At 41.3% G+C, this 72,089-nt stretch overlaps 1 protein-coding gene across 1 annotated transcript; it reads right to left on the bottom strand.

The window, feature by feature from the left end:
• Window positions 1–11,895: 11,895 nt before the first annotated feature.
• On the bottom strand, window positions 11,896–69,155 carry ADAMTS5 (ADAM metallopeptidase with thrombospondin type 1 motif 5). The gene is given in 10 exon segments (XM_070367394.1): window positions 11,896–18,944; window positions 26,473–26,531; window positions 26,534–26,650; window positions 28,801–28,976; window positions 29,551–29,734; window positions 31,555–31,838; window positions 41,653–41,820; window positions 54,223–54,355; window positions 66,877–68,715; window positions 69,048–69,155. Coding segments are annotated over 9 exon segments (2,805 nt in total). The 5' UTR covers window positions 67,993–68,715; window positions 69,048–69,155; the 3' UTR covers window positions 11,896–18,376.
• Window positions 69,156–72,089: the final 2,934 nt, after the last annotated feature.

Genomic DNA, 72,089 nt, shown 5'->3' with positions numbered 1-72,089 from the left:
GGGGGCAGGAGGAGAAGGGGATGGCAGAGGATGAGATGGCTGGATGGCATCACCGACTTGATGGACATGAGTTTGAGTGAACGTCGGGAGATGGTGATGGACAGGGAGGCCTGGCGTACTGTGATTTATGGAGTCGCAAAGAGTCGGACAAGACTGAGTGACTGAACTGATACATTATATTATTATTACTCTTATTCAGTATCAGGACTTCATTAGCATTGAGAACAACAAATACAACTAAAAACATATTTTGCTAACTTTTCAGCAGTTATTTTAGATGTCACGGAGATTCCGTCTCAGCAACAGGTCTCTGATGAGGTGAGTGAAGAATTTCATGCAATCCCAAATTTAAGAAGGAGGCTGGGGTGTCATAAAAACTCATAATCAAGAAGAATAATATCTAGTTTTGCATTTAAAAAAATAAAAATGAATGCAAAAAATCCATAAGACCAAAATATCAGCAATCTATGTAAGGACATTACATTAAAAATTTAGATTGACTTAGTATTAGAAAATGTCTAGTGTTTGTCCAAGGTAATGTTCAAATATGTTCTCATGCCATCATTCATACAATACATTGGCAGTGATTGAAAATATAAGGATATTGAAGACATGGGCTTTGCCTTCAAAAGATTTATATTTCAATAGGGGTTGGTGAAGTCAGTGAGGTAGGGAAGGAAGCAGAAATAGAAGATTATAATAATGTAGAGACCCATAATGTGGGCATTTAGATGATATGGTAATTGATTTTGACTGGGAGTGTGTGTGTGTGTGTAGTAGTAGTAGATCTGTACAGTCTTCATAAAAAATGTGACTTTTTACCTGTCAAGGATGTCATTGAGAGACATGATACAAAAGGCAAGCGGGCTGAAGGAACAACATGGAAAAAGTACAGATACTCGGGTACACAGAGAAAATAAGAAAAATAGTGGGCTTTGGGGCAGAACTATAAGTGTGTCTGATCAGATATGATAGTTTGACATGTGGCTGGAAACTTGGTTGGATTTGGAATGCTATGAGTAGCCATCTCCTGCTGGATCCCAGAGTCGGGCCCTCTACAGTGAAGAACTGAACTGTAAATACTCTTCAAAGAACGGCATCCCCACAAATGAGAACCCACTGCGTTTCTAAATGCAACAGTGCTTTGGAAGCATGTAGCTCTGACCTAGTAAACAAACCAAGAAGATTTAGTTGGGCATCCGGGAAAACATGTTGCCTCCAGAAGTTAGCTTTGGACTGACAAAAGGGATTATTCACTCTCTCATCTCCATCACCTGCCCAGGGAGTCAGAAGCAGGGTAACACGTTTTTAGAGATGGCTGTTGATTTTGATGAGTTGTGTGTGTTAACATACCAGTCATCGTGTATCAGGTTTTGCATTGAGCCAAGACTGACTCTTACAATTGAAAGTCATTTCTGTGTGAGAAAAACAAAGACATCAAAGTGCAACCATTTTTCAAATTGTACACTCGCTTCTAACGATGGAGCACTTTTGGCTTTGACTTGAAAGCTGTGGTGTTGAGTCTTTTAGGAGGTGGAAGGTAATGAGTTGGAACAGCAGAAATAAACAAGAACCTCAGGAATCCTTCTGGTTTGGCAGGAGGGAGCCCAGTGGCAACTACACTGTATATATCTAAAAATGAATAATAACCTCATGAAAATGTAAGCAGAATTTCACTGTGTCCTCCCCTGATCTTACCTGCTCTTAACTAAAATGCTTGTGAATCTCGCTCTCTCTAAAATCTTTTTAAAATGTTTATTTTATATTAGAGGCTTCCTTGGTGGCTCACTGGTAAAGAACCTGACTGCCAATGCAGGAGACATAGGTTTGATTCCTGGGTTGGGAAGGTCCCCTGGAGAAGAAAATGACAACCCACTCTAGTATTCTTGACTGGGAAATCCCATGAACAGAGGAGCCTGGGGGATAACTGTTCACACAGTTGTGAAAGAGTTGGGCATGACTTAACAACTGTGCTACTAAACAACAATAGCAACATAGTTGATTTCCAATATTGTGTTAGTTCCAAGTGTACAGCAAGGAGATTCAGTTATACATACATCCATTCTTTTACCACTGGCTTCTCCAGTGGCTCAGCAGTACAGAATCTATCTGCAATGCAGGAGTAGCAGAAAGTGCTGGTTCAATCCCTGGGTGGGAAGATCCCCTGGAGGAGGGCAAGGCAACCCACTCCAGAATTCTTGCCTGAGAATCCTATGGAAAGAGAACCCTGGCAGGCTACAGTCCACGGGGAAGCAAAGAGTTGGACATGACCGAAATGACAGCACACATTCTCTTTTAGATTCTTTTCCCATATAAGTTATTATATAGTATAATAGAATTCCTTCTGCTATACTGTAGGTCCTTGTTGATTACCTATGGACTGTAGCCCACCAGGCTCCTCTGTCTATGGAATTCTCCAGGCAAGAATACTGCAGTGGGTTGCCATTCCCTTCTCCAGAGGATCCTCCTGACTCAGGGATGGAACCCAGGTTTCCTGCATTGGAAACAAATTCTTTACCACTGAGCCACCAGGGAAGCCCTTATTTTATACATAGTAAAGTGTATATGTTAATCCCAAATTCTTAGTTTATCCCTCCTCCCACCTTGCCCTTTTTTTAACCATATATTTGTTTTTGAAGTCTGTAAGTCTGTTTTTTTTTTGTAGATAGGTTCACCATATCATTTTTTTTAGATTCCACATAAAAGTGATGTCACATGATATTTGTCTCTTTCTCTGTCTGACTTACTTCACTTAGTATGATTAAGAAAAAACAAAAAACAAAAAAACTTCTCTCCCTCAGTATTCAATTAGAATATCATTTAGGCTATCCTGAAGAGCCAAGTTTGAGAATGTATAGTTTGGCATGAAACTTCATATATAAACCTTTATATAACTCTTATTCTTAAACAAAAAAACCCATATCTATTACTAGTGACTCGTGGAAAACTGAATTCAGATTTTCTGTTGTACGAGGGTTTCCCTGGTGGCTCAGACGGTAGAGAGTCTGCCTGCAATGCAGGAGACCCAGATTCCATCCCTGGATTGGGAAGAGCCCTTGGAGAAGAGAATGGCTACCCACCCCAGTATTCTTGCCTGGAGAATTCCATGGACAGAGGAGCCTGGCGGGCTACAGTCCACGGGGTTGAAGAGTTGAACACAAATGAGCTACTAACACTTTTACTTTCACCTGGTTTTTGTATTTCCTAGAGTTTTTGTGTTTCTAGAATTCCCTAGAAAGGAATACATACTCATTTATAGCAGTTATTATTTAAAATACATGCTATTGCATCTAAAATAAACTATTGTTTAAATGTACACTTGAAGGAACAAAACTTTCATTCTCAATTCTTTTCACTTGCCTATTTGGGAAATATTCCACTTAGCTCATTCAGAAAATGTGCATACCTGGCTTTGGGCACAATGCTAATATTCTGAAATGTATGGACCAGGGCTAGTTTCCACATATTTTTTGCAATCGGTTGCATGTGGCTGGAAGTCAGACTAACGGGGATTTATAGTAATTGCCTATCATCAGTCTATGTCATGCTCACCTGCATAATCCATCAATTGTCCGCCATATGCCCAGGACTCATAAGCTACCTGAGGTTATTTGATTCTTGTATGAAGAAACACAGCAAGTGCCAATGATGCAAAATGAAGCATGGCCCCCAGCTCCTACTGCTCCAACTATCACAGCACCGAGGAGAAGAGCGTCACAGGCCTGTTGACTCCCATCTCGTTAGAAGGTAAAAAGTAGTTTCCTGAGAATGTGTATTCCACAGGCAGAGCAGGGCAGGAGTCATCCACTAAGGTGGTATCTCTTAGCCTCAACACTGACGTTTTGGGTGAGATAATGCCTGGTCTGTGCATTGCAGAATCTCTCGATTCTTTCCATTACATACTAGTAGTGTCTTGACCTCTGCATTCTGGCAATCAACAACATTCCCAAACAGTGTCAAATATCCCCCTGGGGAAACGGGGGGATTTGCTCTGAATGAGAACTACTGTACTGGGGAAAAGTAAAACTAGGCTCTTATAATTGGCCAGCATTGTGCACTGAATTCCTGAAGTATAGAGCAGACTATAGGATAAAAGGAAATAATTAGACAAATATTTATGAAACGTGTGCACAGATGATCAGTCGTGTCTGACTCTTTGAGACCCCCTGGACTATAGCCCACCAGGCCCCTCTGTCCACAGAATTCTCCTGGCAAGAATACTGGAGTGAGTTGCCATTTCCTCCTCCAGGGGATCTTCCCTTATTAAACATGCTTACAGGTAATATATATATTATACCCATATCTATGTATGTAAGTATTGTTGTTGCTGTTGTTCAGTTGCTAAGTCAAGTTTGACTCTTTGTGACCCTGTGGACTGCAGCAGGCCAGGCTCTGCTGTCTTCCACTATCTCCCGGAGTTAGCTCAAATTCATGTCCATTGAATTGGTGATGCTATCTAACCATCTCATTCTCTGCTGCCCCCTTCTACTTTTGTCTTCAATCTTCCCCAGCATCAGGGTCTTTTCCAATGAGTCAGCTCTTTGCATTAGGTGGCCAAAGTATTGGACTTCAGGTTTCAGGGTCAGCATCGTGTGTGTGTGTGTGTGTGTGTGTGTGTGTGTGTATATATATATATATATATCACATATCTCCAAAAGTACACTGATGGTTTTGGAAAACTTCATTGGGGGAGGAGAGTGGTAAAAATAAACCAGTTATAGTACTTCTAGAGCACTTGATTTTGGAACAAAAGTTGCAATGTGAGAATGGTAGACTCTTTCGCCTACATTGGTCTTTACTTTGACCAATTCATTGGTTTTAATTTTACCCTTTCTTGTTATGCAAAACAATTATAATTTTTCTTCCCCTTGATAACCCATCAACTATATGAATACATATACTATATATATTATTCTAAAGTCCCATTTCAACTCTTTTAAAAACCATACAAAATAGGACATTGTTGTAAGTTATTCAGTTTTCCAACTTCTTTCTTTCCCCAAAGGAACTTCAGTCTGTTTATATTATTTTTAAATTATGGTTCCCAGAATTGAAATGGGAACTTGAGTCAATGAGAAGTGCTTTTGTCTTAACAAAGAGAAAATTCAACAAAGATTTAAACTTAAAAAAAATTTTTTTTTCGTAGAACAAGTATTCCAAAGATAGTTGACTGTTGGCACTGGTTCAGCTTTGCAATGACATTCTCTTCTGCCCTACTATTATTAATATAGAGCAAGGAGGAAGGTGAAATATGTTAACATTAACAGTGTCTGCAGCATGGAGAATAGGAACACAATCACAGCATGCAACTGTATCAATACACTTCAAGAGTCTAATTGCTTCTTTGGCAGCTGTTATCACATGACTGACTGTATTTAACTATCAGAGAAACTGTCACACTGCAATATAATTTTTTTGTCACCTATATGCATCTCCTTGAGGAATTATAACTATTTATTATTGCAATGATATTATTAACATCATTTCAGGCTATATTCTTTAAGTGAACAGTAAATTTTTTTTAAACTTATCAATGTATACCAAATATATTCTAATCTAAAACTTTTCACTTGCAAAAGTTGTTTATTAGAATATTTCCATTTAAAATATATTTATTTTTCTTTCTGTTGCATTATAATTTCTTGTTTAGCTTCGAAGTTCCATGAATTCTCTAGTAATTGTGTATAATATATGTGTGTGTGTCTACTTATGAAGCAAACCACAGTTTTAATCATGTTCTTAAAGTGATCTTTGGCTTAAGAAGTTTAAACTTCTTATAGAATATAGATTTTTTTTAAAAGATGAGAAATTAAAAGAAAATTTCTCTGAGAGAATTATTTTCAGGAAAATGAAAACAACCAGTAAGGGCCTATTTTGGAGAGATCTCTGTCTTCCTATGACCCTGAAGTAGTACCAAAAGAAGAAAAAACAGAAAGAAAAAGAGAAAGAGAAGAAAGAAAATAGCATCTTCTATGACACTTCTGGATTTCATGTCAAACTCTGTCTCTGAGCTCATATACTGGTGTCTTGCCAATGTCAAAATCCAAAGAAGGTTCAGGACTCTACTGGATTATAAAAACAAAAATAGTGGGCTCCAGAAATACTCCACAAGTACTGAAACAGTTTTATTATTTCACTAAGAGAAAAATGCAACAGACAGGTTGTCCTTGATACAAATCCCTGCCCATTTTCAGAAGTAGATGCCTTTAAAAGTCTGTGTTGATAGATTTATATTAATTCAACCATAGTCTCTGACTTCCCTGGTGGCTCAGAAGGTAAAGAATGCCCCTGCAATGCGGGAGACTCCAGTTCGATCCCCGGGTTGGGAAGATCCTTTGGAGAGTGGCGTGGCAACCCACTCCAGTATTCTTGCCTGGAAATGTCCATGGACAGAGGAACTTGGTGGGCTACCGTCCAGGGGATCGCAAAGAGTCAGACACAACTGAGTGATTAACACACACGAACTTCCTGTACAACCAATGACATAGGAACTAATAAAATTAGGAGTGAGGACTATCACTGTAAAGGAACTTGAGGTTGTCTGTACTAAATAGAGACAAATTAAGGTACTATTCACATTCCCTAAACAGCCCATTTCCTAAGTCTTCATCCTCCTAATTAGAGTGGCTTCCCTAGTGGCTCAGATGGTAAAGAATTTGTCTGCCATACAGGAGACCTGGGATCACTCCCTGATATGGGAAGATTCCCTGGAAAAGCAAATAGCTTATTCACTCCAGTATTCCTGCCTGGAGAGTTTCATGGACTGAGGGGCCTGGGGGCTATGATCCATGGGGTTGCTTTACTAGCTTATGAAATGACCTGCAGATGATTGAACAATTTTATTGTGTACATGTGGCTTAATATATTTTAGAAAATAAATATTTATTTATTATTTGCTTAATTCCTCATGTACAGCTGATACCCTAAAATTCCTTTGCAATATTAAGTTTGAGACCTGCTTAAGTCAGACATTCCTGGTCCACAGACTTTCAACAACTTTTCAGACACATTGAAATGTTTTTTCAGGGAAAATCATGTATAGTGGGAAAACTACAACAACAAAACTGAAACAGAGCAAAACAATAAAAATCAATTCATATTTCCCACCCAACCAGAAAGATTCCCTAGAGTCTGGGCTGGTATACCAAGTTAATTACAAGACTGTGTGACTTCTTGTCTGTAGCCCACTGGTTTTGTACTCACATGAATATAAAGGGTAATGATTTCCACTTAATTGTTAACTATTATGTCTTTGTAATTCTAAACATTGCTTTTTTCTGAAATGAAAGCCTCCATTTATTTGTGTGGAAATGACATGGTTGCAAAGAAAAGTTAACTTTAAAAGGTTGATAACTACAAAGAATAGAGTATCGCATAATCTTTCAACTTTAGAAGAATCAAGGAAGGATCTATGAATGTTGTTGATTCCTGTATTGTGAAATTTTTAATTAGTTGTGCTAAAAAAGAGTGTTCTGGGACTTCAGAGTCTTGGCCTCCAGAAACCATGTAGGTTCCACTTGGTTCTCTAGAAACACCTACTCTTGGCCTTCTGAGCCACCTTGTAAGAAGACTGACCACAACCTGCTGAAAAGATCTTTCCTCAGGGCAAGCCCTGAGATATATAAAAAGGAAGGCTCCAGCTGAACCCGACCTTCTCGTTGTCCTTGCAAGATGCCAAACTTGTGAGTGAACCTGTCTTGGACTCTCCAGTCCCGTCCAGCTACAGATGAATCTCATCGAATAACTCCAGTTCATATGTGAGGCAGGCACATCACTTAACTGAGGCCTGACTCACAGTGTCATGAGGCTCAATACGCTGTAGTCTTAAACCACAAAATGTGGGGATGGTTCGTTAATAACAATTTATACTCAGAACATCCTTATTAAAACTTTGACTTATTTGATCAAAACTTTTATTCACTGATTTATTGCCAACAAAAGATTTCTTAGCTGCATGTTGGAGAACAAAGTTCCAGGCAATAGATTTCTCTATTTCATGAACTCCTATCCCTTCTGCCCCTATTTTCAATCTGTTTTTGCTTGTTCTAATCTGTAGCTGCAGATTCTCACTTCCCCTCAAGTTTTTAGCTCATCCTGTATTTGAGTCAAGGTATATATATGGACCACTTTTCCAGCAGCCCAAGTGACTCCATGTCAAAGTGAGCTTAGATAAGGGTCTGATCTCAAGCCTTTGTGCCTGTTTAAGCAAGTCAGAGTCTGTGTTTTTCTGTGTTTCCCCTTCTTGTACTATAACCCCAAGAACTAGTTCCTAACCTTGATCATTGTTCATTTGGCTTAATGGTCTAAACCAGTTCAGTTCAGTCGCTCAGTCGTGTCCGACTCTTTGCAAACCCATGAACCGCAGCATGCCAGGCCTCCCTGTCCATCACCAACTTCCAGATTCCACCCAAACCCATGTCCATTGGTTCAATGATGCCATCTAACCATCCCACCTAAAGCCAGACATCCTGGAATGTGAAGTCAAATGGGCCTTAGAAAGCATCACTATAAACAAAGCTAGTGCAGGTGATGGAATTCCAGATGAGCTATTTCAAATCCTAAAAGATGATGCTGTTAAAGTGCTGCACTCAATATGCCAGCAAATTTGGAAAACTCAGCAGTGGCCACAGGACTGGAAAAGGTCAGTTTTCATTCCAATCCCAAAGAAAGGCAATGCCAAAGAATGCTCAAACTACTGCACAATTGAACTCATCTCACACGCTAGTAAAGTAATGCTCATCAACTGTTGTCCCCTTCTCCTCCTGCCCTCAATCTTTCTCAGCATCAGGGTCTTTTCAAATGAGTCAGCTCTTTGAATCAGGTGGCCAAAGTATTGGAGTTTCAGCTTGATTCAACCCTGAATGTTCATTTGAAGGACTGATGCTGGAGCTGAAGCGCCAATCCTTTAGCCACCTGATGCCAAGAGCTGACTCACTGAAAAGACCCTGATGCTGAGAAGGATTGAGGGCAGGTCAAGAAGGGAATGACAGAGAATGAGAGGGTTGGATGGCATCACCAACTCAATGGACATGAGCTTGAGCAAACTCAGGGATATAGTGAAGGACAAGGAAGCCTGGTGTGCTATAGTGCATGGGATCCCAAAGAGCCAGACATAACTTACCAACTGAAAAACATCAGGCTTAGCTTGGCTCAGTTGGGTCTTTGGTTTGGGTATAACCAGGTTGAAATCAAGGTGTCAACAGAGTTGCCTTCCTTTCTGGAGGCTCTGAGGATGACTCTGATTCTGAACTTCATGCTGTTGCCAGAATCCAGTGTCTTGTAGGTATAGGGCTGAGGTCCCTGTTTTCTTCCTGGCTGTCAACTGGGGGGTTGTTCTCAGCTTCTAGACTCTTTCTATGTTCCTTGGCTTCTGACTCCCTCTCTCCATCTTCAGAGTCAGCAGTCATGCGTGGAATCCTTCTCATTCTTGGAATTTCTCTGACTTGCCCTTCTGCCTTTCTTTCCTGCCTTTAAGAGTTCATATGATTATTGAACCCTCCACCCCACTCCCGGTTAGCCCAAGATAACCAACCTAGATAGCATCTTCAAAAGCAGAGACATTACTTTGCCAACAAAGGTTTGTCTAGTCAAGGCTATGGTTTTTCCTGTGGTCATGCATGTATGGATGTGATAGTTGGACTGTGTACTTCTTCACTTCTTCAGCTGAGAGCCGAAGAATTGATGCTTTTGAACTGTGGTGTTGGAGAAGACTCTTGAGAGTCCATTGGACTGCAAGGAGATCCAACCAGTCCATTCTGAAGATCAGTCCTGGGTGTTCTTTGGAAGGAATGATGCTAAAGCTGAAACTCCAGTACTTTGGCCACCTCGTGCGAAGAGTTGACTCATTGGAAAAGACTCTGATGCTGGGAGGGATTGGGGGCAGGAGGAGAAGGGGATGACAGAGGATGAGATGGCTGGATGGCATCACTGACTCAATGGACGTGAGTCTGAGTGAACTCTGGGAGTTGGTGGTGGAGAGGGAGGCCTGGCATGCTGCAGTTCATGGGGTCTCAAAGAGGTGGACACGACTGAGCGACTGAACTGAACTGAACTGAACCTTCCTTTCTTGAGTTAGAGAGGGTAGTAGCATTAATTCCATCTGCAAAATGCCTTTACAGCAGCATTTGATTGAATGATCAAGGGATGGGAATTATGGAGGGACATCTTTAGAATTCTTTTACAACATGTCATTCTAGGAACTAAAGATCTGTCTTGGAACTAAGGAGCTACCATACATCCGCTTTGGTTTCCCTACATCCTTGATCTTTTGTCTAAAATGTCAGAGCTCCCTGTTTAAAATATTTTCATTAGCTGTTTTTCCTCACTTGCTAAGATATCTTTGACCATTTTCTGAATCCCTTTAGTGACGATTATCTACTTGGTTGCTATCCATTCCTTCCCTCTTTCCTTCATTTGGCAAGTACTTATTGAGTATTTATTTTTGCCAGGTACTTTCAGGGTAGCTGAGGAAATGGCAGTGAAGAAACAAACAAAAGACTATGCTCTCAAGATATGTTGTCAGTTGGCCATAAAGTTCATAACAACTTGCAAAAAAACCTGAAAGAACTTTTTGGCCAGCCCAATATACAAGAAAGACCCCAGAGAATCTAGGAATTAAAGATGGTTTGGACTTTTCACATGCCTATAGTTCCATTTTGAACCATCTTCTTTGTTCATTTTACTCCTAATCTAAAAACTAGCCTCCGGACCACTTTTATACTTTCTACTTTGCCTGAACTAGCTCAATATTAACGTGAAGGAGTTTGTACGATTAAATACCAAGGTGCTTTTTCCCCTTCCAGCCATTTACTGGTTTTCTAAATCAAATTCTCTCTCCTTAAACAACAGTTCTTTGTACACTCTAAGCTCTTGTCTTTTTTCTCACCGTTTGCCCAATTCTCCACAGTTTCCATGCCATTTTAATTGGAATTTTAGGATCGCTCTTGTTTTTACTCAAAGGCCCACACATTAGGTCATTTAAATTCTCCCCCTAATCCCCCCAATTTCACGCATTCTTCCATGCACCCTGCAACCTCTCCCTCAGACTCCTAGTACTTTAAGAAGCCAATAATTGATGACAATTATCTAAGGTTATTATACTAGTGCTTGGTCCTTGTCGGCAGCTAGATGACCACTGACAATTATTATGATTTGAGGGCCATCTGCAGTGTTGGGATCTTAAGACCAATGTGCTAAGGGTCATGGAGTGGAAAACCTGGGAGACAGTTTGTGAGGTATTTACTATTGAGCCTGACACTAAGAGGTGTTCAATAATCTTAAATTATAATATACTAGACTTTTAAATGTTTAAGTGTTTTTAATTATTTCTTTCAACATTATACATCCTACCAAGAAGAAAATTTAAAGTACAATTCTGAAGTACTGTTTGATAAGAAAGAGAAATTCAGGGTTTGCAATGTATACTAACTAGTAATGATTTCAGTTTTAGAAGGAATTTATGTCCTTCAGAATCTTAATGCTATAAATTTGATACCAAATAAATAGCCTTTTGCTAGTGAATGTTAATGCCTTTTAAATTTCCGTGCATGCATTATTTTTTTGGCTTTTTAGTTTTATAGCTAGAATACATTTATCTTTATAAAAGTAAGGATAAAGTAGGTAGGTTATGTTGCTTGTGGTTCCAATTTAACATCAGAAGTTTGATACTAGACAGATGTAGGGGCTGATGGTCTGGTAAGAAGAACTTGAAGCAAAAGTTCATTATAGTTTAAGACAGACAAAGTATTAAAGGCCTGTGCCAAAGTGGATGAGAGATGGTAGAGATTATAGAGAACCTGGGGCTTCATTAAGACCTAGCTTGGTCGTATTGCTGTTATGAGAACAGACAGTAGTTTCTACCTCTAAAACATATTATATGCCGTACATACTTTAACCTATTTTACAATTTACATTTATTATGCCCACTGAAACCACAAAACCAATGTTTAATTTTACAGTTTAAAGTCACACATAAGGAAATGCTTTACAAAATAGGATATTGTTCCTTAATGAAAAATATTACAGTAAAGGTCCCAAACATCTTATTTCAAGTGGTTTACCTGAATAATAGAGCTGTTGTGGAATGTAGGCTACAAAACACAGTAATGCTTTCAATAGTTGTTTCAGGTTTGAAATATGCCAAAGCTGAAGAGACATTTTAAACAAGACCCGTCTTCGTTTTCCAAGATCTTTTTTTTTTTAATTTTCCAACAGCATTGTATTCACTGAAAAAATGCCATCACTTCTGGAGAACTGAGAGTAAAAAGCAGCTTACATTTTACTGCTTGTATACAGCATGTAAATCTTCAATATTTTACTCTGCCTTGAAAGCATCTTTCAAGACTTAAAAATATCAGTTCTATACCTATTTTGGTTTATTACCTGACTTGACTCACAGACACTAATATAGAAGTCAAATATCTGTGGCCACTGCCCAAATCAAATCCAACATATTCCTGCAATCTGTTTAGTTATCCACAGTCTATTTACAAAGCACATGCATGATTTCCTCTGATGAATGATCTTATTAAAATGTAAGCAGTATTTGTCAACTCCTACATTTATGTTATGCTGGAGTGTGCAATGCAAAAATACCATCCAGAGACAATATACATTTCTTAATCCAAAGTCTAGTTTCACAAAGTCACACAGTATGATACTCTATCTTAGATATACTCAGCATGGGGTGAAATGTTTCTAATATGTTGTGAATTGTTACAGAAAAGATGGAGATAGAGTAGCCAAGTGTACAGACATAAAATACTGCAAAACTTGAAATCCAGCCAAATATACACAAAAGGTCCTTTGTGTATAAGAAACTTGAAACAAGTTTGTTTGAAAGGAATGCAGATGCCTTAGTACATGATGGAATGTGACTCATCTAAAACTGGGCTACAGCGACCTGATGCTTTTCAAGTTTGGATGTCACCTTAAATATCCTCAATATACATGGAGCTTCTGTCACTAAACCCTGCCAATCTGAATGACCATTAGGTACAATTTCCCAAACTTTGATTATCAAGTTGTGCCCAGCCTTGACAAAAAGACTTAAAGAGCTCTTTCTTGCAAACCAAGAAATCATGTAGAATAAAATAGTAACTCAGTAATACTGCATTTGGCAGTTGGGTCACTGAAAATGCTAGCACCTTGATAAAGATTACAATTGTTCACTGGATGTGCCAAAGGAAAAGTAAAAAAAAAAAAAAAAAAAAATCCCTGTTTTATTTGTAAATCACAGTTGTCCTCACAGTGTTAGACTTGGATCATTCTGCTGTGGCAGTGCCTTATAGGAAGATGTGTGCATGTGTGCTCAGTCATGCCCGACTCTTTGGCAACCCCATGGACTGTAGCCCACCAGGCTGCTTTGCCCATGGGATTTTCCAGGCAAGAATACTGGAGTGGGTTGCCATTTACCTACTCCAGGGGATCTTCCCAACCCAAGGATTGAACCCGCAATAGGATGATGGGCCATTATTTATTTTTTTCACTTGACCTCTGGCAGTGCACATGGGCCAGTTGGTGGAGATGTGAGATATGGACCACAGACAGCAAACTTACTTTTAGTGTGAGAACATTAAGAGAGTGTAAGTTAATGAATATATATATATATATTTCAGTCCTATTCCATTTTAAAACCAACATTTTCTAACAGCACATTCCTTTATCTTTTCTACAAAATCTGCATTGACAACTATGATATCATGGCAACAGGATAGCCAGATGGAATACTTTCCTGATCTGAACACTATGTATATTTTCATTTTCTGAATCACTGATGTATGGGTTGGTGTTTCAATATGTTCTCATATATTAATTGAATAGAACATTCAGTATGCAGTATAGACTGATGTGTTTTAAGAGCTGTAACTTGAAAAGTTATTTCTGTAGTTCATGCTAGTGAAAGTGAAAGTGAAACTCACTGTCATGTCTGACTCTTTGCAACTCCATGGACTATTCAGTCTATGGAATTCTCCAGTCCAGAATACTGGACTGGGTATTTCCCTTCTCCAGGGGATCTTCCTATCCTTGGGATCAAACCCCAGATCTCTGGCATTGCAGGCAGATTCTTTACTGGCTGAGCTACAAAGGAAGCCCTGTAGTTCATTCTAACAGGGAGCTATTAGAAAGACTGTATTTTTCAGTGGGCTAGTTGATCTACCCACTTAGTTGGTCTACCTGTTTGACAACCTAAAACTACAGGTTGTTGTCAAATTAGAAAAATAATAGAGAAAACATACAAGTTCCTTTTCTGTGTGTCTATATGATAGATCACCTTGACCCTGCACTTGAATGGCCATTTGTGTTCTCAAGGTCATTCATGTAGAATAAAATAGTAACTCAGAGGTTTCTTTGTAACTTTGAAATGTTAAAAAATATATATAAGGTGTTTCTATGACTTCAAGTTTGACTATTAATAGATTAATAATAGTCACTGATCATGCAGATAAGATTTCATACTCAGCCACAAACTATTAGCAAAATCCAGCGGTTGTTAAGTTCAGTCTTATTTCACAGTAAACTCTAAGTTATAGCACAAGTCCTGAACTTCTTTGGATCTGGCTGCTGTCTCTCCTAAACCATTAAAATGACTTTGTTAAAAAAGGAGCCAAGGGGAGAAACATCAGAACCAAAGACTGATCTGGTCAACTGCGTGTTCAAAGGTGCTTTGCCTTACTATGACCAGATTGTGAAATTATAGTCTGGGGCAAGCTGGTGTGATCAAAGGTGTCCCTGCTTGTCCCAAATCCTATTATCCCTCCAAAAGATTAACTTGTAATAGTAAAACATCATATCATATCAATGGAGATCCAGAAACAGTTGTGACTACAGAAAGTTATGCAGAAACAGCTATGACTACAAACATCTAAATCATTTAAATTCGATTTGTTTACTCTCATTTATAAATTCCTAAAGATGCTGAGAGGAAATGATACTAATGTTAAGAGGGGTTTCTAAAGCAGCAGAAGACATTATTTTGCTTCATTATCATTGATATCATTTGGAGGTTGTGATATATCAACAACTCCTTGCCAAGTTTGTCAGTGAAAGTGTATGGACCTGATTCTGAATTGTCTTAGCTTCTACTGGAAGCTTCCAGGCTACCTATATACTCTAGTTTTAAACTTAGACCTTAGTTCCTTGAATAAATGTGTTTCTTAGCTGAGGTTTGGGAAGATTAGGAACCCAAAGACCTGTTAACATAACTACAAGTGATGAACACTACTAGCCACGGAAGATTAAATTTAAAATGTCCTTAGAAAGGAAAGGGACAGTATCAGAATAAGAATACATGAGGAATATACACATATACACCTGTTTCACACAGAAAGCTTTCAGTAAAAAAAAAAAATACAAAAGCAACCAGTGCCATATATTATGTAAACTCACAAAGTGTACTTTATACACAAACATGAAGCATAAATTAAAAAGTAGGTCAACAGCAAAACATCTTAAATATAGAAGAATTTGCACATATTTTTGTTAAATAAGAATAAATAATTTTATCACACAAATTCACATACCAGTTGCAAAAACAATAAATTACTTTTTTTTATCAGTGCTGCATTTTTTTTTTGTCTGTGATTAATCCCTTCATTCTTAATGTGCTAAAACTGTTTCCACAGGAAGGCAGAGGAAATTGAATTGGTTGAATAAATTAAAACAATGTCCTTAAGCCTCTAAACAACAAGGTAGGGCTTCATTTGACATTTTCTGTTCCAGAAGAAATAAATGTTGTATTGTTCAGGGATCCCTTTTATCTACTGAAACAATCTGGAGTGTTTAGTTTTGTGAGTGTGATTAGATTCTTACTAACCTGAGCATTTTCATACAAACTCTTTTAAACTCTTTTCTTTTTAGGAAGTGGCTTCCAGCATCCTGAATTTTACACTCTTAATTCAAGACGCAACTATGGAAAGAGAAAAGGCATAACACAACTTGAAACTGAACTAAATTACTTTGCATATAGTGAGGATTTTCCCTTTGCTCATCATTCTCTGTGTCTACCGAACACTCCATTTCTTTAAATTTCAGTTTCCAGTCTATATATTTTCTCAGGAGTTTAGACATACATTCCTTAGTCAATCTACTGATACCCATACAAAAAAAAGAAAAAAAAAAGCCCCTTAGATAGAAGCATGGAATAGTGGTTTATTTATTTTAAACTCTCTAGGATTGCTCCTATGAGAAGTGTAAAACTTCGGTATTTGGGGAAAATTGGAATCATTGATAAATCATATTTTACAAATCTATGAATACAGTATGGAGAAGCAGAATAGGAGACAATCACGTTTGCTCTTCAATTATTTTTTAATGTTACTGCCAATACAACCACAAAAGATTAAAAAATTGCCATAGCTGAATTACTTGATTCAAGTTATTTTGAATATTGGAAAAAGTAAAGCTGGTCTGTTAATTCTCTCAGCATAGTCAAATGATCAGTGTTATTTTTCTTTTTTCTACTGATGAGAACAGCTTTGCTCTCAGTGCCTCGTATCTGGTACCTTCATCAAATGGAGGTTAGCAGTCTTGTACAGGCCTCCATTCTCTAACTGATACTTGATTAAGAAAAAGGACCATGTCTAAAGCAAAGTCAGCCTACAAAAACCCAAAGGATGATTAACACTTTTGATTTCTTGAGAAAATACTTGAAACACAGAGACATCCATTCCCTTGGTTTACTGAAATGAATGTGCTATATCAAGATCAATTACATAATTCTTTTATATTAAAAATATGTTATGACAAAAATAAATTCTCATGAGCTTAAGGAAACTCAAATAGTAGTTCCCTAATATCCTTATAAGCAAATCTCTAATAATAGGGCACATTTGGTAGGATTATTAGAAAATTTCATAAAAGCAAATTGTTTGTGCTATTTCACAAAGAAAAATCAAATAAAATGAAATATTTTAGTTTTTCTGAACCATGTCATAGAGGGATGTGGTTTATTGCCTATAAAGTTTCTATGCAGGTGACTGGAAAAATTTTCCATGTCTAACTATTCCAACTCACAATCTACCTAAACAGGCTATGGAAATAAGAGCAAACTTTGCAAAGGTCATCACATTTCATCACTCACTGGTACTACCAAATGCTTTCTAACTGGGAACACTCTTAACAGTATCAGTATACTTGGATTAAAAAAAAAATGCAAAGAATTATTGCCCATGGTGTGGAAACAGTCTTGTTAATATTCACTTTTTTTTTTTTTTGCACTAGCCACATTAACGATAACCACTTCTACATGCGTCTGACTACCAAGTCAACAAGTCCAAAACATCATAGGTTCAGAACCCTTGAACAAAGCAAACAAATGAGCAAAAACAAAACGCACTATAAAGCTTGCTGGTAAGAGGTATACCAGTGTTGAATGTGTTGAAGACTTTGCTGTGTGTTCTGTATGGCTACGACACATTGTGAGATATCAGACAGAAGCCACAGAGAGAGAAAGCAGTTGTGAAAATATAACTTGAAAATATGGTGAAGCAGGTATTTTTTTGTTTGTTTTTACTTTTAAATTCTAACAGGAGGAAATTAATTTTCAGACCTTTGAATACTGATACACACACAAACACTTCTACCTCCTCATGATACATTAATTTGTCTGGCTGCCTGAAAAAATACAGGCAGTTAGTGATTTAAATAAATGGACCCCTGCATATATTTAAATGACTAGATACATTGAGACCCTTTTTTCTTTTCAGAATTTCTCAGAAGATGCTTGCTGTCAAAATGTTTTTTGACAAAAATTATATCTCCCGTAGTCTGAACATATAACTAACTCTTTTTAAAGCAGCAGCAAGTTCTTAATTTCCAGTAAAACATCCACAGCTCTTTCTGGAAACTGGAAAGAGTGGAAATAGCTGCAGACCTACTTTGGTCAAATTCTTTTTTTTAATAGAAATATATATATATATATATATTTTGATAGAACCAAGTGATATAAAGTGACACACCAAGGAAGAATGTATTTACAAACAATAAAAATAAGCTGCTGTGTAAATAATATGCATGAAAATGATTATGATGCCTTTGAAGACATTCTATAAGAGGTAGGTGAGGAGGGAGAGCCTGCTCGGCCATCTTCGAATGTCCCCTGATTCTACATTCATCCGTGTTTCTGCAATCTCCTCGGCCCAGGGGATGTTCAATAACTCGCAAGTGTTTCCACGTTTCAAGGTCACCACTGTCCCACGAAGCAGTGCACACCTTCATTTTGGTCGCTGAGGGCAGATTCTGCCCATAATCGGACTCCTCGTTGACGATGACACGGCAGGGTGTGACTTTCTGCGCTTTAGGTGGACCCTGTGTTCACCACGCCTGCATCCGCGAGCCATCCTTTCAGCTGTCCCTGGAGACGGTCATAACCACAGGGCTAACACTTCTTCTGAAAACACTGCTTAAACGCGGAAGGCCTCTGGGAGAGGAGACATCCCTTCGCCAGCTTCCGATTCCCGTCCTGGCACTGCACCGTCCTGGTGTGCCAGCCCGTGTCACAGGTTCGTGAACAGGCAAGCCAGGGGCCCGTCACCCACTGCAGCTGCGGGGTGGGCGAGCCCACTTTATTGCTGCCCTGGCTGGTGACAGAGTTTGCTTTTGGAGCCGACTTCTTGGGAACGAAGAAGCTGTAGCGGACATCAAGGGCTTTCGTGGGGTCTGTGGCAAGAATCTGCACGATGAGAATTTCCTTGGTGGCTGAGTAGCCCATCCCGTGCAGGAAGTCGTCCCTGTGGCTCCAACCGCTGTAGTTCATGACGGTCCCGTTGATGTCGATGATGGTTTCTGAAGTGGAGATCATGTACTTGCCATTGATCAAGTACTCACCGTTTTTCTTCTTCAGGGCTAAGTAGGCAGTGAATCTGGTCTGGTCCTTGGCCTTGAACTGGCGGACTTTTATGTGAGTCGCCCCTTCGGGGATCCTCACGACGTCAGTGTAACCCTTACTGGAAAGCAAGGATGTCCGGCAGGGGAGAGAGAAGGAATGGGGGGAGGGGTGGGGGAGGGAGGAGGAAGGAAAAAAAAAATAAGTAAGACGCTTAACAAATAGATGCACAAATAGAATTTCTCTAAAAGTGTGGAAGACCCGGGTTTCATCCCTGGGTGGGTATCAAAGGGAATGGAGAGAAGGGAATGGATACACACTCCAATATTCTTGCCTGGAGAATTCCATGGACAGAGGAGCCTGGTGGGTTACAGTCCATAGGGTCACAAAGAGTCGGACACTAACTGAATGATTAACACTCATACATTACCTTATCTTAGTGCAGTTTTAATGTATTAAAATTTAAAATTTTCAATTTATTAAAGCTTACAATTGTTTTCAAATGTTGGTTTTCTTATAACAAGATAAAATTATAGTTAGACTATCATATGGTATACATTTCTTTAAACAACAGGATTTTTTAATTTTCTCTTATTATTTTTGGCCACACCAGGAGTCATGAGGGATTGTAGTTCCCTGATCAGGGATTGAACCTATGCCCCCTGCAGTGACAGCACAGTCTTAACCACTGAACCACGAAGGGATGTCCTGTATACATTTTTATTATGTTCAAAATTTACAAAGCTACTCTATGTTCTTTTTGGCACAAAATGGGATACACATAAACTGAAACCAACAAAAATCTACCCTCAATTAATCTCACAGAAATCTTTCAATTAACGTTCCTCAAGCTTGTATGCACATTAAGATCACATGGGGATCTTTGAAAAAGTTCAAAGCCTGCAAATCTGAATCCAGGGCAGTTAAATCCTCGTCTTTCAGGATGGGTCAGAGGCAGCAGTACTTTTGGAGTTTCTCCCACCATTCCAATGCGCATACTAGTTGAGAAACCATGGGCTTAATTATTTGTTAGACCAGAGACAGCATAGAGGCTCTGATTCTGTTTCTACCTTACACTCTGGATTTGCTGGGGCAGGACAGAAAATACAACATAAAATTCTGTAACTGGGTAACCACAGCTTAGTGGTATCAAAAGGGGAGGGGGGAAGAAACATTAATGCCTTAGCAAGTTTCCCAGAATTATTAGGGTCTGCAAAACTTTATGGTGGACTGACTGAGGCTTTTATAATGAGCAACAAATGAGATAGATTTCTAATGATCCATCTTCTGCTCAGGAAAGTGGGCAAAGGTATAAGTAGCTCTGATATCCATAAGTTTGCAGAAAAGGTTAGGATGAAAGTTAACTGAGCACCAAGGCATTACACCAGTGCAGAGGAGGCATCTTTTGCCAAAATCTTTGTCTAAGTAATTAATGTCTCCATATGTTTTAGCTTCCTAGCTATTTAAATATAAACAAATACTTTGCTTGTGCAGTTTGACTAATGTGTGTGAAATTTACTTATTTACTTTCAAATTCTTACTCAAGTTTAGAGGATATGGGGCAACTGATCCATATATGGAAAATCCAAGTGTGTTTCCCACTCAAGCATTTCCTCTGAGTTGGAGAGAAGGCTTATTCCCAGGGAAGGCCCCTTTGTACTGGGCATCTGATCTACAGTGATGGCCAGGCAGGTGGCAGAACGTCTTACTGTCTTGAAGAGAGAAGATGCAATGTTGACTATATGGCTTACCTATTCAGTTTGATTTATTAACTTTATTTATGTAGTACATTTTGGATTAAATTCTGTCACAGGATCTTTTTTTTTAAGTGTCTAATAGTAAGAAAGGAGATGTTTCTACAATGGCTTCAAACAAAGCCAGGAGAAAAATATTCCATCTTACCTAAAAAGCCTTTCACCTTGATGAGGGTGAAAGAGGAGAGTGAAAAAGCTGGCTTAAAACTCAACATTAAAAAAATGAAGATCATGGCATCTGGTCTCATAATTTCATGGAAAATAGAAGGGGAAAAAGTGGAAGCAGTGACAGAATTTACTTTGGGGGGCACCAAATCACTGTCGACAGTGACTGCAGCCATGAAATGAAAAGATGCCTGCTCCTTGGAAGAAAAGCTATGACAAACCTAGACAACATATTAAAAAGCAGAGACATCACTTTGCTGTCAAAGGTCCATCTAGTCAAAGCTATGGCTTTTCCAGTAGTCATGTATGGATGAGAGCTGGACTGTAAAGAAGGCTGAGCGCCAAAGAACTGATGCTTTCGAACTGCAGTGCTGAAGAAGACTCTTGAATCCCTTGGACTGAAAGGAGATCTAACCAGTCAATCTGAAAGGAAATCAACCCTGAATACTCACTGGAAGGACTGATGGTGAAGCTGAAGCTTTAATACTTTGGTTGCCTGATGAGAAGAGCCGACTCATTGGAAAAGACTCTGATGCTGAGAAAGATTGAAGGCGAAAGGAGAAGGGGGTGGCAGAGGATGAGATGGTTAGAATCACCAACTCAGTGGGCATGAATCTGAGCAAACTCGGGGAGATAATGAAGGAAAGGGGAGCTTGGTGTGCTACAGTCCATGGGGCCACAAAGAGTTGGACATGACTTAGTGACCGAACAACAACAACAAAATCACACATTACCATGTGTAAAATAGATAGTCAATGGGAATTTGCTACATGACTCAGGGAACTCCAACTTGGGCTCTGTAACAACCTAGACAGGTGGGATGGTGAGGGAGGTTCAAGAGAGAGGGGACATATTTCTACTCATGGCTGATTTATGTTGATATTTGGCAGAAACCAACATAATACTACAAAGCAAGTATCCTTCAATTAAAAACAAATAAATTTAAAAAAAGAGAAAGCAGAAAAATTCAATGTGTAAATGAATTACACTGCAAATCTAAACAAAACTCAAATACATGTTTGGAAAAAAAAAAAGCCTATCGGGGAAGATATATTAAAGTAATTTGCCCAAGTTCACTAGAGTTAACCAGTGGCAGTGCTAGGAGATTTGACTCCCAATTTCTGCTCCTTTTACCAGGTGTCTGTGCATGGAACCCTTAGCTCAATCAGCTGAACTTACTAACAGTTAAATGAAAATATGTTCTGGTAATGTTCAGAGTTAAGTGATACCAAACAGAGTGTCAAGAAAGTAAAGAATGTCGGTTGAGAGAATCAGGCAGCACAGATTTTTTTTTTAATCCTTGTTCTTGGTGTCTGACTCATACTCATGAGAATCACTGGGAACTCAGCCCATGCAGGTCTCCAGACTGAGCAGCTCAAGGCACTGGGCAGTATGAAGATTTGTGCGCTGATTTCTTGATGCTTCAGTAAAATAGGATTTCCTTTTATTCCTTATTTGTTTTCTTTCACCCTGCTTGGTATCATTTGAACTCTGGGCATTAACCAGTTTCCTTGGTCACCATGAATGAACGCAGCTGTTTCATGTAAGTATGAAGTATGAAGTGTGGATGGCAGGGCAAGAAATCTTCTTTTTTATTTATGCAAATATCCCCTTTTTTTGGATTTCTTTCCCATTTTGGACATGGAAGCAACATAAATGTCCAGAGGAATGGATCAAGAAGATGTGGTACATATATATAAACAAATATTACTCAGCCATATAAAGGGACAAAATTGTGCCATTTGCAGAGACGTGGATGGACCTAGTGAGTCTAATACAGAATGGAGTCAGAAAGAGAAAAACAAATACTATATTAACACATATATGTGGAATCTAGAAAAATGGTACAGATGAACCTATTTACAAAAGGAATCTTCTTGTGTCCAGGGCTTTCTCCATAGTACTAAGAACAGCACCTGCCATGAAGGAATACATGCATTCTTACATATTACACATGCTGTCATGGAAGTGACATTCTAGCAGGAGTGGGGGAGTTAGACCCCCAAATAAAATTATGTGACTATATCTGTTGATAAGAGCTGTGGAGAAGAGAGGAGAGTAAGAAGACAGCGGAACAAGAAGGAAGGGGGAGAGACCCTCCAATTAATTTAAGGAAGTCACTGCCTGGGAGCAATGGGGGTTATATTTAGCAGACATTTAAAGGAATTTTAGAGGAAACATTGATTATATTCATTGTCAAAAACTGTTCCAGGCAGAGGAAATAGCACCCGTGCTCCTACTTGCCTTGTTTGAAGAGCGTTGGGAAGTTGGGAAGTCCAGGATGTTAGAGCAGAACAAGAGAAGAGGCCAAGGAAGAAGAGACTCAGAGCAGGGCAGGGACCAAAGCTTTTGGCATCACCCAGGTTACAAAACAGCCTTGTACACTGACTCTAAGTGAGCTGGCAGCCACTGAAGAGTTGAGCCCAAGAATGCCACCATCTGACTCAGGTAAGAAGAGACCATGAAGACCCATGGGCTGGGAAGCCACCCTTGGGAAGACTGCGGGATTGATACAGCCAAAGAGGATGACCACCGGATGGTGGTGCTTGCCCTCCTGGTGGTGAGGGGCAACCAGGTTCTGGGACACACCTGGGAAGTAGGACTGAGCGGATTTGCAGATGAACGGATGTGGGGTGTGACAGAACATGAGGTGTGAAAGACGGCTCAAAGTTTTAGACCTAGGCAGTAGAAGGACTGACTTGCCCTTTAGTGACATGAAGAAACTTGAGAGAGGAGTGAATTAAAATTAGGATCATGTTCCTGAAGAGTTTTGAACTTGGTGAAATATTTTAATATGCATAATCTCATTTGATCCTCATGAAAACATTTATTTGCAAGATAATTACTATTATTTGCATTCTACTTTCAAGGATGTTAGTAGGAAAAAAGTTGAGTGATTCCTCAAGACCACGTGGCTAGGGAATTACTAAGTCAGAGCTGGATTGCAAATATTCCAGGAACATTGGAATTGGAACTGGAACTGGAATATATGCAATCCAGCTCCAATATCAATGTTCCTTTTTCTCAGTCAACTATGTCAAGGTAATTTATTCAGGATACTCAAACAGATCATTTGCATCACAAACTCTAATCTTGGTCAAATCAGTTTGCAAGGATTTATGGTGCATCCTGCTTGTTGCTATCATGAATACCTTCATCTTTTTGTGTGACAGCAAATACGTGTTTATTTGCTGTAAATACATAAAAAACCTAAAAGCTAAATCTAGCATTGTAAGAGTCTTATAAGTTGATGTGGGAAGAATACATAGCATATAGTACGTAAGCTATTTTTTAAAAAATAATTTTCTTTCTTTTTTTGGTTCTGAATTTTTTCCCTTCCTTCTTTCTCTCTCTCTCTCTCTCTTTTTTTTTTTTTAACAAATAGCCTGTGCATCCTATTTTTATGACCTAAACTATAGCCTTTACTTTGGCATTCCCCAGTCATGGAAAACTGCGTAAATCTAAAGTTTCAGAGTCCCAGATCCCTCATTTATAAAGCAAAACATTAGATGGGATCTTTTCTAAGGTGCCGGCAGCTTTGAAATATACTGAAATGCAGAATATAATTGGACTTGCAGGCTTTTTGACCTAGATGGTCCAACACCATTAGATGAATAATTATAATATCACTAGCAACAAGATTATGAATGGATATTTTAATACAGAATAAATTCTCCAGCCATATATTTTTTATCATATCAAAAATCACGTTTAGTCTTTTTTACATTACCATGGCATGCGATTTGTTTTAAGAAATGCTTCTTGTTGACTTGGCTTGTATATTCCTCTCCAGTTACAGACAACACAGCACATACATCAGGAATACAGATGCACCTGATTGATGTATGTGTGTGAGTGTGTGTGCACACTCAGTCGTGTCTGATTCTTTGTGACTTCATGGATTGTAGCTCACCATGGAACTGTAACCCTCCTCTGTCCATGGCATTTTTCAGGCAAGAATATTGGAGTGTGTTGCCATTTCCTGCTCCAGGGGATCTTCCTGACCCGGGGATCAAACCCGTGTCTCTGGCATCTCCTGCATTGGTAGGCAGGTTCTTTACGACTGTGGCACCTGGAAGCCCCATCAAACCAATACCACATAGCATAAGGGTAGTCTGGGGAAGAGGAAAAACAATTCTGCATTCCTGCAGACTCTTTAGCTGACTCAGTCATCCTAGCCGAGCGTATAATATTTCATGCCAGAAACTGGTTACTTTCTAAACTTACATTTTTAAAGCAAGAGTGTAATCAAGGACCATGAGAGGGAGCAGGAAACAGATATTATGCTTCATAGAGTAGATAGAAACCAGGGTAGTGCACTCAAAAACAGGCTTGCCCTCTACACCACTGCAGATCACTTACATTTTGGTTTGAGAAATGTTTTCTCAGGAAAAATATAGCCCAAAGAGAATTTATTTGTTTAAAAAAAAAGTAGTTAAGATGGAAACCAGTCATCTCTTCCTAAATTGCGTTTCAGGAATAACAGATCTGCAAGGTATGGCTCAAGTGGAATGTCACAGATTTTTGTCTTTGCCTTTTCACACTCTAAAAAACCTGGGGCCATGGCCATTGTGATTCCATCTGCTTTGAGAGGTGCCACAAGTTTCCAGTTGGCAGCCAGGGCTCATTTCACATCCTTGCCTTCCTTTCTCATATTCATAAAGCATTAATAAGGGGAGGCTGGCTAAACCTCCTCTGAGACAGGCCTGGGATCTGGGACGCTTTGCTGCAGTGCTGCAATGCTTGCACCTGGACACACCTCTCCTCCAGCAACAAAACTCAAGGAAACTGTATGGGACTAAAAATTACTGCATGTGTGATCGACTGTGTGTAGCTGGGGCAAATTCTGGGCCCCCAAAATACGAAGAGATTAAAAAACCCAACCGCCACTTTTGAAGAGCATGGAGCAAAAAACAGGGTACTGTGCCTGCCCCCCTTCACTCTACACCACCAGAAAGTGAAAGTGTTAGTTGCTCAGTTGCGTCCGACTCTTTGCAACTCTATGGACTGTAGCCCACCAGCCTCCTCTGTCCATGGAATTCTCCAGGCAAGAATACTGGAGTGGGTAACCATTCTCCCTTCTCCAGGGCATCTTCCCGACCCAGGGATAGAACCTGTGGTCTCCCGAATTGCAAAAGGATTCTTTACCCTCTGAGTCATTCCACCAGAAGGGTGGGCAAAATACCTAGGTCCCCCTCTGGCCAACCCATGGACACATTCCTACTCATCCCATATAAAGAATGAGCTCTCTCTCCTCAGGGGAGTGAGCAAGCAAGGGAACCTGTTGCTTGTTGTTTTGCTTCCCTTTGTATGGGCCCCAGTAAAGCTTTTCTTGAATTTCTTGTATGCCCTCTAGTCAATTTCTATTGCTTAGAGGAGGCCAAGAACCCTGGTGGGTAACATGCCCACAGATAGCTTAGGATGTAATGAGTCCTCCTTTATCAATTTTGTAAGAGTCTAAAGTCACATGATGCGAAGAACTGACTCATTTGAAAAGATCCTGATGCTGGGAAAGATTGAAGGCAGGAGGAGAAGGGGACGACAGAGGATGAGATGGTTGGATGGCATCACCGACTCAATGGACATGAGTTTGAGTAAACTCCGGGAGTTGGTGATGGACAGAGAGGCCTAGTGTGTTGCAGTCCATGGGATCACAAAGAGTTGGACACAACTGAGTGACTGAACTGAAAGTCTTGTTCAGGTCAGTTAAAGGTGGTTCTCTCACATTACCTTTTTTTATTGAAGGTTCCGACCACCTTTGTGCAACTGGAGTTGTCTCCTCCACAGACGCGCCACACTTGTCATACTGCAGCTTCGAGCCAATGATGCCGTCACAGCCTGTCCGCACACACTTCCCCCGGACACACACGGAATTGCTGTATGGCCTGCACTCTGTTCCATCGGTCACCTGAATAATGAGAAACACCTTAGCGATGGGAAATACTGGGTCTGCATATGTGGTTTCTTTGATTAAATCAAGTTTTAATTTGGGACTTTTAAGTTTGATTGGAATAGATTTTATATCAGAAACTAAACAACCCAAAGAAGAAAAACAAACACCACCCCCACCCCCCCAAAAAAAGCCATGGTTTCCAGGAGTATTGAGTAGAAAATCTTTGACATATTGGCAGGAAGATGAACTGGGATAAATCAGGGTTATGCCCTTTCTTTCTTTTTTCTCTCTTGAGCTTAATCTGAATGTGTTAGGAGATCCAAAGTCCTCATCTCCATTTCTGTGTCTGTGATAAGTCCCCATGGTATAGTCTTGTCTTTCTGTTGTAGAATATTTCACCCAGTATGTGGGACTGTTTGTCACTTGTGTGGAGAGAGGGAGAGCAGGATTTGAGCAGGCTCAAGAATGTGGGCATCCTTTCTGGTTGCATACTTGTTATTACTGTCATAAAATTGAAAATCTACGCCAGACACGCACAGCCTTGTCATGTTGGAAAGCATTCCCTATTGCGTGAAATGGTGAGATGCTGAAATAGAGATGTGTGCATGTATGCTCAGTTGCTTCAGTCGTGTCCAGCTCTTTGCAAACCCACAGTCCATGGCCCAGCAGGCTCCTCTGTCCATGGTATGGTCCTGGCAAGAATACTGGAGTTGGTTGCCATGCCCTCCTCCAGGGATCGAACCCGAGTCTCCTGTGTCTCCTGCATTGCAGGTAGATTCTTCACACTGAGCCACCAGGGAAGCCCCAAATAGAAACAAACGTGTAAAAAAAGGAGTCTGGGGAAGTCTGAGAAAAGTACTTACTGGAAGAGACTGCATATTTTTGAAAAAAAGAATTAGTGTATATTGAAAAAGGTAGTTATAAAATAGTTTATATATGACCTCTTAGTGGTTTGTGTATGTAACACACATAGTCATACAAATAAATGAACATATTTTGTATTTGTGTATAAACAAAACTCTTGTCATATATGTCTGTGAGTATATGAATATGTGGATGTGTGTTAATTGGGGTGGGATATTCTTCAACAGGTTAACAACTCTCTGAATGATTATATTTCCAGATAATGGTTTTTGCTTTTATTTTTTATATAATATTTTTAAAATAAAATGTTTTATTTTGCAATAAAAGATGAAATGTTTTAAAATGTACATAACTGGGACATTAACTTATTTTTCAATAATATGTCATAAATATCTGAAGATCTGTTGCAGAGGTGGTTTTAAATATCACATCTATTTACAAATTAGATAAACCATATTTTAAGCCATAGCATAATGTTGATTGTGAGAAGTGAAACTTCAGTAATTTAGAAAATGCTCTTCTGTGGAAAATAAAGGATGTATATATTATGATGTGTATATCTAGAGGGACATTGATTCATATTAAAAATGCAGGACATTTTAAAGTCTCAGTCAGGGATAATGATGTTGACATCCTGCTTCATGAATCACCAATGGAATTCTTCAATAAAACATAGAAAAAATAGACAACTTTCTTGTTTTATAGTCCCCTTTACAAATATAATTTGTGCTAAAAATATGAAAAAGTATTCTTTTGAGAAGTAGTCGTTCCATCTAGGAGGGAATACAAACTTTAAGTATCCTTTATATTTATCTTTGCTTCCCAGGTGCCTCAGTGGTAGAGAACCTGCCTGCCAGTGCAGGAGATGCAGGTTTGAACCCTGGGTCGGGAAGATCCTCTGGAGGAGGACATGGCAACCCACTCTAGTATACTTGGGAATCCCATGAACAGAGGAGCCTGATGGGCTACAGTCCATGGGGTTTCAAAGAGTCAGACACGACAAATTATAAATGTACCTAGGGAATACTATTTTGAAGGTAAGGTCGCAACTCATCTTCTTGACAGAGTTACACTTTTTCAAAAAATAGCTTTTAAAACATTTACTTGTTCTGTTTACAAAATCCTTTTGATTCATTGTAGCAAGTTTGAAAATACAGAAATTACAGAGGTGAAAATAAAACCTTCCAAAATCTAGCCACCCCTCAAATAATGACTGTTTACATTTGGTATGTGCAGCCTCCATCCTACCAAGTACTTCCCACCAAGGACGCCCACTGTTTCTGGACAGTCTGAGCAGTTACCTTTGGAGAGAACACCACGTAGTAGCCAGTGCCCTTAGCTCTGCAGGTCAGTTTGCACACGTCTCCGGGCAGGACACCAGCATATTTGGGAACCCATTCCACAAACGTTTTGACTCCTTTTGCATCAGACTGATATCCATTTTTGGCCTCACACTGCTCATGACGAAAAGATTTACCTAAAAATAAAAAAAGCACATTATTACTCTGTTCTGAAACTCAGATACATTCTTATTCATGTAAATACTTTTAAGGAGAAGATGCTGTTTTTTTTTCTACAGTCTCTTGACACACCAGTGTTGAAGGATTTTTATCCACAGAGTTGAAAATAGCAATTATTTTTTCCTACTCCCAGAATACTCAACTGTTTATGATAATAATTTAAAAACCACTCATGTATTTGTTACTGATTTGCACACTGGTGGAACAGTGTGGTACAAGATTAACAGAATATTTCTGCAGCCTCTCCTATTGATGACGGCTAGAATAAAATTGTTGTTGTCCAGTTGCTAAGTCCTGCCTGACTCTTTTGCAACCCCATGAACTGTAGCCCACCAGGCTCCTCTGTCAGAGGATTTCCCAGGCAAGAATACTGGAGCCATTCCCTTCTCCAGGGGATCTTTCTGATCCAGGAATTGAACCCATGTTTCCTGGATAGGCAGGCAGACTCTTTACCACTGAGCCACCAAAGAAGCCCCAGAATACACATTATGCTTGACATATGGTGGCTGCTGACACTTGGGAGCCGCGTACCGTTAGCTGGGCAGGGCGTGACGCTGCAGGAGCGGTAGATAGCCCTCTTCCCTGTGCAGTAGCGGCCGTTGTTCCTGGGCGCTGGGTTATTGCAGTGGCGGTAGGCAAACTGCACTCCGCCCCCACATGAGCGAGAACACTGGCCCCAGGACCCCCAGGACCCCCAGTTGCCGTGGCTTGATGTCTAAAATAGAAAACAGGAGATATTTTACTCAGAAGCGTGGACAATTTTCAAAATGTACATTTAGAAATCACTTGCATGCAATGACTCGGTGGAAATGTCATTGCAGATAAAACATGATCATCTCTGAGTTTAACACGGTCACAGATGTTGAACACTCTGAAGTTGCAATGCGATTCCAATTCTAAACAATCCACCTTTTCTGCCCCCTGCACCCCCAGCACTAGAGGATCTGAACGGGTGTGTACTTGGTCACTCATTCTTGTTCAACTCTTTTTGACCCCATGGACTGTAGCCCACCATGGGCTCCTCTGTCCATGGGATTATTCAGGCAAGAATACTGGGGTGGGTTGCCGTTTCCTCCTGCAGGGCATCTTCCTGACTCAGGGATCAAACCTGTGTCTTCTGCATCTCCTGTACTGGCAGGTGCATTCTTCACTCCTGAGCCACCTGAGAAGCCCAGAGGGTTTGAATATTCACCTGAAGTACTGGGCACGCTGCAAGGACCTTCTGATAACTGTGTGTATCTGTCAATTACCACTGAATCATGGTTCACCTTGTGTCCACTCTGACTTTGCATCTTTAAAGAACTGTGTGATGCTAAAGAAGCTGCATGATCCCAGGCTGATTATGCTTCCATCTTTTCTCCCTCTTGAGCACTCAAGTTCTGCAGTCCCTTTGCAGATATCACACAGCCCATCTGTCACATGTAAACGTATCTGACCTGAGCTGGGCTTCATAACACCCAGTAGAAAGGAAACAAGACAGATACTAACAGCACCCAATCACATGGACCAACACCACAGGGAATGAAGAGCCCTGTTATGACATCCCAGGTTGATTCCTCTGGAAACGCTGCAGCAGGAAGCCGAGAGACGCCAAAAGGAAGATATTAGAAACTCCTTTGTTAAGGACATTCCTGAACAACCTCCTCTGGCTGCATGGTTCAGGGTGTCTGTGTCAGGGTATCTGAGACTAGTAGCTTGGGTGGTAAGCCTTGAAAGGAACAAGCAATGAGCCGATGGCAAAGGTCTTCCAGGGACTCTGAAAATGTTGCAAGTGAGAAGGAACCAATGCTTTGCTTGACAATGAAGGTGGTGGGAGCTGACGTGAAGCTGGACTGGGTATACAGGGAGGGAGGTCGGGTGCCTTCCTACAGCAGATGTGGCTACTTTAGTTCCTGAAGTTGGATGACTTGCCGTTGCCTCAGATGGTTAAAGGATCCGTCTGCAAGGTGGGAGGCCCAGGTTTGATCCCTGGGTTGGGAAGATCGCCTGAGGAACGAGATGGCAACCCACTCCAGTATTCTTGCCTGGAGAATCCCACAGACAAAGGAGCCTAGTGGGTTGCAGTCCATGGGTTTGCAAAGAGTCGGACAGGACTGAGCAACTAAGCATGTAGCAGGCACACCATGAGGGGGACCAGGAACATTTTGGAGCTGACCAAGTATTCCTGAGGATCATCTGTCAGCTCTACTGTGATTCCTTCCTGAATTTAAACAAATGTATTCCGATAACTTGAAGAGCAGTTTGAAAGCAAACTCCCAAGTGGTGACTTGGGGGCCCTACTTGTGGTCTCAATGAGACAGAATCTGGGCTCTCTACTTATTTATTACTGGTATAACCCGAGACTGGCATTTTCTCCAGTAATTAACAGCTGAGGATGACTCCTGCAGGTAAAAGAGGAAGCGGTAAATAGATCCCTCAAGGAAAAATATTTTAACTAGGAAACAGAGCCTTCTGGGGACAGTCCCCTCCACATGTCACAGGAATGTACTTCAGCCCTTGAGGCTCCAGGCCTTGCGTGACAAGAAAAGCACTTACCGAATAATATTTTTTCTTGGTTTTGTCCACACACTTGCCCTGCAGGCAGATCCTCCCTTTCCCACATGGTGTTCCTTCCACGGCCGGCAGCTTCTTGGTCAGACACACCATCTGGCCCTGGCGCACCACGGCACACCAGAGGCGGGCACACACGTCCATGCCGGGACACACCGAGTACTCTGGCCCGAAGGTCAGGTTGCACTGCTGGCTGGCATCGTAGGTCTGGCCTGGGAGCTCCTCAGGCCCAGGAATCTGTTTTCGTGGTAGGTCCAGCAAACAGTTACCTACAAGAACAACCCAGATTGGCCACTGTTCTGCATTTCTGTTTCCAACTTTGAAAATGATGGATCTAAAGAGGCAAGACTCCAGCTGGTGTGGAGACACATTGCATCCACAGATCCCCGGTGAGGGGACTCTCTGGACAAGGCTGGGCACCTCCATGAACTTGCCAACACCCACCAGGATTTCTGATGGATGATGTGCCCTGGGGTATCCATAATGATGGTATCATAATGACGGCAGTGAATTTTGTTTGATTAAATAAAATTTTGCAATAATTAGCTGTGAAAATAACCATCGTGCTGAGGAACTAAAAGAAACTGGGATGGACCTAGCAGAAATCAGAAAGTGGGTATAATAACAATGTGTGTGCTGTGTGCTAAGTCACTTCAATCATGTCTCACTCTTTGCGACCCCATGGACGGTAGCCCGCCAAGCTCCTCTGTCCATGGGATTCTCCAGGCAAGAATACTGGAGTGGGTTGCCATGTCCTCCTCCAGGGGAGCTTCCCGACCCAGGGATCCAACCGTGTCTCTTATGTCTCCTGCACTGGCAGGTGGCTTCTTTACCACTGGTGCCACCTGGGTGTTACAACAACGAGAACAACAACAATAAAGTTGTGTTCACAACTTTGAGAAACAGTTTGTCCTTTCGCCCTTTCTATGCCCCTTTGTCCACTACCAACCCCAATTCTTGCCTCTTTTTCATGCACTCATCCCCCATCCATGTCACCTTTCCATTAATTCCATAAATAAAGAACAATGGTCATTGCTGCACTTGGTCATTGCTGCACTCAATAAGCATCTGCTTAGCAGGTACCGTGTTCTACCAAACACACCAGATATTTGGGAATACAGAAAAATGACCCAGATCCACCCCTCAAGGGCTCCTGATAAACTGAAGGAAGCAAAGTAAGTCAAGTCTTTCTCTTAGACTGAAAAATTTTAATGAAGAGCTTTCAGGCACCATGCATTAGAGCAGTGGGAAAAGAAAGGAATATATCTCTGATAACTTGGGACTGAGCCCATTTTGTCTCTCTTCACCTCCTTTTCTCCCCTTTGTGTCGGTTGTTGAGTACAATTGGTATTTGTTGGGTCTTTGGAGGGTGTCTGAGTACACAGTGGTGGGGGGGATCAGAAAGGGAGTGGGGAGTCAGTAGAAGCTGACACAAAGACAGTGCAAACTCAGAAGCTAAAATACACCTCTCCTTTCCCAGAAAGCTTCCCTAAGAAATTCCTTCTGAGTGAGTTAGCTCCGTTAATTTCCTCAGTTTGTATAGGAGCTTACATATTGTCTATCAGTTTCAGTATTTTTCTGTTTACTTGATTTTAGGATTTACACACTGATTGCTACTGCTACATCACTTCAGGTGTGTCCAACTCTGTGTGACCCCGTAGACAGCAGACCACCAGGCTCCCCCGTCCCTGGGATTCTCCAGGCAACAACACTGGAGTGGGTTGCCATTTCCTTCTCCAATGTATGAAAGTGAAAAGTGAAAGTGAAGTCACTTAGTCGTGTCCAACCCTCAGCGACCCCATGGCCTGCAGCCTACCAGGCTCCTCCATCCATGGGATTTTCCAGGCAAGAGTACTGGAGTGGGGTGCCATTGCTTTCTCCGACACACTGATTATTTACACACTAACAATGATGAATATTTGTTACACACTGACACTCGTTTTGGGCTTCCCTGGTGGCTCAAAAGTTTAAAGAATTCACCTGCAATGCAGCAGACCCAGTTTTGGCCCCTGGGTTGGGAAGATCCCCTACAGATGGGAACGGCAACCCACTCCAGTATTCTTGCCTGTAGAATTCCATGGACAGAGGAGCCTGGTGAGCTACAGTCCACAGGGTCACAAAGAGTCAGACAGGAATGAAGCGACTTAGCACGACACTCTTTTCAGTTCTTTAAATGTATCAGTTTATTCAATCTTTACGAGAATTCTACGTAGCAGATTCTGTTGTGTTGGCCAAGAAGTTCATTTGTTTTTTTTCCCATAGATGTTATGGAAAAACTGGAACAGAATTTTTGGTCAACTCGAGCATTATTTTCTTTATTTTGCAGATAAGGAAACCAAGGAACCTGAAGACCTAAGGATCAGTTACCTAAGGTCTCATAGCTATCAGGGCTTTATGCTCAGACCCTGCTCTTCTCATCATATACAAACCTGACTCTGCTTACCCATGTGGACAGGCTGCTTATTTTATTGCTAAAGGGCAGGCATGTGTACGAATCCTTTAAACGGTAACACCAGGCCTAATGGTAGAAACACCCGGTCTAAAGTTTAATTCTGGCAAAACACTAAATGGCTGAGTGTTCTTGGCCAAATTAGTTCACCGTCCCTAATTTATTTTCAAGATCTATGAAATGTTGCTTTTCTCACTGTGACACTGGAGGGGCAAAATTAGCTCACAGAGCTATTAAGGGGTGACCAGAAAAACATAAAACAATCATACTGGTACTATGCCCAACATATTTAACAACATTTCAGATTTATTTCGAGTTATTCTTTTTATCCAACAAAAGAAAACCATGTTTAAATCCTATTTTCCACTGAGAAATGGAATATTCAGCACATTTTAAGTACACTGCAAATGTTTTTACAACTACGCTCAAGTTTCTTCAAAGCGAATACCTTGAAATTTGTCAATCTGTGATGGAGGCATTATATGAAAATGAATAAAGAGCAAAGTTCCTATTTAACTTCTAAGCCAGAACTTTTGAAGAGGTAAAGCTTCTTAAGGCAGGCCAGAAAAAGCATTAAAATGTACTATCCAGCCAAATAGAACTTTGGGAGGAAAACATCAAGTTAAAAGAAAAACATCAACAGCAAGTCAATAGGAAGGAATGGTAGTAAAACCTCACTAAGCTTTGTTTAGAAGATAAAGTGAGATGAGGCCCTTTGGACTCCAGGAAGAGCATTATCTTCCTTGCTGCATAAAAAAGAGCCTTGTGTAAAGCAGAGAGTGCTTAGTGGGTTGATGGTAGAAGACTGTCAACAGATTTCTGAAGCATCAAGAATGCTTTCCAGATCTTCAAAAGTACTGTTTGACGAATCTTTTTTTTTTCACTGAAAATCACAGACTGTAACACTGTAACTAAACATCAGCTGGAAAGTATTTAATATGCGTGGGTGCCTGTGGCATGGGTCGACATTGCTTTTCCTCAAGTCAAAACAACTCATCACCTCCCCACGGATATGTCACTGACACCCTTTCAACCTCCCCGGCAGATGACTTATGAAAAGAAATGGACAAGGTAATTGGAAATTGACTTACAACAAAGGAGGCTTCAGGAGGTGGGCCCTCTTTATTTAAGCTCACGTATGTCTCGTGCTCAGTCGTGTCTGACTGCTTGCCACCCTTTGAGCTATAGCTTGCCAGGCTCCTGTCTGCGGGATTTTTCAGGCAAGAATACTGGAGTGGGTTGCCAATTCCTTCTCCAGGGGATCTTGCTGACCCAGGGATCGAACCCGTGTCTCCTGTGTCTCCTGCACTGCAGGTGGATTCTTTACCCACTGAACCATAACATATTTGCTTGACTATTAAAAAAAAAAACATATTTAGTTCTGTGGTTTTCCGTTAGAGGTCAGTTGGAGACGAGCTGTTCTTGCTTAAAAAAAAAAAAAAGCTTTATTCAGATTTGCCTTTACTTATGACTTTAATGTTCTCAACATCAGGATTTGTTGCTGCATTAGTTGCTGATAACACTGAAATCTACAGTCAATCGATTTCATCTATATGTTGACGTGTCGTTTGGCGATAAAATAGATATAGACAGCACTACCAAATGGCAGACTGGTGCCAGGGAACAAGAATAAAAAATCAAAATACAGTTTGATTCTGAGTCTCACGATATGAAATATTTAAGATCTGAGTAACAGTGGATTGGATACACATCTTTCATCTAAAAAATGTGTACAAGGTTAGCAAGGAAATTGATCAGTCTTTTAATACCATTTATATTGACCTCTAAAAGTGTTCAGTCTATTGCTGACTTTTCTTAATCTCTATTACTTTTATTCTCAACCATCTCTTTACATATTTTAAAATTTATCTTAGCCTGAAATCCTATCTGGACTTCACTGCCAACATTTTGTCTATTTATTTTGCTCCATAAAATTGCCAAGTTCTTTTTCCCTTTTCTTTCCCCATCTCTTTTCCTTCCTTCTTTCCTTTTGTCTTAACATTCTGTGTAAAGACAATGAAAATGTGTGCATATTGCAAATTTGTTTTCACTATCCATGTTAAATTAAATGCTTTCAGTAAGGTGAAAAGTTTAAAAAGTAAGACTTAGTGATTTGTGATGAACAAATAAAGGGAATAATGTGGTCATATCCCATGGCCATAAAGTACACTTTTGGGTGATGGAAGGTATGCCAAGTCTCCAAGAAATGGAGCAGAAAAATTTTTCTTTTTTATATCTGACTGGTGCCACTGTCTATCTTTCATATTAATGATTAATGAAAATTATCAGATGAAGGTAGGTTGTTCTTTTTCTCCCCGCTCCCCCCCTATTTCTAACACTGTAGTTATTTCTGTTTTCTCTTCCTTTTTAATACACATGATGAAATTAAGAATTGACCCAAATAGAGAATTCCCTGGCGGCCCAGTGGTTAGGATTTCATGCTTCCACTGTCAGGGGCCTGGATTGGATCCCTGGTCAGTGAACCAAGATCCTGCAAACCAAGTAGAGCGTACACACATACACACACACACACACACACACACACAATGGCCCAAATATTCTTGGCCTAGGAGAAATAAATTAATATTCTTAATGAAACTCATTCAAAGAACTCTCATAACACTACAAACTCATTTCTTTATCATCATCCCTCTGTGGTCTTGCAACTCTTCTTTGAGGTCTTTATTTGAATGTCTAACATTAAAAGAGACACTGATGCATCATGGGTTCAATGATGGATAAACTAACTTGTTGCTTGTTGTTTAGTCCCTAAGTCATTTCCGACCCATTTGTGACCCTGTGAACTGTAGCCTGCCAGGCTCCTCTGTCTACAGGATTTCCCAGGCAAGAGTACTGGAGTGGGGTGCCATTTCCTTTTCCAGGGAATCTTCCTGACCCAGGGATCAAACCTACATCTCTTGCATTGGCAGGAGGATTCTTTACCACTGAGTCAGTGACTCAGTAGTTAGTTGCTCAGCCTATAGCTCTCTAGACTCCTCTGTCCATGGGATTCTCCAGGCAAGAATATTGGAGTGGATTGCCATTCCCTTCTCCAGCAGACCTTCCCGGCCCAGGGATCGAATCCCGGTTTCCTGCATTGCAGGCAGATTCTTTACCATCTGAGCTAAAGGGAAATCACTAGGGAGGCCCTTAAACTAACTTGGGCGATGACAAAGGCACAGTCATTACTGTGCCAAAGTAATTCAAAGTAATTCATGAGATCTGCTTGTGAAAGTGTGAGAAGCATTAGTATACTGTTTAGCAGATGTTATGCCAGGGAAATTTCGATTAAAAATTCTCTGTATTTGAGGATGAAGATTAGCTTTTTAAACAGGTCACTGTGGACTTAAAATTCATGTCTTACTTGCAAACTCTGTTAAAGAACATATTTACTGTGAAAAATCAAGAGGCTACCATAGTGGGCTTTGAATTTCGTAAGACCTTAAAAACCAAATGTTAAGATCGTATTACGACCTCTACTGTCTATACTTACAAAGGATTAAGAGAATGGCTTTTAATACCAGTTTTCCTCCAAAGTTGTGTGTTCAGTAAGTGGCTGCAAATTACTTCTTTAAATATGAATTTTTTAAAGATGTCTATAGCTTTTCCTTAGCAGCCTGTGTCTTGGGTGTGCTTGAGTTGTATCTGCTTTGGCAGTGGCCCTTTCTCATCACCTGGCACTGGGGACTCAGGGATCCAGAGGACATGGCTATTATTTTTGGCTTCAAGATTATTAAGCATTTGAGAAAGGAAATTTAATAACTTGCTTTTGCTAAGCAATTTCTCTGCCAGTGCTTACCTTTATTTTTGAGGATCATACTCCTAAGCCAATTTGCCTAGAGCTAGGCTGTATAAACACTACAGAAAGTTACAAGTATCTTGGCCAGGCTGGGGTTGTGGGTCTCCCATAAGACATGACTTCTTCCTTTCTGAATCACAAATTTGCAGGCCCAGTTACTTTACAGTGTGCAAACTGAATTGTCAGTCATAACCTAATTGCTGTGCATTTCTTGTAGGAACTAAATCAGAAAGCACTCAATATTAATAAATTTAAATTTGGCAGTGGTAGAGTGCTACACATGTCTAGTTACTTATGGCTAATAATTTTAAAAACAAGTGATACAAATTAAATTGTACTCTAAGAACTCATTTCTCCAGCATTGCTCGAGGTGGGAAGGAGACAGGTAAGCAATTATATAAATGAATTTTCTAGGTACTGTGCATGCGTGCATGCTCAGTCGCTTAGTTGTGTTCGACTCTTTGTGACCCCATGGACTGTAGCCCACCAGGCTCCTCTGTCCATGGGATTTTCCAGGCAAGAATACTGAACTGGGTTGCCATTTCTTCCTCCAGGAGATCTTCCCAACCCAGGAATCGAACCTGGGCCTCCTGCATTGCAGGCAGATTCTTTACCGACTGAGCTATGAGGGAAGCCCTAAATTGTTAGTGGCCTAGAAAATCAAAACAGAAAAACAGAACCCTTTCATTCCTACTGCATGTGAACGAATGGGCTCTGCATGAAGTAGTAGATGGAAAAGGAAGGTTTGATGATATGGTTTCGTGATATCAGCTTAATCTTCTAACAAAGATGTGCGTTTGTTTGTTTTTGTTTGTCTTTCCATTGCCTTAGGCTTGAATGGTCCCCTTGATTCTCTCCTAAGCTCTGAAGTTGAAATGTCAGAACCGCCACCATCTCAAAATCCCGCTGACTAATTCCTATCACCACATTCTCAGTTGAATTGACCTAAGTCAGTTTTTGGTTGCACTCTAAAAGTTATTAAGGTATTTAAAGTGACGCTTAAATGACAGTGCTACATAGAGTACTGCAGCTTCGATTCTGTATCTGTTTTTCAATGAATGCTTCCCTGGTGGTTCAGTGGTAAAGAATCCGCATGTGACACAGGAGACTCGGGTTTGACCCCTGGATCGGGAAGATCCCCTGGAGAAGGGAATTGCTATCCATTTCAGTATTGTTGCTGGGATAATCCCATGGACAGAGAAACGTGGTAGGCTACAGTCCACGAGGTTGCAGAGTCGGACATAACTGAGCATGCTTAGGTTAGGTTTGAAATGAATATAATTAATCTTGCCACTGTGTCACAGCTACGGTGCCTTTCTTTGACCCTCATCATAAAATCAGTTTTCTTTTGGGGGGCGGAGCTGGGTTGAAGGGTTAGCTAAAACACAAAACTGCTTACTCAACATTCAAAGGTGAGAGAGTCTAGGTTTTGATGAAATGAATGAATTAATGACTATATTATGAGAATTTCCTGTCCAACATATATTGGTAATGAAATTTATTTATTTACTTAACATATAGATAGGAAAGTTAGATAAGATTTTCTCAGTGCAAATGAATGAGATCTATTTCTAGTAAAAGTACGGTTTGGTGGTTATCTACCAGGAGATCCTTTGGAGCAGATGCAGAAAGATGTATAAAATTTGTTGTAAAAATTTTTTAAATCTGAGTGTAGACTCTTTTAAATACAGAAATGAGATTTAGAAAGTGAAAACAATACTGGAAGCATCTTTACTGCATGGAAAGTAAAATCATGAATTCCACAAACATGAAATAAATGAATCATTCCAGAAATATGGCAATAAGGAACAAGATTTTGCACAGCATTGTAATTAGCTGACCTAATACTTATACAGGAAAAAAAAATGTTGGTCCCATTTTAGCCATAAGTATTTGCTGCCTTAGCAACTAAATCTGTTCATTTAGTGATTCAAAGTTTAGCTCAACCTTTTGGAATGTGTAATGTGGGATGCTAAAATAAAATATTAATGTTATTCCATATTCACAAAAGCTGAAAAAACAAAACAAAACAGTAAAAGTAACATTAAGAGTGGAAACTAAGATTTCACCTAAGAAGAAATGTTATTAGATATGGACTTGATCAATGTAGGTAGGCAGATAATTAGGTAAGCATCCATCTCAGGACTCTGCATTTACTCAGCATTTTAAACTGAGCTAACTAAAAAGAAAATTACCACTTTATTATTAGTCTAGGATAAACCTAATACATCGATTCTTGAAACTGTTTCTAAATCTTTGAGATATTAGGCCATCTTTTCAACTAACAAAGAACAGTTATTTTGTGTTAAGGGAAATTTTAAAGCAAGCTAGGTAGGTATTGTTTTCAGGAACAGGAAATTTAAATAGTCGAAAGTAGCTAAAGCATTATCAATTCACCATTGACAGAGCAAAAATGAGTTTGTGAACATTTTGGCTATAAGACAACAAAAGGCTATATAGTAGAATTTCCTTTTGTCTGAAAATAACTGAATTTACTAATTGTCTTGTAATTATGTAGCCAAAGCTCAAGATGGCAAATTCACTAAGAAAGTACAAAAATATCAGACTATAACTGCTGTGGAACTAGGGAAAAACAGTTACCCCAGATTCTCTTTATCCAGCTGTGAACCATATTCTGAGATAAATTTGTGAACATTATCATGATCAAGAATTTCTGTCCCATTTACTTCAACCATTAGTTTTAGAAAGAAACAAATTTTAAGAGGAAAGAGAAGGGAATGGGAATGTGTCCATTCAGGTGGCACAGAGGGTAAAGAATCTGCCTGCAACTCAGGAGATGCAGGAGAGGTGGGTTCAGTCCCTGGGTTGTGAAGATCCCCTGGAGAAGGAAATAGCAACCTATTCCAATATTCTTGCCTGGAGAATCCCATGGACAGAGAACCCTGGTGGGTGACAGTCCAAAGGGTCGCAAAAAAGTCCATGGTGTCAAAGAGTAGGAACGGACTGAAGTGCCTGAGCACGCACACATGTGACATAAGAAACTTGAACTCTGTGGTCTCTGAAAATCTCTTCCAAATTTATCTCATCTATTTGCCTGTGTTTCCAGTATTTTAAAGTAACAGGGATGCTAGGAAATTAGCAATAGCTTGTTTCAAAGATTACTTCAGGGTCAGAATTTATTATTTCTAAAAACTGTGGCTTCCTTGGTATTTTGATATAATTTACAGCACTAATCCTAGATTTAATAGACCTTAATAAAGTATGCTGTGCTCTTGAACTCCATTTAGAGGATAAAGCCAAAGATTTTCTTTTGAAGTTCTTAAACTGTTTTCTCATGGTTCAGATTGATTTTCTATTTCTGTTTCTGCAGCTTTTACCCCACTTTCATGAAAACAGGCTGCCAGGGTGAAGCCAAGTCTTGTAGTGAATGTAGATCTATGGAGCTTCCTTTCTTGGTTTTATGCTACCATAAAGAGAATCTGACAGAATTGTTACTTATATTCTAACCATATCTTTATAATAAGCATGTAACAAATAATTCTGAGAGTCCTATTAATAACAGGGAAATGAGATATATGCCAACATTCTCACAGGAGGCTGGTGTGGTGAAAGAGGGAATAAAAGCCAGGCTTTCAGGGCACTAGCGAGGCCTTCTGTGTGGTCTCCCACACTGCTTCTCTTTGAACTTGGCAATTCAAAAGCAAAAAATACCATAGCTATAATGCCACCAAGGATGTTGGCATTCCATACCAGTAGACAGACCCCCTTGTTCCTTTTTCTGACACTGTCTCAGCAACCATTGTCTTAGAGGACAAGGTGAACACCAGGAGGATACAATGAGGTGTTGTTTCTGAGCCTGTGGAGCTGTACCTACCGTGGCCATCATCCAGAAATTCTGTGATGGTGGCTGAGGTGCATTTGGACCAGGGTTTGGATGCATCAATGCTGGTGAGGATGGAAGACATTAAGCGCTTATCTTCCGTGGAGCCGAAATTTTCTTCACAGAACTTGGAATCGTCATGGGAGAGGCCAAGCAGATGTCCTGAAAGACAGGATAGATGAAGTGCAAATAATGAGCGATTTTTGCACATCTACTTTTCTGTGGCAATTAAACTAGCACTTGACTCTTCTCTTCCCAGTTGTACATGAGTTCATTTTAACTGCTTTTTCACACAGAGACTGGACGCCCCCTAGGGAAATTAAAGCTGGATGTCATCAGAGCGGTCACTTTTGGTGAACATTCTGGGGAAAACTGAAAAATTACACGAGACGAGATGTTCCCATAATCCATCTGGATCACACATGCTCAAGAATATGTAGAAACAGACCTTATTTAGAATCTAGAATTTGCAAGGCAACTGTGGGATTATGTCATAGTCCTCACAACATATTATTTTGAATGCTTGTTAATTTTCCATCTTCTGTGCTCAACTATAAGCCCCATGAGATCAGAGAGCATTCCCCACCCCCCTACTCCCCACCAGCCACTGCTGGAAAATCTATATTTAACTCTATGTTCTGCAAGTTACAAACACTTAATACTGGTATTTGAAGGTCAGGGACTTCCATTTTCTTGGCCACGTAAATAGGTAGCCATATAAGAGATGACTAGAAGAGAAAAGAAAGAAGTGAACTTAGCAACTTCTTGGTTTCATGCAAATGTTAGCTTGCTTCACTCTTTCATTTCTTTCAGTTATTCAGTAAGTTGTGAATGTTCACTAGTTCTGCAAGTAAATGGTATATATTGAGGATATACCCATTTGCATTTAAGAAATACCTAAAGCACCAATATGACTCTCACCAAGTGTTAGCCGTTGGAGGGAAAACAAATACTAAGAAGGGAAGTGATTGTCCAGAACCACTCAGGTGGTGTTTGTGCTTAAGTCTACCAAACATACTGTCTGTGACCCCACACTGGTGCTCCCGTTCTACTGTGCTATTATTCCACAGAGTACATAAGCCCATTTTTACAATCTGACTAAAATTTTTTTATTACATAGGATTAATTTTTCAAATAGTCTAAAGGTATAATACATTCTACAATACATTTAAAATACTGGGTTTTTTTTTTTTTTAGTTTTTATTTTTTTAATTGGGGGATAATTGCTTTACAATAGTTGGTTGCTTTACAATCTGTTGGTTTCCGCCATACAGCAATGTGAATCAGCTATAAGTACACATATATCCACTCCCTCTTGAGCCTCCCTCTCACTCTCCTATTTATACACTCCGCTAGGTCATCACAGAGCACCAGCCTGAGCTCCCTGTAGTTATACAACAACTTCCCACTAGCTATCTAGTTTGCACATGGTGGTGTATATACTTCAGTGGTAAAACTCAGATTGGAGAGATTCTAAACAGTAAACAAGACATCCTAGTAGTGTAGTGTTTTTTGCAAAGCTTTTAAAACCCTACACAAACCACCAAAAAGAAAAAAAGTGGAAAATACCATAGAAAAGCGATTACTGCATTCTCCTTGAGTTCCTGAATACCAAAGGCAGGAACTTTGACCATTCTGCCAAGAAAAAGTCCAGTGTGCAGCAGTAAAACCCAACAGAGATGAAATTTTTCACGCCAAATTCCAACTACTTGGGGCCAACTTGTTAAATCACTAACACCTCATAACAAAATTGTCCACTGAGCAGCTGGTTGCTGTTGTGGTTGAAATTAAGTGGCCAGGGCTCAGTGACCTTCTAAGCTTCGCATTTTGATGCTATTTATACAGTTATTTACTTCAATAGCATTTACTCAGCTAGTCAGTTCTCTGTGGGAAACCCTCTTACCACCACTCACGTTCTATTTGGTCAGCAGCATAAACTCACAGTGTAGTTCATAAAATACCTTCCAAATAATATGCATAAGAAGATTGGCAGGAGCTCGTCCAAGTTTTGGGTGGTATGTTGAGTTTCACCGCACCCACAGAAAAATAGTACCTTTCATTCACATCCTATTCAAAACTGCTAAAAGTTACTTAGTACATCAAATACTTGTTGAGAATGTAGAAAGTTTATCAGTGGGATAGTGGGATTAATGTGGAGGTTTCACACTTGAGTTTTTCCCACCCTGGCATAGTAGAGAAAGTGGCCCAAGGGAACCTCTGTATTATGAATCTAGGTTTTATACTTCAAAAAATGTGATTTTTGCACTCTGTTTCCTAAGACATTTATATTTATTTAATGGAGAAATGGTGGCTTAGACAGTAAAGAATTTGCCTGCAGTGCAGGAGACCCGGATTGGATCCCTGGGTTGGGAAGATCCCCTGGAGAAGGGAATGGCTACCCACTCCTGTATTTTTGCCTGGAAGTTCCATGAACAGACGAGCCTGGTGGGCTACAGTCCATTAGGTCACAGAGAGTCAGACACGACTAAGTGACTAGCACTTTCAATGGAATAATAGTCTTTTCCTCCCAATGTATCTAGATAAAAGCACTATTCATATGCACGTGTATTATTGCCTCAAGAGATACTCACTTCATCTGGATGCTAAATTTTAGATATTTCATTTAAATACAAGCCACATGGTAAACACCAAATTCACTTTGAGGGGGTCAAGGAAACTACCTCTATTTTTTTCTTTTATACATAATGGTGATGCCTATGTGTTAAATATCAATTATGAAAGCAAAGCAATTTATTTTAAGATAAAGATGCTCTGGTCTTTTTAAATGAATCTTTTGGCAGACTCTTTGGCCTCTGAATTTCTAATTTATCCATGTGATAACTTGTTGCTGAAAATATAGGTATATGGTTATTAGAAAAGACAGCCACTCTGGGCATGAACAAATTGGAGGTCCACTTTGGCAAGAGCTGAAAGGAAAAATGAATTTTATAAGATCTCCCAGAGTCAGTCAGAAAGGACTGCTTGCGGGTCAACTGAGAGAGACAGACTCCTTGGAGTGAGGATGAATGCTCTGTTCTCCATGAAGAAAGCCTGTCAGCTGGCTGGGAGAGGAATGCTCTCCCCAGGACAAGGAGAATCATGGGCAATGTGAAGACCGTTTCAGCACCAGAGGAACAGGCAGCCAGTGCCACAGGAGCTGGATCCAGGGCACAGTGAGAGACCCATGTGACTTCCCTTCAGAAGCTGGAGAGGGATTGAAATGGAAGAACAATGTGCGGGATGTCCGGACACTCTTCAGGAGAGACGTGACGGGCATACTAAAGGCTGCGGACAGCCAAAGAAACGGCATTCTCAAATGTGATTCCTCTCATCATTAAGCTAGGACACCTTACGTCAGCCTGAAATCATCCCGTATCTTTGAGCCTTAGAATGGCAAGATACACATAAAAGCATAAGTTATTTTCAAGGGACACTCACATTAGAGACCACATGCTTATTAACAGAGAAAAGCCTGGAACCTAGGAAATTTCGAATGTTCTGTAGCAACTGACAACAACACATTTTAAATGGATGTTGTGAAGGGCTTGACCAGAATTTATCATGATGTCACTGATGGCCTTTTCCAGTGAGAATCTGTTCCTAAATCATCCAGTGAGATGTGCAAAATGACAGGCATGGATTAGAGATTAATCGCTTCTCCCACAAGCAGCCTTGAGCAGGATTAATGAAGCTGAGATTTAAACACATGTGTTCCAGAGGATAAAACAGTGTCAGAGAAAATGTTGACATCTCCTAAAATAATGTACTGTTTTCATCAAAAGGCTTTTTTATGATGGGTTTTTGAGCAATGCAAACCAGAGTTAGCTGAAGGGTGGGCTTCCCAGGCGGTGCTGGTGGTAAAGAACCTGCCTGCCAATGCAGGAGATGGGAGACACACGTTCAATGCCTGCATCAGGAAGATCCCCTGGAATAGGAAACGGCAACCCACTCCAGTAATCTTGCTTGGGAAAATCCATGGATGGAGGAGCCTGGCAGGCTACAGTCCATAGAGTCTCACAGAGTTGGCCACGACTGAAGTGACTTAGCGCAAGATCGAGAAAGAGTCAGGGAGATAGGATCCAGAAAGTCATAGAGAAAGGCAATTATTTCCCTTGGAAAGACAGAGACATTTCTTTCTCTAGGCCAAGTATGGGAAAAAAGTGAATTTAAGATTCAAGGCAGTTTTGAAAGGTAAGGGAAGAGATTTGAGGAAGTTCTACCAAGCTCCCTTACTAAAACAGGATGTGAAAAATCCTAGTGAGGGGGCAAGGCTGATATGGATTAACGACCACAATTCAAGATCTGGGTTTAAAGGAGAGGTTCCAAAGTCTTGCTTCAAGGAAGCATTAGCAGTTATATATGGAACCATTTGTAATCAGTAGACGTGCAAAAGATTGAAGAGCGGTTTGTTTGCCTTAACTAAGTTAAGCAACCTTATTTACAATGCTATCTTTCTTGGTGAACCTTTAATTCTTGAGTGATGTAATTGGGAGCCACTTCTCACGTAAAATCCCAACACAGTTACAGACCAAACACTGTTAGGCAGTGGGTGAGTTTGTTTAACGGCATTCATACACTAAATTTCTTAAAAAAGTATTACAGAAGTCAGAGTGAAATTTACAGTGATGTGGGGGTCCAATTCATTATGTCCCAAGTGATGCAGCCCTTACAACTGTATCTTGATGTTTGAAATTAGTAGAAATCCAGGTGTAGATTATAAGGGCTTCTGTAGAAAATACCCATCTATTCTTAATAGATATTAAACCGTGTCGTAAACATGACAGTCCTGCTAATGAGTGCCCATCACACAAAATAGCCTCAGGAAAGAGTTTATTTGAATTATGCGGAGGAAATGAGTTTCGGGTAAATTATGTCAAAGCAAAGTCTGTAGGGTAAGAGTCTAAGTGTTAGTTCAGAAACAGCAAACTATTAGTCACCTGGTAATTTTTTTGGACAAGAATCATTTTTTAAAATTGGTAAATAAGCAGAATTTCATTACATCAATTTCATCTTGGATATTCACAATGTAGATTTTAAAAAGCATCTTGCCTCCTTAAATTCACACATGAATTTGGTGTCAGAAAATCTGAAATAATGGACACCCTGGTGAAGACACATTACAGGAAAATGTTGGTTTAGTTTCTTATTCAACTCAGGTATTACTGTACAACTAGGGCTGATTTATAATATTAACCTCAGGAAGGAAATTGGGTTATTTTTCTAAACTTTGGTCTGTAAATTAAACAGAACTTCAAGCTCTTGTGTCCTGACCCCAAACTGGCCAATAGGCAAGGGGCCGCAGCATCACATCCTAAAAAAATGTCACAAAGAGCTCTGTCATGTGTTTTCTTAAGAAAGCCCAGCTCATGAAGCATCTGTTTCTTAATGAGGTCATGTTTTTATTTTTACCTAATTTTCCAGCTGGGATTATTAAGGTTCAGGAAGGTCTTGCCAGGGGTTGAAAAGGGAGTCAAAAACACACAGGGGATCAGGACATAGAATCCTTGGTGAAGGAAACCAGGATCCCCAGTAATTGGATCCTACATATCTATTCAAATGCAAATCCTTAAGAGAAGTGATACAACTCTTAAACTCCCATTTAAAAACATTTGTGTTAGTTACCCAGTCCTGTCTGACTCTTTGTGACCCCATGGATTGTAGCTTGCCAAGGTCCTCTGTCCATGGAATTCTCCAGGCAAGAATACTGGAGTGGGTAGCCATTCCCTTCTCCAGGGGGTCTTCCTGACCCAGGGACTGAACCTGGGTCTCCTGCATTGGCAGGCAGATTCTTTACCATCTAAGCCACTAGGGAAGCCCTAAACACAAATGCTAACTGTTATATCAGTGATGTAATTTAGAAGGAAGAAAATAAATTTTTTTCACCTTATAAATAGCTGTGTCAATATCCTTTTGATTCAAATTCAAGACTATCTTTGAAAAGGGACCCTAACAAGTCATTCTAGCATAGTGTCCAAATTTTGGGCTCTGGAGCCAGATAAATTGGATTTAACTTTTCCCCAAGCAGTATACCTAGTTGTTGACCTTAGATCAGTTTAGAGACTTCTCTGTGTGTCAGCATCCTCCTTTCTTGGGTGACTCATTAATAGTACTCACTTCATGGGATTTGGTGAGGCTTAAAGGATATAAAAGTTGCAAAGTGCTTGGAAAATGTGCCTGAGAAATATAAAGGCCCAGTGATTGTTATGAACTTTATTGTTCTCACTGATATCTTGGGTTTGTTATAATTTTAACTTACGAGTAGTTTAATTTTACATAGTTTTTGATAAATTCCGATTACCAGATGCTAGATTACTTGTGTCTGATTAGTAGACACTTGATTACTAGTGTCTGATAATCAGATACTCAATTTGGGAGACAAGGGGAAATTTTCTAATCCTAAGAAGGAAAAAAAAATTACATGCTGTGTGTGATATATTTATTTTCTGTCACCTTCAACTTGTTGGCTTTCCATACCCGTGGCAGACAACCCATAGGCTTTCCCTAGAGAAATACGAATTGGGGTTTGATTTAAAAACAAACCAACTGATACTAAAACTACATCTTTCAATGCTGCCTCTGGACATGGAGCAAAGACCTATTCCCACCTTTCATCTGGGGGCCAAGAAAGACACTGTATGGCACTGCTCCAAACCGGACAGAAAAAAAAAAAAACTCAGTTCATGTTGATTACAGCTATGGGTTTTGAGGGTAAATACCAAATTTAATCCTGGCTTCCTTTCACCTCACATCTCACAGCCAGTCCTGACATCTGATTCTGTGTACTTGGCTTTGGTCTATGGTGTTTCCAAGGCCTCTGCAGCCTTTCAAAACATGGCCTCGTTTAATCTAATCGATGGCGGGGGCAGAGTCCCACGCAGATCAGCAGAACCAGAGCACTCCCTCCAACCGCAGCAAAGCACAGACAGCCATACTGTTGTGTCTCCACCACTTCCTAAGTTTCCAGCTGACTATCTGGCCCTGACTCTTTGAGCGGCCCGATTTTAGCTTAGGAAGCATTTTTGGAGTCTTTCATGATGGAGAGATTCACTTAGCACATTTTATAATTAACCACTCTAAGGCAGAGCTTCAGCCTGTTCGCAAACTACAGATATCATGAGTCTAAATAAAATCAGATGGCTCCCCTAGCACATTAGAGGCTAGCCCAACATCAATAAAATTATTATGTTGGAGAACTATGTGTGCAGCAGGTGAAATCATTATTACAAGCCCATAATAAAAGTTTGACAAGTTAAAAACATAAACTCTAAATGTAAACTTACATTCGCTTGAAACTTGCTACAGCTCACATTTGGATTGTAAAACAGCTATAGTCACATTCTTACCTGCACCCATAGTCCAGGGATAGGAACCACGCTCTTGGTAGTTTAAAAAACTTTCTCAAAGATCCTAACACTTTACCCGATGTTGACCTGTCCATAAGATAGCAAGAAGGCAGGCAGTAAGGCAATTCTTTACTGCCTGGGCAGTGTCTAGACGCATCAAAATCTATTTTCCAGAAAGCTGTATTGACACCCGTGGACTGCGTCTCCAAAATCTAGCTTTCTGTTAAGAAGGAACAGGAAAGCAGGAAAAGAGAAGTATTCCCATTCACACATGGCACAAGAAGCATCACTTCTCAGAACTGTTCATTTAAGTCACTTCATTATGACTTTAACATCATGGACAGAAAAGGTACAAGATAAAGACTTAAGGCTTGCCTCTGTCTTACATGATAATTCTCAATGTAGGGACATGTTTCAATGGACCGAGTGAAAGAGCAAGTAAAAGTGAGTAAAAGAACAAAAAAAAACTTTGGGGGACTTTCCTGATGACCCAGTGGTTAAAGAATCCACCTTACAATGCAAGGGATGCAGGTTGGATTCCTGGTCTGGGAACTATGATCCCACATGTCTGTAGAGCTACTGAGCCTGCACACTTCACAGCCTGTGGACCCCGATGAAAGATCCTGCACAAATAAACCAAGACCCAAGTGAATAAATTATTAAAAAAGAACAAAAAATTTTATATTCAACTCTCAAGACTGTGTGTTTTAAATGCTTATTGTATAGAAAGAGGAAGTAGTGACTAGAGCATGCCATGAGAAGCTAAACCAGTTAATAAAGGTGAACTTACATGCAGAGTACATCATGCGAAATGCCAGGCTGGATGAAGCACAAGCTGGAATCAAGGTTGCTGGGAGAAACATCAATAACCTCAGATATGCAGATGACACCACCCTTATGGCAGAAAGTAAAGAGGAACTAAAAAACCCTCTTGATGAAAGTGAAAGAGGAAAGTGAAAAAGCTGGCTTAAAACTCAACATTCAAAAAACGAAGATAGTGGCATCCAGTCCCATCACTTCATGGCAAATAGATGGGAAAACAGTGGAAACTGTGACAGACTTTATTTTCTTGGGCTCCAAAATCACTGCAGATGGTGACTGAAGTCATGAAATTAAATGACACTTGCTCCTTGGAAGAAAAACTATGACCAACCTAGAGAGCATATTAAAAAGCAGAGACATTACTTTGCCAACAAAGGTCTGTCTAGTCAAAGCTATGGTTTTTCCAGTGGTCATGTATGGATGTAAGAGTTGGACCATAAAGAAAGCTGAGTGCCGACGAATTTATGCTTTTAAACTTTGGTGCTGGAGAAGATTCTTGAGAGTCCCTTGGACTGCAAGGAGATCAAGCCAGTCAATTCTAAAGGAAATCGGTCCTGATTATTCACTGGAAGGACTGATGCTGAAGCTAAAGCTCCAATACTTTGGCCACCTGATGTGAAGAACTAACTGATTCATTGGAAAAGACCCTGACTCTGGGCAAGATTGAAAGCAGGAGGAGAAGGGGATGACAGAAGATGAGATGGTTGGATGGCATCACCGACTTGATGGACATTCATTTGAGCAAGCTCCGGGAGTTGATGATGGACAGGGAGGCCTGGCGTGCTGCAGTCTATGGGGTCACAAAGAGTTGGACACGACTGAGCGACTGAACTGAACTGATTCTTAATTATACCTTTCATTGCTGATAGATGAAATAAAGTAGAAAAATCATGGGAATATCCTGGAAATTTTCTCCACATCTTATGTTTTGAGCACAGAAACGTATTTACCATACACATGAAGCAAATTGCTCATTTTGGAATAGACTCAAGTGAATTCAAAACACTCTGGCAAAACTGAGGTTTCACAGCAGCACTTTATCACCGTATAACCTGTCACCATATCACCATATAGCCTGGATATAACCTCCAGATCTGGAAAGTAGTAAATGTCTAATAAAAAGGGAGGAAATTACATAGAAGAACAGAGTAGAATTAGAATCCAGAGCATAATAAACTCAGGCTGATGGCTACAAGCAACAATCTAAAAATAAAGCCCTGGAAACAGAACAGGGAACTCCATGACCCAAGAGCACACTGGCTGCAGAGGCAAAGCTCTGTAATCGTATACAGATGATTAGGAAATATTTTGTAAGGTTATCTTTGCTACAATTTTTAAGGCTCATACTTTATAACACGTGTTTGCAATATTTAGGTGAAAAGTGAAATTAAAGAATAATAAAGCAATTAGAAAACAAAATGAATGAAAGCCAGATTCCTTTATGAAAGGGAAATTAAACCCATATTCCCCTATATCCAGAACTTACATTTCTCAGATTAGGCCATATGTGACACATAAAGAGAAATGAAATAGGCACTGTTTTATTGGAGAATAAATTACACAGAATTCTAAAGTACATACAAATGATCCAATCAAGAAATTAAAAGGAACATGGAGTGTAGTCAGACAGCAAAGATTTAGGTTTGATTTTTTTGCAGAGAAACCCACATTTCTCCCACATTATTCTCTTGTAGAACCATGTCTACGTAAGAAAAGAAAACTTCTTATTGTACATAAATAGTTTTAATAAAACACCTGTTCTCATTAGCATCTGGCTTCCTACCTCTTTACTCTATCTGCCTGCGTAATCCCTTGTAATTCCCTAGGAATTCAGGAGGGCTGAGAAAGGTGGTGCTAGAAGGTTCTTCATTCCAATTCGGTTGATTTGAGGGTCCATGAAACCTCAAAGAAGCTGCATTTACTGCCACTGTGGTTCCCTTACAAAGAAACCTCCCAGATGCTGTCAGTGTGTGAAAATAGATAACTAGTTGGACCACAAAGAAGGCTGAGCGCCAAAGAATTGATGCTTTCAAACTGTGGTGTTGGAGAAGACTCTTGAGAGGCCCTAGGACAGCAAGGAGATCTAACCAGTCAATCTGAAAGGAAATCTACCCTGAATATTCATTGGAAGGACTAATGCTGAAGCTGAAATTCCAATACTTGGCCACCTGATGCAAAGACCTGACTCACTGGAAAAGATCCCGATGCTGGGAAAGATTGAAGGCAAGAGAAGGGGGCGACAGAGGATGAGATGCCTGGATGGCAACACTGACTCAATGGCCATGAGTTTGTGCAAACTCTGGGAGATACTGAAGGACAGGGAAGCCTGGTGTGCTGCAGTTCATGGAGTCCAAAGAGTTGGACACAGTTTAGCAACTGAACAACAACAACAAGAGGATTGAAGGAAGAAAGCCCGTCCTTCATGGAATCTGAACTCTCTTTTTTAGAAGGTCAATATTAGGGCTCATGAGCTTATGGTGGTTGATGCCACAATTCCACTTTGTTGCTTATCCCTCATCATTCCTTAACCAGCCTCTGCCTACCAGGGCTTAGAACTTTCCTTATGGAACTTCTCCCATTCTGAATAATGGTGATTAAATACTGGTGTACTTTGAAAATCATCTCTGGGTAGTTACAATGCTTTTGAGTATTTGAATTTATTCTTCTTAGCTTTGCTGAAAAATCAGAATATTGCCTTGCGTGGCTCTTGTGTTTCTCCCACTTACTCACTTGTGCATATATAGATATATGTAACAAATATTGATGAAAGACCAGTGCTAGGCTGTATTTTTATCAATCAGTTTAATAGGCAAGAGTAAGAGATAGGTGAAGGCATAATCCCAGCCCTGAAGTTTAAATGGCAGCTGTGTTTTAAAAATATTTGCAGCCATATGAGGTCTTCTGGTGCAGTCACCAGAGGGCCGTCTCATTCATTATTGGTCTACCTTCTAGGTAAAAAATGGGGACTCATTGTCTGAATCTCTTGCCTGAGATAAAACAGAGAACATGGATACGGAGCTGGCAGTCCATCTCAAAGCTAAAGAGGCTCAATTAACAAAGTGTTAAATTGGATTGTGATCAGTGGTGCTCTTGGACAGTTATTTACATTAAGATGTTATGTTTGTGCCTTTTTTTTTTTTTTTTTTTTTTAGGTGGTAAGAAGAGTGTCAGTTAAGAAAATTAAGATCATGATTAATACATATTAATTGGAATTTAACTACTGATTTCTATTTTACTGCTCTAATATACGGACTTCTGCAATTGCACTTTTGATGTGAAGTTAAGTCCCCAAAGAAAATATAGCAGCCAAAAATCAACACATTGTGAAATGTTCTTTGCCTACAAATGTGGAAGAAAAGTTTTAATTTCTATTTTAAAATTACTGTGTTAGCTTAAGAAAACTACATCTGTTTAATAAAACACAGCAAAAGGCGCAATAATTTGCACCATACTTTGCCCCCAAAAAGAATGCTAAAAGGTGATACATTTAATAAGTAAATTAATTAGTTAATTAAAAAGCAAAACAGAAGTGATATGAATATAAATAACAGCTGGTATCTATAATTTACTCAACTTGGCCCCTGAAATAATTCAATGAAGTAGGCACTATTATTTCTATATTTCAGATATGAAAACTGAAGCTCAGAGAGTTTAAATCATCAGACCAACAGGACACAGGCAGAAAGTACTCTAGCAAGAACTGAGCCCAGATGTATCTAATTCTAAAACCTAATCCTAAATAGTAAATTAACTTCTCATATGTCTAGTAGCCTCGGTCAGTGATTACAAAACACATATTCCTAATTGCTGGGATATTTGTCATATTTAGTCTAAAATTTCCAGTTTCAGGGTTGAAATGAGTTTCTTAATGTCACCTGGTGAGGAACACTTTACAATCAACCCTGGTGACAGATTTTGTTTCATTTGCTTCGCGTCTTAAAAACAAGACTGGAATGGTGACCTTAAGCTATTGATTACCTTTGCCAGTAGTCGATGTATCACTGACAGTAGAATAAAACCTGATGAATTTCTGTGTAAATTGATTTGCCCTGGATGAGTCCACAGAGTGATTTCTAAGACAAACATCTCTGCATTCCATTGTCAACTGTGACAGATTTTATCTCATCAGGTCCTGGGTGGATACTTTACAATGGCAGTAGTAACTTTCTCTGAAACTTTTAAATGGTACCAACAGAAAGGAAGTCTCTACCACGTGTGCCTAACTTTGGTTTCCATCCCTCTTAGGAGTTAACCCTAAAAGTGCAAATATAAACAAATATAATCCCCAAGGGTTATCTGAACCAGGAGAAATCTGGAATTAATTGACAAGTATGCTGGTTCCTGTTGCAGCTGTTACAAGTGTTTGATTTGGCCAGGAAAGAGAAAAGACGCTGCATACCAATTTCGTGAGCCACGGTGAAGGCTGCATGGAGGCCATCGTCTTCAATCACCGCACAGCTGCGCTCAGGAGAGCATATGGTCCCAACGTCTGCCATTCCCAGGGTGTCGCAGGAATGATGCCCACATAAATCCTGCCCAGGAGAAAGAAAGAAATCATTAGAGTCAATTTACATCCAGAAGGAGCCACCTTGTAGAACCACTTGCTCACTCCAAATGTCAACACTGGGATTTGTTGATGGTATCACCTGCTCAGCTCTGGAAATGGTCCAAAGACAGACTAACGGCATTGTCTCTGCTGAGCTTCTCCAGGCCCCAGAAGCACAGAAGGATGACGGGACTCAATTACATTTTAAAAGATGTCCAGGATTGTGGCTTGTCCCGTACAAAAGTAGCCACAGTCTTAACAAAGCTGTATCATGTAAATGTAGGCACGTATCTCATTTTCACATAGGGTCATGCTTAAGAAAGTCTTAATATTCTGACCTAAATTCATGTTAAATGTATCAGAAGTCAAACGTAATAATTTATTTTCCATCACAGGGGCAAAACTGCAATTCTGCCACATATTCATGGCAGAATATAAATTTCTCAGTCATTTGGATAGGAAACTAAGTTTTAATGTATGAGGGTAATTCCTCAAAAGATCATCTCAATTTCCAAATCCAGTGGTAATGTCATAGATTGTTTCTTCAGAAATGTAAACAATCTTTCCCAAAGTGTTTAATGTAGTGTTTCTTAATTTGATCAATCCTCAGAAAATATAGGTAACATATTGTGGGTGCTCAGTCACTCAGTCATGCCTGACTCTTTGTGGCCCCATGGACTGTAGCCCACCAGGCTCCTCTGTCCATGGAATTTTCCAGACAAGAAACTGGAGTGGGTTACCATTTCCTCCTCCAGGGGATCTTCCCAACCCAGGGATTGAACCCAAGTCTTCTGAGTCCCCTGAACTGGCAGGCAGAATTTTACCACTAGTGCCACCTAGGAAGCCCCTGTAATATATTATATTTATATAAATGAGTGTATGCATTTGTCTGGTGAGAAGTTGTATAGCTTATAAGAGTTTCTCAAAGGACAACACGATCACACCTTACTAATGGTTGTGAAAAGTGGCTCAGTCGTGTCCGACTCCTTGCGACCCCATGAACTGTCTCTAGGCCAGAATACTGGAGTGGGTAGCCCTTCCCTTCTCCAGAGGGTCTTTCCAAGCCAGATCTCCCACATTGCAGGATTCTTTACCAGCTGAGCCAACAGGGAAGCTTGTTACTCATGGTTAAGATGATCAAATTAGATGAAAGAGACATCAACAAGACAAATTTAAATTATGAAGCATAAAGAGAAAATAGACGCCAAAATTTATGATATAAATTTGTAACTATAAACTTTCCACTAAATGTTATTTGAATATTAATGGACATTAGCTTTTCTTGTATTTGACTGTTTTCAATGAAAATGAATTGAGAGTGTGTATATTTCTATCAAAGAAACCGTAAGTGAATAACGGCAGAAGAGTTTTATAAAATATTGATTACTATGAAAGATGACTGTTTACTAATTAAAATTGTTCTTTCTATTGCAGTTATTATCTTTGTGTCTCCAACTACCACAATGTCTGACTTTCAACAGGAACTCAACAAACATTTGCTTAATTGAAGGTGAGTTCTCAGATGCAATGTCGACCTCACACGCCTTTATTTTTTGTTCATTTATATTTTGATGACATAAGCTAATATTTTTATCCTACCAGGATGAAGAGAAAAGATGTTTATCTTATGTGGACTTTTGCCTTACTGAACATTGTCACACATGTTTAATATGCTGTATGCTAACAAGACTGCAATAGACTCCAGGAAGCCAACACGAGATGTTACTACTATATAATCAATGCCACCTAGTCAATGTCTACATACTCTTCTAACTCTGCTCTATGTTGCTGCATGGAAGTCCAGCCAAGGTGAATAATATTTAAAAGATATACGCTACAATCTCCCTACTTTTTCAGATCCTTACTGTGTTCCATATGAGATCCCAGCTGTGATGAACTGTACTGTGGCCGCCATGTCATTACAACTTCAGACAGTGGAAATCTCAGCCAAGTACCTTTGGTGAATCGAGTCACCAAACCAACAATAGCCTCCCAAAGTCTCCTGGGTATCCTCATATGCCATCTTGTGGGATGTCAAATTACTACTGTTGAGAACAAATTAGTAGTTTTTAAAATTGAAATTAGAACACACGTTTGCATAACAATCGGTCTTTGAGATAATTGTATAGTTGAATGCATGTTTTAATCCATTTTTTTCCTCCAGTCATTTTAGTAGCTTTAAGACCAAAGACCGGGGTCATGGTTTAAGTGAATTGCTGGACACTGTAGGTTATTTCTGCACATGCAAATTTTTTTTTTTAAAACCAAGATTTATGTTTACCTTCACAGTTTGGGGTTATTATCTTCAAATGACAAAATCTAAGAAATGTTTCCCCTTCTTACGCTTTACTTCATTAATAAGCTTGGATGAAGAGTCACAGCTAATGGAAATGACCTCTTGTTCTACACAGAGTTTAATGTGGATTCTTCATCTCTCTCTGTTTACTGATAATCAATTGCTCATTAGAGCCCATCAACCCTCCTTGTCATCCTTGAATTGCATTAAATGCATTCGGCCCTTTGCCATGGAAATTTGTACATGTGACAAAATTATGAACAAAAGCAGTTTTTTTTTTTTTTTTAATCACATTGATTAAACCCCTTGACTGCATAGCCACAGTCTTTATTTCTGTAACTGTAATTATGTGAACTGGCAACCTTTCCATTTTACTTATGCAGTTTCAAATCATGGCAGCCCAGTAATGGTGTCTTCCTCAAGACTGACAATGAATGCCTGTGCTTCTCTGTGATCCAACGTTCACTCTAATCCACTAAAACTGAACTTGTGCATCAAATTGTTAACACATCAAACTCATCTCTATTTTCTGATGATGATTTATAACAACATTTACAGGTGCAAAGCTTATTTGAAATTTATAGGTGTTTTTGTTTTTTTAATTCAGAGCAGGATTAAGCATCCTAGTGAGACAATAGCATATCTACGTATCTACCTGTCTGTCCATCCATTCATCTATCTTCCAAAACTGGAGGTAGGAGATACTGCTGCTGCTGCTGCGTCGCTTCAGTCGTGTCCGACTCTGTACGACCCCATAGACGGCAGCCAACCAGGCTTCCCTTCCCCGGGATTCTCCAGGCAAGAACACTGGAGTGGGTTGCCATTTCCTTCTCCAATGCATGAAAGTGAAAAGTGAAAGTGAAGTCGCTCAGTCGTGTCCGACTCTAGCGACCCCATGAACTGCAGCCTACCAGGCTCCTCCATCCATGGGATTTTCTAGGCAAAAGTACTGGAGTACTAAAGGAATGAAAACCACAAAAGGTATCCACATAAGAGTCAAACGAATTAAGAGTGCTGACAAGGATTCTTCTGCTTAGTCAGTGTAAATCTGAAGGTTAATTTATATCTGTTATGTTAAAGATGGTTCTTTTTAAGCAGGATTGATTTCATGATATTGATATGTATAGACAATGATGCAATGGAAAATTGAATACAATGTAAGGGTTTCGAGAGCAGCAGAGATTTAACCAGTGGGCTTTGGGGTGTTCCTGGCTGGAGGACAGGACTGGGACACTGTATCTAAAATAGAGCTGAAAGGGTCAGCAAGACCAGGGAAAGCTTGACAAAGAGGTCATTGACATGGTGACTAGGGGTGGCCATTTACAATGTCATGAATATGGCAGTATCTGTGATTCATCATGGAGTTTAGAAGGACTCACAGTGTACCAGACCTATTCTTGTAGATGGGGCGGGGAGTAGGGAGCCAGCAAAGCATGCTACCTTGAAATGCAGGTGCCTAGAAGCTAATACAACTTGGAAAATCAAAGTGATTGGTACTGGGTGGAGAAAAGGAACTAAGTAGACACGAATGTACAAACTGGAAGTAACAGAAAGAGATGTAAGGGAGACTGGTCTCTCAGGCAGCACAAACGCGCTGGGGGAAGGAAGGAAACACGGAGGCTGATAAGAGCAGATTTGATCACATCTGCAGAACAGTAGCCAGAATGAAGGCAGAGTGCTTTGTAAGGGGGAATCTGAGTTAACTAACACTTCAGTTCAGTTCAGTTCAGTCGCTCTGTCCTGTCCGACTCTTTGCGACCCCATGGACTGCAGCACACCAGACCTCCCTGTCCATCACCAACTCCCAGAGTTTATGAAAACTCATGTCTATCGAGTCGGTGATGCCATCCAACCATCTCATCCTCTGTCACCCTCTTCTCCTCCTGCCCTCAATCTTTCCCAGCATCAAGGTCTTTCCAAATGAGTCAGTTCTTCACATAAAGTGGCCAAAGTATTGAAGTTTCAGCGTCAGTATCAGTCCTTCCGATGAATATTCAGGACTGATCTCCTTTAGGATGGACTGGTTGGATCTCCTTGCTGTCCAAGGGACTTTCAAGAGCCTTCTCCAACATCACAGTTCAAAAGCATCAATTCTTCAGCACTCAGCTTTCTTTATAGTCCAACTCTCACATCCATACATGGCTACTGGAAAGACCGGCAGAGTTATGTCTCTGCTTTGTAATGCGCTATCTGGGTTTCTCATGGCTTTTCAGCTAGACCCCTACCTATTGTTGATCGGCTGGTCGCTGCTGTTGAGGTGCTCGACAGTTGTGGCAAAGTGATGCTCAGCCTTGCTTCTCCCAGTGTTTGTAACAGTACTTTCTATTAAATATTTATACAGATATTACCACTCATAAGGACAAGCTTGGGCTTCCCTGGGGGCTCAGTGGTAAAGAATCCGCCTGCCAGTGCAGGAGATGAGGGTTTGATACCTGGGTCAGGAAGATCCTCTGGAGGAGGGAATGGCAACCCACTCTAGTATTCTTGCCTGTAGAATGCCATAGACAGAGGAGCCTGACCAGCTGTAGTCCATGGGGTTGCAAAGAGTTGGACACGACTGAGCCACTGAGCACATACATGAGGACAAGCCTGGCGCTCAAGGGAAGGGCAGAGAAGAGGGTTTACGTAGCCTTGCGTGTCTGCCTATCTGTCTGCCCAGTTCTTAATGAAGAAGAATTATTGATAGGAGAAAGGGGTGTGGTACATATTATGGCCATCAGTATAACTCAGATATACACTTATTCATCATAATTCATATTTTTCCTGTGGGATCCTATTAAGATTTTTTTGATGTGGAGCATTTTTAAAGTCTTTATTGAATTTGTTATAATACTGCTTCTGTTTCATGTTTTGGTATTTTGGCCTCTATGAATGTGGGATCTTAGTTCCCTGGCCAGGGATCAAACGGACACCCCCTGCCTTGGAAGGTGAGGTCTTAACCACTAGACCGCCGGGGAAGTTCCCCTGGATCTGATTCTTGAGGTGTCATTTCCCTCTCTGGCTATCTAAATGGCATCCCCCCAATAACAGAGGGTCTTATGTGGGCCTCAGCAGAGACTACATTATTTGGGTCTGTTTAGCTGAAAAAGACGATGTCCCATGTTATGCAATCTCCATCTGTGCTTCTGGATACAGCTAGGTAACACAAAACACAGAGAGCCCTGCTGGATTAGGGACCACGGGACCTGGGTACACTTACTCCTAAAACAATTACTGTGTGGTCACAACCTGCCAGACACTGTACTAAGTGCTGCCAGTGTAGTGAATAAATAAAACAAGATCTGATCTCAACGTGACATGACATGATTTAGACATGTCCAGAGGGAGGCAGACTGAACAGGCTATTGAGGGATTTCAGAAGAGGATGACACACGCTCCTTGGGGAAATCAACAAAGGTGTCTCAAAGGAGGTCACTGGATCTTAAGGGATGAAAAGATGTTTGACAATGTTAAAAAAAAAGTGAAAGTGTTAGTCTCTTGGTCATGTCTGACTCTTTGTGACCTCATGGACTATAGCCCACCAGGCTACTTTGTTCTGGAATTTTCCTGGCAAGAATACTGGAGTGGGTTACTATTTCCTCCTCCAGGGGATCTTTCCAACTCAGGGATCAACTCATGTCTCCTGCAGTCCCTGTATTGGCAGGTGGATCCTTTACCACTGAGCCACCTGGGAAGCATAATCTTTATCTCTATGGTATGTCTGGTGAAATTCAATAATCTACAGGCTCAGTACAATACATACGAAATGCACTGAGAAAGATATTCCAGAAAAGAAGCTGAAAGTGATGGATAAGACACCTGGTGACCTCATTAACTTGCCTGCCTCTCCTGGCCACATGAGATCGGTCACTGTGAGTCACAGATGTCTCAGGTAGCTGTCCTCTCTTTCTCGCTCATTTCATTGTTCCTTCCTGTCTATCACTTAAGGTTTTTAAAGGGTCCTTTGTCTCCTGTGAGATCTCTACTGCTACTGCTGCTAAGTCACTTCAGTCGTGTCCAACTCTGTATGACTCCATAGATGGCAGCCCACCAGGCTCCCCCGTCCCTGGGATTCTCCAGGCAAGAACACTGGAGTGGGTTGCCATTTCCTTCTCCAATGCATGAAAGTGAAAAGTGAAAGTGAAGTCGCTCAGTCGTGTCCGATTCTTCACGACCCCGTGGACTGCAGCCTTCCAGGCTCCTCCGTCCATAGGATTTTCCAGGCAAGAGTATTGGAGTGGGGTTCCATTGTGAGATCTCTACCTATATGCTACAGTAAGTTACCTTTCAGCATCCTGATGTTGTGCTGGGTGCTAAGTAGCTTCAGTCGTGTCCAACTCTCTGTGATCCTATGGACTGTAGCCAGCCAAGCTCCTCTGTCCATGGGATTTTTCAGGCACGAATACTGGAGTGGGTTGCCACTCCCTCCTCCAAGGCATCTTCCTGACTCAGGGATCAAACCTGAGTCTCTTGTGTCTCCTGTGTCTCTTGAATTGGCAGGGTCTTTACCGCTAGCGCCACCTGGGAAGCCCCTGTCCTTTCATACCTAAAGCTTATTCTATTTCCCAGGATTGCCATGCTGCCTCTGGGCAACTCCAAGAATTAATTTGGTGTTTCTACAATGCCTATATCCTCCTTATGGATCTGGTTAATTCTCCTCTTTCTTCCAAACTGAACTCAGATGGGTTAGGCTACCTTCTAATGTACTCCCATGACATTTAATGACCACATTTCTTAAAACATCATCACACTGTAGAACAATCATCTACTTCTTTTCTGTTTCCTACATTAGGATTCTTAGGAAAAGGGCCACTTTTCAAACCTCTGAATCCCTCTTTGCCTATTAGAAATATATTGAATGTTTTCATAAATTCATTGTAATATTTTTATCTTAGAGACCACTTAATAGGACAGCTTCCCTCTCAGCCATTTGTCAGCTGTTACTGGGAGAAGTTTATCTCTGTTTCTCTTTGTATGCATGTCCTTATCTGTCAAATGATAATAGGATCAGATGCATGCACATTGTTGAAAGAATTAACTCTTAAATGATTTATGACTATGAATGGCATCTTATGAAATGCTCAACAAAAGCTGGTTGAATCCGAATAAAATCTATCCATCCTTTGAGGACCAATTCAATTCTCCATTTACAATAAAGCCTGTATAAAGATCCAGAGGCAGAATTGATTGTTCCCTTCTTTTTCCTTTCTCAGCTTTTGTTTATAGCTCAGTTGCAGCAATTATCAGAGCTTTCCTAATATTAGAGTAATATATGCATATATGTGAGCCTCCCAGGGAGTAACTAGTGGTACTTGTACTAGTACAACCAGCTTGCCAGTGTAGGAGAGGTGGATTTGATCCCTGGATTGAAAAGATCCCCTGGAGGAGGGTGAGGTAACTCACTCCAACACTCTTGCTTGGAGAATCCCATGGACAGGCTATAATCCACTGCATCAACTCAAACAACTTAGCTTGCAGGCACAACACATATACATACGTAAGCGGACAAAGGTCCGTATAGTCATAGCAGTGGTTTTTCCAGTAGTCATGTACAGAAGTGGGATTTGGACCATGAAGAAGGCTGAGCACTGGAAGAATTGATGCTTTTGAATTATGGCACTGCAGAAGACTCTTAAGAGTTCCCTGGACTGCAAGGAGATCCAACCAGTCCATCCTAAAGGAAATCAGTCCTGAATATTCATTGGAAGCACTGATGCTGAAGCTGAAGCTCCAATACTTTGGCCACCTAATGCGAAGAGCCGACTCATTGGAAAAGACCCTGATGTTGGGAACGATAGAAGGCAGGAGGAAAAGAGGGCAGCAGAGAATGAGAGGGTTAGACACCATCACTGATTCAGTGGATATGAATTTGAGCAAACTCAAATGGTGGATGATGGGAGATGGTGGAGGACAGGGGAGCCTGGCATGCTGCAGTCCATGGGGTCACAAAGAGTTGGACATGACTTAGTGACTAAACGACAACAACATGCATATATCTGCTTCCTCTCCCCTGGTGACAAGCTGGAGTGGGCAGGGATGAGATACTTTCTTACTCCCTTCAACTCCCTAAATGAGTGTCTCACAAATAGGAGGTGCTCAGATGCATGAGCTGAATATAAGAGAGACGACAGTGAAATATATCCTCTGTGTCATGGTTTATTGTCTCTGATCTAATGGCTTTTGATTTTGTGGAATATTCTTCATGACTACTTAATTTAGACATAATTTATTTACAACATTATGTTAGTTTCAGGTGTGCAAACTAATGATTCAATAGACACATATATTGCAAACTGATCGCCATAGTAAGTCTACTTAACATCCATCACAAAGTTTTACCCTCGTGATGTAGAACTTTTAAGACCTACTCTCAGCAATTTTAAATTCATAACTTATTATTTAAATGTCAACTTGAACAGCTGAAACTTCCCCCTGTCTTCCCAATTCTGAGTTATTTAGCTTTTTACCACTTAGAATTGACCTATTGGCTATGATTCTTTGAGAAGGCTTTCCTTGTGAGTTTAAATGGGATTTGAACTCAAATGTGTGATAGAATCAGTTAATCTAGCCTACAAGCAAATAATAAAGAGCTCATCCTTTTCCCTCTTCCAAGCTCCCAATCTTCTTCTAGGGCGCCCTATCATGATAGCTAGCTAGTAATTCTGAGTGGAGTCCCTGTTACAATGTAAGAGTTCCCCTTATAATGCCTTACAGCATTATAAGGCAGAACGTAGATTGGCAATTTGGGATTGACATGTACATACTGCTATGTTTGAAACAGATAACCAACAAGGACCCACTGTGTAGCACAGGGAACTCTGTTCAACACTCTGTAATAGACTGAATGGGAAAAGAATTTGAAAAAGAATAGATACATGGATTTGCATAATTGAATCACTTTGCTGTATACCTGAAACTAACACCAATATAAAAAATACTTTAAAAATAAGACCAATTATAAGAGCAAGGTGTTAACTGACAATTACCTGTTAACTGGCACACTGATGATTCATGAAAATGAATGAACTGTTTCTATTGTGTAGTTTGATAGCTGGTTCAGTTTTGATCCAACCCTTCCAATCCATGAAAAAGTCAAGCTATCACTGATGTGGTGCAGAGGGCAGAAAATATTAAACAAACAATTTCCCACTGTGTTCTCAAGCAGGCAGGTGTTTTACCTCTAAAAAAAATTGCATGGCCCCCAAAGTGGGTTTAGGAGTTTGTCTTTAAAGAAACTATCTTAAAAAGAAAAAAAAAAAAAGAGGAAGCTAAGAACCAGAAAAGGATTCTGGAAGGCAAAAATAAATCCTAGGGTGATCGGATTTCTACTGTTTGATGGAAGAAGTGGTGTGAATTCCAGTGTAAGTGCCACTCCGGGATGAAAACTGCTCCTCTTGCAAAAAAAAGTGACTGGTGCTAAGTTTCTCTAGTTAGGACAGCACCAAGTGCTGGGGAACGGTGCTAACAGTGAAGTCTGTTAGTTTGATAAATGAATTACCAGCAGTATTCTGCTGACTCCTACACACAGCAATCAAGGTGGCCTCGGCTAGTCAACAGGGGTGGAAAACATATCCTCACACATTTGCTTCATGCCTGAAAAACAAGCAATTTAGGAGAAGACATCTGGACACAGAATTTGAACAGTGCTCAGAGCCCATCAAAACATGGATTTCATGGCTTGGCGTCTGGCTGCTAAGCAACGTACTTCTTACATTCAAAACAGAGTTGTAAAAGTGGGATTCTGATGCCAACTCCGGGTATTTCTCATTGAAAAAAAAACAGCCATGAAAGTTTTTCTTTAGATCCCAGATATCTGATTTCCATGAAACTGAAGATCTCAGATCATTTCTCCTTTAGTTCCCCTTGGTTTCCATACTCTGAAGTATTAACCAGAGACTGACATTCTATTTTAAAGTACTCCCCAGTGAATGCTATGTGAGAATCTTGCTATATTCTTCTCAGCCCCTAATTAATTGTGCTTTTTAAATTAGATGCATATAATCATGATAATATGCTTTTCAAATATTTGGTTCTCATCAAGTTAGATGTATATACCAGAGAGCCAGCCACCAGCTAAATGAGATTTACTTTACTGCTTCTGCTTGGCAAGGAGGCCAGGGAGGGCCCATGTAAAATATTTTCATGTGTAGACTAGCTTGAAAAATGAATGTCCTTATAGTACTTATTAAAATGAAGATAGATGTTAATTTATTCCTTCCTTATCTAATAAAAGGTACTGATATATTCCAAAGCTTGGAAAATAGGAATTGTTAACTACTCAAATGAAATCCAGAAAAGGCAACAGGCAAATCATTTAGAGTCACTGACTAGTTTTACTTTTTTCCTTTTTATTCTAAGACGCAATTAGGAAAATTATAGGGCGGGAACTAGAGAGTCATGGGGTCTTCTATTTATGTTTATTTAAAAAATTATGGAATCTGCATTTGTATTAAAAATGAGAGTGCACCATGACAATGTTCAAAGGGAACACTTTGGAGTAGTATGCCTACAAAAGTATTTTTTCTTCTGTCTTTGGAGAACTTCCTTCCATAAACTCTCTGAAGCCTCCTTCTTGGCAGCCTCTAGTGATGTAGCAAAGCAAGAAATCCAGACACGGAAAGTTGCTTACCAAAAAAAAAAAAAAAAAAGACCTGGAAACCAAATAAGAAAGGGATAGTTTTACAGGAGAACTTCACTTCATATGCAAGGCCACAAAAGTGAATGCTCTTCCGTTTTAAAGATTAATGTTGTGCAGAAAAATTAAAGGATGGTGTCCAGGAGATCATTTAATGAAGAGAAAGATTTTCCATCTTGCAAAGCACCCTGTACTGTCGGCATCTCCCTAACTGCTGCCGTCCAGCGTCTTTATTTACATGTGGTTTGCATTTATGTCCACCCCATGAACCACAAGTGTTTCTTCACTCCAAATTTATCAACACTTTTCCTTCATACCAGGAGTGCCTTAGTAAAAATAGGAGAATTAGGTGGTGGAGCTGTGTGATTCTGAAACCTCCTGCAAGCCGTCATTGAATTTCCTGTCCTATTTCTGTTCGTTCCCTTTTGTACCATGAATTTGCATAATATTCCAAAGTTTCTAATCCCTCCTCTCTCCTGGATGGATCTCAAGCACTTAAAGAATGTGCTATCAAGGTCCATTCTTACCAGACATCTGAGAGCATGACTCAAAACTGCCAATCAGAGGACAGCTGTGAAAACCGAGGCTCAGAGCTCCCAGCAAAACCAGCACAAAACCAGCTCAGACTCTGTATCCGAATGTCATACTTTGGTGGTGGTCTACATAGGTACTGGGTTACTCCCAGAACCTCTGAGTCTATAAAGATCATTTTTTTCCCCTCCCATTACCTCCGTCCTTAAAAGAGGGAAATCCTGGAAAAACATTCCTTCATGTCTTGACTCTCTGCCCAGATCTTTCCGCTCTGGGACTTCAGAAACATTCATCCAAAACCCAAACATGCGAGTTGGATGTGACCCTTGACAGGCAGCTGTGGACAACCTAGCAGTGCTTGCTGTGCACTGAAGAACCAGGCAAAGGCGTTGCTAAGGAACCTCACAAGACTGGTTTCTATATCCTGCTGGCCCTCCCGCATCTCTTCCATCCAAGGAACCAAGTTTCCACCAAGGTGGATATGTAAGAACGCCATTAGAAAGCCAGATGAGAAAATGAATCCTTCCTTTAGAAAGTCTTCTTTTGACTTATGTCCCGAAAGAGGTTCAAGGAAGAAGGTTGGGCATTTACAGAGGAAGATGGTAGATAAGGGTGACTACCGTGAATCACCCATCACAGCCCTCTACATCAGGTTAGCCAAGGTTCTACCTTTGGGTTCATTGGAAAGTAGATGACCCCTGATTCCAAAAACAGACTCAGCTTTCCCCTTCTCCCCACGGAACCGTGCACATTTCCCCAAGAATGCTAGCCCAGCCCATTTTATCCTATTTGCACCTCTATGGTACCAGATCTCAGACTGGAGACATCCAACCTGATGGATTGATGTCTAAGCCCGACTTGGTCATTTAAGGTTTGATTTGCTGCTGACTCTATACTCTGAAAACACGAGCACAGTGGGAGGCTGTCATGGGTTTCCTGCAAGGAGCAGATCAGTAAACCCATGGGGCCAGGCGGTTCGTGGGAGAAAGAAGGCTGTCAACAAGGCCATCCCTTTGACCTACCTCCTTACTGCAGGGCTTGAACCACTCACCCAGGCGGGACCTACCTCCCGAGTAAACAGGATGGCCGCGTCATAGTGCTCCTCGTGATCATCCCCTAGCTGGTTGTGCTGGTGCTGCCACTTGCAGAAGTTCTTGAGCGTGGTGGCCGCGTTCTTGCTCACCTCCAGGCTCTTGTCCTTATCGCCCAGCACCACCACCTTCACCACGACCAGGCGGATGTGGTTCTCGATGCTGGCGTGGCTGTACAGCTTGTTGGCGATGGAGGCCAGGGTCAGTAGGTAATGCTGGAGGCCCCGGCCGTACATCCGCGCCATGGATGCGTCGGCCACCAGGAGCAGCTCCACCTGGCGGGCCCGGGAGATTGAGCGGCGCCGCCGCCGCCACCACGTCCGTGGTCCCTGACTCCCGTCGGACGAGGGAGCCGACTGGCCCGGGAGCTGCTGCGGGGCCAGAGCCCAGCGTCCGTCCGGGCGGCTGGGCGCCGGGGGGCGCTCGCGGGCGCCTGGCGGGGACGCGTGGGTCTCGCAGCTGGTGCGAGGAGGCAGAGCCTCAAAGCTGAAACCCTCGCGGGTATAGACGTGCAGGATTCGCGCGGACTCGTCCCCGTAGACGCGCGCATCGCCCTCCGCCTCTGCCCAGGGACCGCGCAGCAGCGGCTGCAGGGTGTACCGCGCGCGCTTGACCGCGAAAAAGCCGTCGAGGCCGCCGCAGAGGTCAAAGACGGCCAGCGAGCGCGGGCTGCCGTCCACCGTGCCCCGATAGAAGCAGTGGCCCCGGTGGCGCCGGGTCGCGTTCGGCCCGCCTCCTGCGGGCACCAAGCCAGCGGCGCCCACCGAATCGTCCCTTTCCAAGTCCAAGAGGAACCGCCGACCTCCCGCGTAGACGAGGTAGCCCACCTTGCCGCCTCCGGAGTAGAGCTGGTCGATGTTCTGCACGAGCCCGCGGCTCCCGCGCTGCGGCGCCAGGGGGTGCGGGTGGCCCGGAGGCTCGGCCGGCTCCTGCGCCTCCTCCCCCCGCCGCCCGCGGGGCTGGGCGGCCGCAGCCACAGCAGCAGCCCGAGGCTGCCCGGCTTTATCCTGGGCAGGTGCCGCGGTGGGGCCGGCGGCCACCGGGGGCAGGCGGAGCGCGCACAGCATCAGGGCCGCCCACCCGAGCAGCATAGTGCGCTGCCCGCGGGGAGGGGCTGCGCGCCGGGGGGCACTTGGTGGGTTATTTGTTATTAGCTCTGGAAGTTACCGGGGCGGGAGGTGGGGATACACATACACTTGCTTGCAAGGTTGAGTCTAGTGTCGGAGGGAGGGGGAACCCGGTAGCAGCGCCAGCCTGTCCCGGCCGCGATGCCAGCGTGCGAACTTTTCTTTGTTGCTTTGGAAAATGTTTGGATTCGGGCTCCGGAAAGAAGAGGAAAGAAAGAAAAGGAAAAAAAAAAAAAAAGCCGGGTTGCGAATATTCAGCAAGTACTAGAAAAGGGGGGAAAACCCAAACACGGCCAGGATCGGGGCACCAAGAAAAGTCAGGAAGGTGCCGCGCACCAGGCGGGAGACTGGTGCATGCTTTCCTCCAGGCTCCTTGCTGCTCCCGACCCGCCGGCCGCGGGGTTCCCAGCTCCGGAGCCGGCTTCTTTTCTTATTTGGGGGGTCTCCTTGACTCTACTGGAACAGGTCAGAAGGGAAGAAGAAGAGGGAAAAAAGGCAGAAAAATTAAAACAAAAATGCCAGGGGCGGCCTGGGGCAAGCCAGCGAAGCGGCGCGTCTGGGTCCCTTCGGATGCGGTGTCTTCCTGCCCGCCGTCATCCCCAGTCTGCCGCTGCGAGCGCCGAGAGCAGCGCGAGCGCTGTGAAGATGCGAGGAGGTGGAACAATGAATTTATAGCGGCATGCCATCCTGCAATGGCAATTTCAACAATTCGTCACTGCAAGCTGCCTCTTAAAGGGAGAGCTTCCCCCAACACTCCCACCCTTCCTGGTCCGCGCCTAATCAGATGGGGGAGGGCGGGCCTGGGATGGGGTGGGGGGGTTGATCGAGGAAAGGGCGACCGCGGAGGAGGAAGGGACCCGGCGAGGTGGAAGGAGGGAGGAGGGAGAGAGCAAGGGCGAAGGGGGAGAAAAAAGTATTTGAGGAAGCAAAACAGATTTCCTTGGCCTCATTTAAAGCCACAGCGGCTCGGGGTTTGTCTGATATTTCACAACCAATGGGGTTGGCTAACCTCGGCTTACCTCATCTCCAGAAGGGGTGTTTTTGGTGTGCTTTTCAAGTTACTGAGACGTTTCAAGTCTCTCCCTGCCTCCTTCTCGCCTGCTTTTCTTTCCCTCGGTAGGAAGTTCCTGCCGCAAGTTTTTTCCCCTCTCTCTTTGCAGGCCGGTGCGCGCCGGCCTCGCAGACCTTGCAGCAGCGCATCCACCAGCCAAGGGCTTTCGGCTTCCCGTGCACCCCCTCGCCCTGCGCTCCCGGTACCAATCTCCTCCCTCCACATTCCCCAGACTCTTCGCTGTCGCTTTCGGATGCCCGCTAGGCTAGGGTTTCGGGTGACTAACTTCTCCCAGCCTCCAGCAGAGGGGCCGGGCAGCTGGCGCGCCGCTGCGGTGTCCCCGGGCAGGGCCGCGGGAGGCCTGGGAACTCCTCGCCTTTGTGTGCTAGCCGCGCGCTCCCCCCTTTCTCCAGCGCGCGTTTCATCCGCGCCCGCAATCTGTCACTCAATCCCAGATGACTGGAACTTCCTTTGCTTTGCTTGCTGACGGCCAGGTTGAAAGCGTTAACTCATTTCCTCCCCCCATAAGATTAAAAAAATAATGTACCCACACTTCACTTCTTCCTTCAGCTAAAATAATACTTACACGATAAATACCCATGAGTGAAGTGAAGTGAAAGTTGCTCAACTGTGTCCGACTCTTTGCGACCCCAGGGACTTCTTCCATGGAATTCTCCAGGCCAGAATACTGGAATGGGTAGCCTTCCCCTTCTCCAGGGGATCTTCCCAACCCAGGGATCGAACCCAGGTCTCCCACCTTGCAGGTGGATTCTTTACCAGCTGAACCACCAGGGAAGCCCATAAATACCCATATTTATATTTATTTCTCTTAAAACAACCACTCACCATCCTTGGTCCTAACATACTATCATTCTTAGAAATTCCTTAGGTGAAAAAGAAGACTGTTTTTTGGAAGGAAGGGTGCCAATTGGTGTTAGTATGTGAGCAGCATTGTGACTGCAACTTTATTTGTCCCTCCTCTTTCTTTCCTCAAATTATAAAATCTAGCAGAAAAAAAGAAAAAAGAAAGAAAAGAAAAAAAGGAAAATCCAACGACTTTCTAACCACTCAGTTCAGTTCAGTTCAGTCACTCAGTCGTATCTGACGCTTTGCCACCCCACGGACTGCAGCACGCCAGGCCTCCCTGGTCATCACCAGCTCCTGGAGTTTACTCAAACTCACGTCCATTGAGTTGGTGATGCCATCCAACCATCTCATCCTCTGTCATTCCCTTCTCCTCCTGCCTTCAATCTTTCCCAGCATCAGAGTCTTTCCAAATGAGTTAGTTCTTCACATCAGGTGGCCAAAGTACTGGAGTTTCAGCTTCAACATCAGTCGTTGCAATGAACATTCAGTACTGATCTCCTTTAGGTTGGACTGGTTGGGTCTCCTTGCAGTTCAAGCGACTCTTAAGAGTCTTCTCCAACACCATAGTTCAAAAGTTATCTATTCTTCGGCATTCAGCTTTCTTTACAGTCCAACTCTCACATCCATACATGACCACTGGAAAAATATTTTAACCACTACTGATAATGATTAAAAGGTCTACTGTAGGGACAAGAGCATCTTCCTTCCCCATTATTCCTAGGCGAATTAATGAATACATCAGTGAAAAATGAATCTACTTTCTACCTTAAATTCACAGGCGATGCATGCCAAGGATAGCAGGGGCACCTCTGTGTAGGCCAAGCTGCTGATGGTTTCTTGTATCCTTGCCAAGAGATTTAATCACTTTTTCAGGGAATCAGGAGGGTCCTGAATTGGATTCAGGTCCTCGGAGGAGCAATGAAGCTGAGAATGCCAGAATTGCCCAGCAGTGATGCCCACTGCCTTGCGCCTGGAGCACCCTCTGGAGTCGTAGGAGAGGAGGGGTGAAACACCTCTGAGTTAGCTCTCACTTATCATTGTAATGATTATAATGATCCTTGGGATTTCTGGACCACTCTATAACCCCTAGTGGATTCTGAAATACCACAACATCTGGGAAGAAGTTACTATTGCTGAAGGTCATTGCCTTTAAATTTTTATTTTTAAAATTTTATATTGGAGTATAGTTGAATCCCAGCTGGTGAGCACTAAAGAATCTGCCTGTTATTACAGGAGATGAAAGAGATGTAGGTTGGGAAGATCCCTTGGAGAAGGAAATGACAACCCACCTCAGAATTCTTGCCTAGAAAATTTCATGGAGAGAGAAGCCTGGCAAGCTACAATCTATGGGTCAAAAAGAGTAGGATGTGACTGAGCACACACATACGCACATAGACACATACATAGTTGATTAAAAATGTGTTAGTTTCAGGTGTACAGCAAAGTGATTCAGTTATACTTACACATGTATTTATTCTTGTTCAAATTATTTTCCTATTTAGGTTATTACAGAGTATCGAGCAGAGATCCTACAGAGTAGATCTTTGTTGGTTATCTATTTTAAATGTAGCAATGTATACATGTCAATCTCCCAGGCTAACCCTCCTCCAGCTGTTATCCCCTACTAACCATAAATTCATTCTCTAAGTCTGAATCTAGTAAATAAGTTCTTGTGACTTTTTTTTAAAGGTTCTTCATAAAAGTGATTGGAGAAGGCAATGGCACCCCACTCCAGTACTCTTGCCTGGAAAATCCCATGGACAGAGGAGCCTGGTGGGCTGCAGTCCATGGCATTGTTAAGAGCCGGACATGACTGAGCGACTTCACTTTCACTTTCCACTTTCATGCATTGGAAAAGGAAATGGCAACCCACTCCAGTGTTCTTGCCTGGAGAATCCCAGGGACAGGGGAGCCTGGTGGGCTGCCGTCTATGGAGTCACACAGTCAGACACGACTGAAGCGACTTAGCAGCAGCAGCATGAAAGCGATATCTATGATATTTGTCTTTATCTCTCTGACTTACTTCGTTAAGTATGATAACCTCCGGGTTCATCCATGTGGCCTCAAATGGCATTATTTCATTCTTTTTATCCATTCATCTGTTGATGGACCATTAGGTTTCTTCCATGTCTTCACTGTTTTA

The sequence above is a fragment of the Bos mutus genome, chromosome 1 (genome assembly GCF_027580195.1).
Source record: "Bos mutus isolate GX-2022 chromosome 1, NWIPB_WYAK_1.1, whole genome shotgun sequence".
NCBI classification, from domain to species: domain Eukaryota; kingdom Metazoa; phylum Chordata; class Mammalia; order Artiodactyla; family Bovidae; genus Bos; species Bos mutus.
The sequence above is the reverse complement of the archived record's forward strand: the minus strand, read 5'-3'. Positions and strand labels throughout refer to the sequence as shown.